The 72089-nt window shown below is 38.3% G+C and overlaps 1 pseudogene across 1 annotated transcript; it reads right to left on the bottom strand.

Moving 5' to 3' along the window:
* Window positions 1–17621: 17621 nt before the first annotated feature.
* Window positions 17622–67975, bottom strand: LOC102524672 (large ribosomal subunit protein uL16-like; annotated as a pseudogene). Its single transcript, XR_012065257.1, has 2 exons — window positions 67584–67975; window positions 17622–17807 (listed from the first exon to the last, which is right to left on the bottom strand). The product of XR_012065257.1 is annotated as a large ribosomal subunit protein uL16-like (transcript).
* Window positions 67976–72089: the final 4114 nt, after the last annotated feature.

Raw genomic sequence — 72089 nt, 5'->3', positions numbered from 1 at the left:
TTGAGACATCACAAAGGCCAGATCTGTTGATGGAGTACCAACTGGCTTTGTTTCAAGATTCCTATATGAGAGCAGGTCCTAAGATTACCTATAAATTCCTCTCCTGATTGCAGAAGATCTGGAACCTTTCTAACCGGCTCAGCTTCTAGTTTGTCAGTCAAGGATAGGTAATACTTTGGTGTGAAATATGAGGACAGAATGGTCATCAACATGTAATTTTTGTGTCAAGTGTGTCCTTTTCACTGAATGTCTGAATTATTTTATATTCTAAGTGGAATCAATATTTTGGTAATGGATTACATCACACCTCACCTATTATACACCTTCGTTCATCATTCAGAAAGATCACACAATGGACAGAAGCCTTGCCCAACCTGCAGGTGTTCTTAGAAATGGATGGCGAAAGAAGGAAACGTTTGAAGGCAGATAAAATGTGACAAATCTTCATGCAGATAGTTAAGTAAACCTTTTAAATTCTGCAAAATACCAATATTTCCAATCTACCCCAACTTCATATCTGTCTCTTTCTGAACATCCTGATTGGTTCCACCGGATTACTGTAGGAGAAGATAGATTCTGTGCTCATGACTCATCTCTGTGAGTGCTCCAACAAATTAGGTATTCTGCATGTTAGACACCACTTTATATGTCTTTGAAAACAAGAAGTTAATTCTCCTTTCGTATGTAGTCATGACGCACATGTGAACTTGGCAGTTCTGGATGAAAATGAGCAGATGGTTCCTTCCCCAGTGCTGAAGAACATTTAATAGAAAATAAACAACTTGATACTGTTTTGATCAGAATGTTTGGAGGAGGATGAGCATGAGATTGGAGGTAGACAGGAAATACTGATATTTTATGGGATTTAAAATTTTTACGTAACTATACTTTAAAAATACTGGGAGTATTTTGTTGTGGACTATAATTATCACTTCAAAAACACACTTTAATTCGGCTTCTTTAAAAACTGATAGGTTTTATATATAGTTGTCAGTATCATGTAAAAAAAATCAATAGCTGATAGCAGAAGACTTAACGATCAAAAAGAAAAGGGGAGAGGGGGTCATTGGAGAAGCCTCTGAATGGAGAAGCTAAAGGTTAAGTAGCTTAAAAATATTTCTTACCATCTTCCACAATCACTGTTAATATTTAAAGTACTTTGCAGTGCACTTTATAGATAGTAAGGATGTTATTAGAACAGAACGCAGCCAAATCAAAGCTTGCTTCACTGAGCTCAGTTTCTAATCAAGAGGCTAGCAGTACTGGGCCTGGTCTAGCTTGTAATTCCTCATTGAAAAGTTGGGAGAAACCACTCGATACCATGTGAGCAAATGGAGACACACTGGCAGTCCACGGGGAAAAATTTTTTAAAAGCTATGACTCTACTCGTGCTAACATTTTGTCTAATTTAGTTGCTGACAAACAGGATCAGCTAAATACTTGTCAGGAGCCAGTGCAAAATGAAAACACGGGCTCTTTGTTCAAAATACAGGGGAAAAAAAAAGTTTCATTAAAAGTCTTAAACTACAATGCATTTTCGTTTGTTCCACAATCTCTTTTGACTTGTCCTTTTTTAAAAAATTTGCTATTGGATGTCATTCCAAGAAAAGTAAAAAGGTTTTAATTTGTTGGTGAATTTAACTGTTCTTTACGTTGCACAATGTTGGATTTAAATGCACATAGAAGAGCATTTAACGCACATGAGGATTCACCAAAACGGTACGATTTGTATTTCGTAAGTTACACTTGTGTGTGGGCTTCTTTCTTTCCAGGACGCTGGAATCTTTGCACAACACTAACTCAGGTGTTTTCACTTCACTTCTTAACGCACACACGTTCTGCTAACCCTCTGCACATTCAGCCTATTGGGAAGTAAGGCGCAACTGCAAGGAAAAAGGAATACGGACTGCCCTAACTTTCCCTGTTCCTTTATGTCATCATTTCCTCTTCCAATGTTTTCCTAATACAGAGAAGTAACATGAATTCAAGAGAAGTTGTGATAGGATTTCTTGATAATTTATGCATCTTAGAATGTCTTCCTTCTTTTTGTGTTTGAATGCAGTTCCAGTTTGAATGGAAAGCATGGCCCTTTGGGGCTGTCAGCTCCCCTTACTAAGGTCTAGACGTAACATGATGATCTTGTGTTTGCTCCGAGTCTTACTGAAATTCCATGCATCCTGGGTCCAGCAGAATTCTGTGCTCACAGAGCATCACAAACACCATTGCACTTTGCTTTTTTTTCCCTCTCAGTGTTCTGCTTTTGAGATTTATTCTTGTAGATATTTATAAGATTGGACTATTAATTTTGAATGCTAGAATTATGAAATTATATTATATTCATGTGCGATATATACATTATGATATTGATACTCAGTTGATTCTGTTTCTTTACTTTGCTGGTCCTATTAGTGCTTTAATAAATGGCTTAAGCATGCTTCCCTTTAGACTTTTGTCATGGTTTTTGTAGGTTAAATATATCTAGAAATAGAATTGCAGGATCAGAGTGTAAATATGTATTCAATCTAATGCACATTGATAAACTGGTCTTCAAATTGTAACAGTTTATTCTCATGTCAGTAGGACTTGAAAGTTTCCATTTCCACATTCTTAATAGCAAGTCTGTTTATCAGACTTAATTTTTTGGCCAGTCTAATGATGATCAATGGTAACATGGTTTAATATGCACTTTTCTACTGAGCGAGGATGGACATTTCTTATATATTTATTGGCCATCTTTTTCTTTGAAGGCCCCTCATGTCAGTTATCCAGTCCCTTCTCAGTTCTTTGCTTTTTATTGGTGATACAGGAATTCTGTGCATGTTCTGATCGCTAATCCTTTGTCAGCTACAATACCGCATAGATCTCATTCAAGCTTTTGACCTGCCTTTTATCTTTGTTTACACCATTATCCTACGAAAAGTGTGACTATTGTTAATATACTCAAATTTCCACTCTTTTTTTTTTAAAAATGTTTTATAAAAGTGAGGTTTTCAAAATAAACCCATCTCTACCCTGACATCATCTTGGTTCTAGATTTTCTTCTAAAGATTGAATTCAGGATCATTAAACTTTCTGTAAAGAACCAGATTGTTAAAATTTTTAGCATTGCTTGTGATGGATAGGTTTGTCTATTAATATTCATTATATTTAATGTGTTGCTTTATTTATGCCTATTAAATAGTTACATTTATTTTTCTTATCCAATGTAAAAGCTCATCAGCTTTTCTCAAGTAAAAAGAGTCAACTTAATTGATTTTGATTCCTGAGCTATTTGAACACATTTCTACACTTTTGGTTTGTGTATTCTATTTAAATACTTTTATGTACATCTTTATGTCACCTTCCCTGACTTTTCTGACTTTTCTCTAGTTTGTTAACTCATTTTTCTATTCTTCACCCTTCATCTTTTATATTTCTGCGGAGACTGTTAATATTTTAACAGGCATAGCTTACTAAAACTCTGAATCATCCAGGGATTTTATCCTCCTAGGAAAGAATACATAGGACTTAGAATTTTTTTTAACATCAACTCTCTTAATGTCTTCCACAATGCTGTTCTCTAGTAATTTTATTTTATGATATTTGAATCATCCCCATATAGTCATTAACTTTGTTACAGTTAAGTCATTCTGAGATTTACTGAAATGTTAATTAATTTCTTATTTCAGCATCGCTTCCTGGATCCCACTTTTCTTCTATATTCAATAAACTCCCTACTGAAATCGAGACACTAATAATTTTTTTTCAACTTGAAACTTGATACTAGAACCCTTAACATTAATTTCTAATTAAAATGTGTCTAGTGAATCCCCGGTTGAAGTTGTTCTTTATTGGCATCTATTTTGTTGATAACACGTCTGTTACTCATATAATTCCAAGCCTGTGTACATCATCTTCTTTCTCTGCCTTGATAATTAGACTTCCCTTTGTCTGATGCAACATCATTTTCCTATGATCCCCCTGAATATGATTTTTTTCCTCATCTTGAAATGAAATTTTGTGATTCTCCAACACGATGACACGTTTTCTTTTACTATTTCTGGTAATCATAACTTTAGCTTTGAGTGTTAACTCTTTCTCCTTTTCCCTTTGATTTATTTTCTCTTCTGGGACTCCCATTAGAATCCCATGTTATGTGTCTTCTCATAACCTAAACTCCACGTATTTTAACTTCTCTCTCATATTTTGCATCTTTATACAGATCTGAGCAGGATTTTGTACAATTACCTGAAATCTATAACCTCTCTTCTGCTACGTTTATTCTGTTCTTTCCTCTTATGTTCGATTATTAATGTTCATATTATTTTTCTTCATCGCACAAATTCAGTTTAGCTCTTTGGATAATCTGCCAGTGTTTTTTTTTTTTCATGATAACTTATAATTAGAATAAAGCCTCAGGCAAGGGAAACCTACAACAGTAACAAATTTGAAGTAAATAAAAAGTGCTTGGGTGCCCCTGCCCATCCCCGGCTGCAACTCTGGATTCTCTCTCCCTAGGCTGTGTGGTGTCTTTCCACTTGTAGAGTTACCATGGGCAACTATATGGAACTCCACCCAGACCCCTCCCGTACATGAAGGAGCCCTGGGTTCTGAGAGAGGCAGAGGGGTATGGGGAACTGGAGAGTCACTGGAATCACTATAGCAATCAGGATTTCTAGAATATAATGCTTGTTTGGCCACTATGTTGATATCCACATTGGACTAGGCAATTTGATGGGCCTCTTCTGTCTTTATAATTCTGTACCTGGAAAGCATTATTTCATAGCTCAAGTTCTGTCAAAATTCACTTTTCCCATGCTCTCATTCTCTCAAGATGATTAGCAGGTCCAGCTTCATGGCTGTGGACAAATAAAAGCTCCAGATTGGTTTAACGTTACATTGCCATCATCTTGAAATCGTCAATAATTGCAGTCTAGAGCTTGTGTTTTTTAAGTGCAGTCCAGTGGCACAATGGAGCATGTGCCTAGGACAGAGACAAGTGCCATGCACATGCCTGTCACTCTTTGCCATCTGATCATGCTGGAGGACAGTTTTATTTGTTCAAAATACATTTTTAAAGATGCCTCAACAAAGCAGTTTTTAAACTATAGTAATTAAATTAATTAGTATCCAAAACAGTGATTAAACTAATCCAAACATTAACTGGCAACAGAGAAACTGGAAATGGAAGATGTCTTACGCACTTTGAGAAGTGATAGCCCGAGAAAGAGAAAGATGATTCCAATACGGTAAAGCACTGTCTGCATTTATTCTCATGTTCCATCAGCAACATTTCCACATTAGTACTATCAGATGCACAAAAGAAAAGTGTTCGAATGAGAAAAGCACTAAAAATTTTCACTTGTTAAAAAAAATTTACGTGCTGAAGTCTATCAAGAGATACCTTATGAAATGAAGCCTCTCCGTGCTGTATAATGATTAAAACTGTTCAGTGGTGTTACCTGCACAGGCATATTGATGTGTGGGGCTATAAGCCAAACTTCATGGCTTGAGGACATATCCTGTTTTTGTGGAATGCCTTCAGTGCCAGAAATTTAATTAAATATCAGAAAAAGAGTGGAACTGAGTTCCTCAATTTAAATGTTGGCATATTATGAGGATATTCAGTGTTGGAAGATCACATATATATTGTCTACAAAATTCTGGGGATGTGAAAATATGAAGAAAACACATGAATTCTCCTTAAGGATCATTCAAATGTAAGAGCAACAATTATACATTATCCTCTCTTGAAAAAAAAAATAAAGTAAAATAAAACTTCTCTGTGATAAAATCCAGGAAACCAATAGATTACTTAGAATAGGTTTAAAAAGAAAAAAAAGTCAAGGAATGGAGAAATTATGATAAAATCATCATTAATGAGCATAGATGGCACAAAATTATAGCAGCAAGATTCAACAATTTAAGGAATTACGGTTGGAGAAGAAAGTATAAATGTTCTAAACCTTGACCCAGAAAAAATCATAGCATAAAAATTTGGACAGAAGTGTAAAAATTCTAAAACCTTCATTCATTTAAAAAAAACAGTCTGTTTAATAATTTGGACATTTTTTAAATGATGACTTCCAAAGCTTAATCATCTCTTCTTAATTTTACATGTTAATTTTAGGCAGCATTCCTCTCATGCTTAATAAATAGTCATCTGAATTTTACTAATTCCTCCATATCTGTTGTTTCAAAAAATTAAGCAATAAACAATAGTAAATTAAACAATAGTAAATTAAACCATAGTAAATTTGGTGCCCTTTCTTATGAAATTATTTTTTTATTCTGTTTTTTATCAGCATAGCTGTCCACTCATTCTTTTCATTTTCATGAAAACGTTGTGTGGTTTCTGAAATGGTGTTCAGCAAAGTCTACGCATGCAGGGTGCTGCTCTGGAGCTGGATTGTACCAGCTCAGATGAAACTAATTGCTGAACTTTCAGGAATTCTGTGAGCTGGTTGTTAACCTATTGAGAACTAGAAATTGGCCATGCTGGGAGCACTTCCATCACAGAAACTGACAAACACTACAAAATAAAGTTAGGTTTTTTTTTTTCCTCCAGACTACCAGTTTGCGGAGACACCATTGAACAGGGTGATAGGAAATAAACGTATTTCACTGAACTTGTTTCTCCTGATTGCCTAGTGATTTAATGAGCATACATCATGATGATAAAAACAGAAAAGGTACTTTTTTACAGAGCAAACAAAAACTACGCTTCTTATATTTGTGAGCTGCTTCCCCTCATAGGTGCCACGCATTGCAACTGACGATCTTTAGGATTATGCAAAACAGGTTTCTCCTCTCACATGTATGATAGCATTTTCATAGTTTGGAAGGAGAATTTCATCTACTTACTGAAACCATTTTATATAATACGATTCCCGAACTTAATGGGAAAAAAAGGGAAATTTCAATATTCAGAAAAAGACTTTGAATAAATTCCTCCTTTCTAGGCTACACTTGAAAAAAAAGAGAAAAAGAAAAAAATTTTTTAAAGACTAGAAGAATATCATATGATATTGCTTATATGTAGAATCTAAAAAAAAAGAATACGAATTTTATTTACAAACCAGAAATAGACTCACAGATGTAGAAAACAGACTGGTTATCAGCGGGGAAAAGAGGGGGGAGGGATGGATTGTTTGAGATTAATAGATGCACATTACTATAAATAAAATAGATGAGCAGCAAGGAACTACCGTATAACACAAGGAACTATATTCAGTTTCTTGCAGTGAGTTGCAATGGAAAAGAATCTGAAAACATATATGTGTATATATATGTATGTATATTTTAACTGAATCGCTTTGCTGTACACAGGAAACTAACATTCTAAATGGACTACACTTCAATAAAAATAAGAAATAAAAAAACTAAGTAGGTTTGGAGGAAGATAGGATTTATTTCTCCTTCTAGAAGCAACGAGAGGCAAACAAAGACGAAAGGAAATGTGTGTGTTGGTTATGGGCTGGAGTTTAAGTCTTGGGATGCCAAAGTTTATTTAAGAAGTAGTAAACTAATGTGTATATTATACATTCTTCTGTCTTACTTAAACCTATCTGCCATATTTTAACTTGTCTTAGTTAACCACAGCAAAATTCTCTAGCATTTTTACTTTCTCTGTTTCCTTATTTTTCAATTCTGATTCCTCCCTGACATTCTTAAGTAAATCTATTGGTTCTAATATTCGCGAAGTCTGAACTTACAATACTTTGAGCTGTCCAAAGCCATTTGTCCTTCTTTTAATATCAGTTCTTTATAAATTGTTTCATTCACCACGTAGAACTACTTATTTTGTTCTAATCAATACATACTTTCTCTGAACGCCTTTCAAGTTAAATTTAATACCACGCTAATTTAATCATGTATTCAATATTTGTGGCAAAAGAAACAAAATTAAGGATTGATTGACTGATTGATACCCTGAATAAGCTCATAAAGTATCTTGGGTGGCTGACAAAAGCAACTTTACACGTTCCTACCTTCTGGATTTTATTTGATGAACTTAAACTTGCAAGTAGCATTGATAAGAGCTTGTAGGGAGAACCTTAAGAAGATATCACACTTGTCCTGCACAAAGAACATGTCAAAGCATCAAACCAAATTCATTTTGTGATCATGGTCTGTGAACCACCGTAGCCGTTCCCAGGACACCCACTCTCTCTCCTGAGTCAATAGGAAGCTATTCTGGGAAGGACAGAGTCTCTTTTGAATAATGACTTGTTAAACCTCCAGGTAATGGTAACCTTGAGAAATACAGTCGAGTTTATAAATTTCGCCTCCTAAATCTGTGGTGGTCTTTGCGTTCTTCTCTAAGAACATGTTCTCTTTCCTTACGTCTATCTTGTTTAATACTTGTCTTAATTATAACCTTCCTAACTGATGGCATTGATGCCCCGGGCTTCACCCTACCATGTCCCGCCTCCATGTATTTTATCATTTGCCCTGACAGCCCATGTCCCATCCTAGGTGATATGTGAAATCCGATTTTTCCCTTTCCCCACCTGAAGTCTACTTTTCTATAAGATTGACTTGATTGACTCTGAAAGCCTGGAGACATTTTACACATTTAGCATAATAAAGACATACAAAATGAGAACAAAAAGTGAGAACTGGCGATCAGTCTTACTAACGAATGTTGCACAGTTCCTGTGTTTACATGTGGAATATGTAATTCCAGGCCCTCACAGATCTTGTCACATCTGCTCATGCTGCCATCTTAGAAGAACATAAGAGCTGAGGTTCAAACCAGTTGTTGTAAGATATGGAAAATCTCTAAGAGAAAATAGGTGGGCATCTGTCAGCATGTAATGAATACCTCAGGATCAGAGACAATTTAATTTCTATTATTTATTCAAAGAGTAATTTTCATTGACTTGCCATTTGTCTAAGATTGCCAGAAATGGTCTCAAATTGGAAGAAGGTTTTTGCAGTGGATATCACCCTCAAAAAAATAACCTGACACAACACTTCATAACAAGACTGATTTAATTTCTCAAACTCTTTCCTATCGCAAAACGGTAAGAGAACCCCCACCTTGACTGCAAAAGTATGTTCAGGAATCTGCAGGGGGCATCTCATAAGTACCCTTGACTTGGTCACTGGAATCGTGGCCATCATGGCATACACTCTGTGCCCAGCCTTAATCTTTTGGTTTTCTTGTTCTTGGCTTGTGTAATTTCTTGGATGTATTTCACTACCACCGTTGCTGGGAAGACCCGTGTAAAATGGCAGGGCTGTTCTCTCAAAGATTTGAACAATAAAGTGTTCAGAGACATCCTTGAAAACGTGGACAGATTACCTTTCTGTATCCCACTATGTCATACGCTGTCACTCGGGAAGCCAAGCAGGGCCACCTGTGTACTTGGTTCTCACCGAGTAACTTGCAAGTAGAGACCCCCACCAATTCTGCCTACAGTCCCTCTCCTGGTGGAACTCAAATGCCACCCGTAAAGGCTGGCATAGTAACAGGCTAGGCAGATACGATTCTGCAAGTCTCCTTTCCCATCCCTGCGTATTCTTCTCTGCCTTCAATAACTTCTCAAATCACCTGCTCTTCATGCAAACAAACCTACAGGATGTGGATACCTGATGTCGCCTGCATGGCCGCTCAGTAGAAACATCCCAGACAGATACGCATCAGCTTTAGTCTCAGTTAGGACCACGTCCTACATCTAAACCACAGTCCAGTAGGTCATAACGAGTAGGGTATTTGCTCATCGTGCTATTATGATCCTTTCTTTTTCTACTCTGGATGGCATCAGACTTGCCACCTCTTCTGTTACCACTTTTTTTGCAGGGGAGAGTCAACTAGATATTCTCCTAACCATCCGTTTGTCCTCTGCTTCACCAGCAGCTCATTTCTTCCCACAGCTCCACTTACCGCCCACCCACCTACCCCGCTTACCCTTAATTGACACCAAGCCAGTTGCGTTGCTGGACACTTCCGATGACTTTCTTTTCTACCCATCTGTAAGCCAGAGCTATGACATTCTCAGAGTGGGCCATAAAACCGCAGGCGAAACTGCTCAGAAAACAGGAGTCAGGCCACTGTATTTGGAATTGAAATTTTCAAGGGGATTTATCAAGCGGTTGGAGGCTGGTCTTAGTACAAGAACAGCTTGAGATCGTCCTCCGGTCCCACAGATTGCTCTCCGGGTCTCAGCAGGAAACGACTGTAGCCTATTCTGCCGCTTTCAGAAAATAAACATTTTAACACCTTGGGAGCACCAAATCCGGTTCTATTACTGATGGAAACCAAGAATGCAAATCAAAGATATGGGGAGGACTGTTTCTCTGCACTTCCAAGAAAAACATCTATGAATAGGAAATCTTTTCCCACTATTTTCTGTTTACTTGGAAAGTAGAATACTAATCTCAGGTGAAGAATAACCACATTTGGATTCAGAAAGGTTTCTAAATGGGAATCAACCACATACGAGAAATTGATTTTTTTTTTCCATGCAGTCGCTGGGTGAGAGGTCTGCGTTATGAAAGTAAACGAAGTTCTGTCTTGAGATAATGAGAATACAGTTGCCAAGAGAAGCTGTGAAATATTCTCTATAGGTGTTTTGCTGTTGTTGTTGTCCCCACTTGATCCTATATTGTGTAATTATTTTTGGAAAACTTTCAAAGTGGTGATGATTTCAATGCCACGCAGTGAATAAAGGGAGGGGTGACAGTTTCCCATTAAGACTGCGAAAGTAATAAGAGTGCAGATAATATGAAGACCCTTGCCAGCTCAGAACTGAATTTTGTGAAGCAAATATTGGAATTGTTTTCTTTCAAATGCCAACAGTTGTCTACAGCACCCATATGTAGTTGCCTTTTTAAAATCTTAAAGTGGAAATGTCTTTAGTACATCTGCAATAGACAAAGAGAAGAACAGCCTACTCTTCCCATTGCTGCCCACATCCTTTATCCCAAAAGTATCTTCCAAGACAATCTCATGGTCTGAGTGTCTTCCCTCTGCGTGGATGTGCCTAATAAGGGTTATTATGAGTCATTTGCTTTTTTTTTTGAAGTATAATCAGTTTACAATGTTGTGTCAATTTCTGGTGCACAGCATAATGTTTCAGTCGTACATGTACATACATTTATTCCTTTTTATATTCTTTTTCATTATAGGTTACTATGAGATATTGAATATAGTTCCCTGTGTTGTACAGTAGAAACTTACCGTGTATGTATTTTATATATAGTAGTGAGTATCTGCAAATTTCAATCTCTCAATTTATCCCTCCCCCCACCACACTGGTAACCACAAGTTTTGTTTTCTATGTCTGTGAGTCTGTTTCTATTTTGTGAATTAGTTCATTTGTGTCATTTTTTTTTTAGATTCCACATATAAGTGATCTCATACAGCATTTTTCTTTCTCTTTCTGGCTTACTTCACTTAGTGTGATGATCTCCAGGTCCATCCATATTGCTGCAAATGGCATTATTTTATTCTTTTTCATGGCTGAGTAGTATTCTTCTTTATCCAGTGATCTGTCAGTGGACTTTGAGATCATTTCCATGTCTTTGCTGTTGTAAACAGTGCTGTTAGAGAGTCATTTGCTTTTGAAGGCTGAAGCATGGATGCCTGTGGTACCACTGACATTGGCTCTGGGTTTCTTCGGTTTGTTTGTGTGTGTGTGTGTGTTTAGACTTAATTTTTTAAAGCAGTTTAAGGTTCACAACAAAATTGAGGAGAAGGTACAGAGAATTCTCTTACACCTCTGTTCCCACTGGAGGTGCTTTTTAATTTTTAGGATAAAAAAAAATTTTTTTATTGGTCTCCTTGGTCTGGAGCTTTCTAGTCATAATCCAAGGCCCTCCCTTTCTGTGCTTCTCCACCCTTCTATCATCCTTAATACTGTAGTACCTACTTTCCCATTTACCTCTCCGACCACATCTGTGTGTCCTTCACTAACTCTGGTTCTTCCTCTCATTTCTTAGATGTGGCATCTAGTCTTTAGTTCTCTGCTGTCTTTTATTCGTGGTCACCATCTTCTCTCAACACATCATACATTTCTGTGTGTTTGGGTCCCAAAACATTTTTGATAACTCAACTTATTTGAATTTTCCTTGGATTTCATCACTTCTTTAGGCTTTATTGCTAGCTGAAATGTTTCTTTCTAAAGGAGCTTTCCTGACTCCTCCTGTTGCAAAAGAAAAGTTTGTATGCAGTGTTTTATAGCGTAGTCACAATGTGTGGCAACCACTTGCTTACAAGACCTTGAATGTGAAGACAAGGTACCTAAGTGGGCAGTGGTGTGTCATCCCAGATCTGCCAGCTGACCACTCAGACGTGTACACAGTGGGGAAAACTCACATTTAGGTGCTCATCATATTCCAGGTCCTGACACTTAGTGTATGTTTAGGTAAATCTAATTTTGGTCCAATGGGAGCTGGTTGCCCTCTGTAATGTGATTACAAAATTGATACAAGATAGAAATGCAAAGACCCCAAAATTTGTTTGTAAGAGCTGAATGTAACTTCAAGAAATGAAATGTTTATCTTCACTGACTGATCAGGGCATTCCTTTTGATGCAGACAAATGCTATTGGAGGTCAATTTATAATCAAAATTTTGATTAATATAGAATTTCTCCATGAAAACCGATATGATTTTTCCCTGTGCATTAAGATTTCTGCCTCCACTTGGGTCTTTGATTGAACCTGTTGTAATGTTCCCACCTGAATAGCATGTTTTTGACGTTTTATTGAAGCCTTAAATAAGATTAATGCCAAATATTATCCTGGGACATATCCTGCCTTTAAAAGAGCTTTGAATATGGATGATGTGCTCTTTCGAATGTCTGTTTTATAGGTTAAGACTTGGAGGAACATCCTATTGTCTTATTTTGAAACGCAGCCAGAAGAGGTGGCAGGAAGTGGGGACGTGGATTCCACATATTTCCCAACAGCAGTTTTGTCTTATACACCAAGTGAAGAACACAGAAGATCATCTGGTGTAACACCTTAGAAAAAATAGTAGAAAATCAACAAATAAGATTGGGAAAGAATAATACAGAAAATGAAGAACTAAATGAATTGCTTCTTTCTCTTTTAAACATGAAACCTCAGGGAATTGCAGTTATGAAAATTATTGGAAAAATACTCTGATGACCTTGGTTATGGTTCTGTTTCTGCCACGTTATAGAGATAATCATGCTCGTATTCTGTATTTGGGAATCGGGAATTGTCTTATTATTTTGTATGCTCACAGAAGGAGTGATGAAACAGAGGATCTATAACCCGGAGATAAGTTTTCTTGAAAAAGTGTTTTCTTGCGTGGGGGGGGGGCAATAGAGTATAGAGAGAAATGGGTCAATGTTGAATCCAGAATTTAAATAAATAGACCTTACTCCAGCAGAGGGCAAGCCCTATAATTTTGTCTGCTTTGTGTATTCTATTCTCAAGCTTAATTTGAGAGGGAACAAAAAATTGTGGAGTAAGACACATGATTTTATATCATTCTATCCCGAGTCTGTAAGTGCTGATAGGATGTCAGAGAGTGAAAGAATTCTAATGGAGCTTAGAAACCTTGCCAGGATCTTCTCAACTTGTTACCTGTGAGACTAGTTTGCTTAAGTCGTGTTCCAACAGCACCAATCATTCAGGCTTTAGCATGACTGAATGTCTTACTTTGAGCATCCCCTTGGCCCAGCAACTGTTTAGCACTATTTTCTAAATTGAAGCATCTCTGAGAAATCACTGAACATACATTGAAGCCATCAAACACATAGATTGCCACACCTGGCACTCATCCAGAGGTCTCTCACAGAAGTTAAGTACACACCATTTTAGTTGATCATATTCTGACTTCTTCTCATTGGTCTTTACAAACTCCCAGCACACAGTACAACTTGCACATGTCCACAAGAGATTTGGCCTGATTATTTTGTGCAGTTGATTCTTGAATTTCCCCTGACCTCCCACCCAAATTAAAAACAAAAACAAAAACAGTTCTCTTGAAACTAATGCTTTAATGTTTATAGAAGTTGTTCTTAACATCTGGTTCGTGGACCAGCAACATCCGTATTACCTCCTAATTTATTAAAATACAAATTCTCAGGTCCCATTCCAGATCTACAGAATAGAAACAGCCAGGTAGAGCCCAGCTGTCTGTGTTTAAATAAGAGCTTGAAATGATTACGATGCATGCAAAATGTTGAGACTCACTGCCTCTACTGTTACATGAGGTTGGACAGCCCATTAGCCATGCATAGATAGCAGTAGACCATATACTCCTAGACATATGTTATCACTGGCAATTTCCAAATATTAGTGAGTCCAAAGACCTATATCTGCAGAGATGAGACAGCCCAACATTTGGGTAAATTCAAGTAATTGCCAAACAATAAAAGCTGAAATGAATTCATACTTCACATTTCATAGTCTAGCCAAGAACACGTTTAATGCCATAAAAAAAATCCAGTAGAAGTTGGATCTAGTTTTCTTAAATGTTGGGAATCTACTTAACATAAGTTTCAGAGCAAAATAAAATCAGACACAGCGTGCATTTAGAAGGCAGGGGTGTAGGGTCTGAAATTAAGACTTCCTCCATTTCCACTCAAGCTACTGAAGATTTAGACAAGCTGAAGGCTTGACAAGATTGTTGTAGGAGTGGCAAGTGACAATCTCTGAAAGTTTCTAACAGAGATCCTGGAATAGAAGTATTCAGTATGTACTTCCAAAAGCTACGCACTTCAGGTAAGTACTCAATGCGTGCTCCAAAACCTAGATTGTGAGTGTTTTCTTTCCTTTGCTCGCATGAGCCTAAATTCATTTTTGAGACCTCATTGCCCCAGCTCTCTTCTTCGATCTGTGTGGAATCCACAGCCGTTTTATCCAAGCAGCAAAACAACCCTCTCTTGAATATTTACACTTATATTCTGAAGAGATATGTGCAAAGGCACAGGATGCCCTTGAGGATTTTGCATTTGGTTCTGTGATTAAGACAAAATAAAGCAAGCGCATTTTGCTTGGCAGCACCCTTGTGGCAAGACATCAGAAGGAACCTATGAACTGTCACTGTTATTATTTTCCCGGACACTGGCGCTGCGTTTCTTTTACTAAAGAGCCTTAAAAATTGTCTGCTGCAGATGAAAGTATGTAAATAAATTCTTTTCCTTGTGCAGCCATATTATTGAGCTTTCTAGAAGTAGGAGGTGATAGAAAGACTGAAGCTCAAAAAGGATACTGTCTTAGCTTTCTACTATGTGTGTATGAAATGCACTCAAGTATTTTGAGATGAACAGACATTGTTATCTCTTCATAAAGATCAGTGTGATTTTAAGCAATTATTTTTCTGCTTATTTGATGAGTAATAGTCTGAATGATATTTCTTCTTAGCTGTGTGTGTATGTTGGAAGTGACATTGAGACCCTTTTATGGGAAATCTATCTAGCTAAGGAAAAGGGACAGAAGGATTCTCACAGAGATGTGAAACGCCATTTGGCACAGCAGTGACATACATCAGAGAGAGGGGATCTCTGGAATGTTCTGTCCTGTCAGAGTTTTAAGGAGCACCAATAAAATGCAATGAAGGGCCATCAGTTACACTGTATTTCATGTAAAAGCTTTGGCACACGTACCATGCTTTTTATGAGACTCCTCCTTAAACGCTCATCAGAGACAGTATATTTTCTTTTCAGGTTCAACATGGGAGAAGGAGATTGTCATAAGCAAAGGTCCGTTGGCAGCCAGAGTGCCTGTCTCTTTAAAAAGCTGCCTTGTTCTGGCACATTCCTGATCATGCGCTGTCTGTGGGCGCCCCACCTCACTCCTCCGTCAGCTTCCGCAGAGCTCACCATGCTCATAGCACTGGGCAGGCACTGACCCATTCATTACAGAGCGCAGGAAAAGGCAAAAAAGCAAAGACCAATCAGCCACGAAGCTTGCCTTCCAAGATCTCATAGTTTGAGAGGAGAAATAAGAGGGTTTGCCAATCTTTGCGATATAAAAATTAAAGAAGAGATCATATCTATGTGAGAGGAGAGCGGAAAAATCCAGTTTCATCTGGGCAGTATTTTTAAAAATAAATGTAGTTTGGATCGCAAGACAGTGTCCTGGGTAGGTCAGTAGCTTTAATAAATCCCTGCCCACCTTCAACCTCATGGGAAGCTTAAAAATCACAGCTTTAGCTGAGCTCTGAAACTTCAAGCGTTTGTCCAGGCATTTCTTCCTATACACTCCTTTCACATTGCTTCCTTTCTTCTCATTTTCCTTTCTTTTTTAAAAATCTATCTGCCTGTTAATTGGTCTATACTGGGCTCCTTTGGCTGCATAATTACAAGTTCAATGATCTGCTTTGTCTTAATTTATTATTTTGTAATTAATTAATTTTTCTTTCTTTTTTTTAATTGAAGTATAGTCAGTTTACAACGTTGTGTCAATTTCTGGTTCACAGGATAATGTTTCAGTCATATATATACATACATAGATGCATTTTCATATTCTTTTTCATTATAGGTTACTACAAGATATTGAATATAGTTCCCCGTGCTGCACAGTAGAAACTTGTTGTTTACCTTTTTTATATACAGTGGTTAGTATCTGAAGATCTCGAGCTCCCAATTTATCAGTTCCCACCCCTTCCTCCACTTAACTTATTCTTTAATTCAATTAATATGAAATAAGCGTAATGACAATAGTTCACTGTAATAAGGACTAAGAGAAGAGATAAAAGAGACAGAGACCCTTTCTTCGTGGAGTTTGTATCCTCTGACATCTCACAGAGTTGAAGAATCTCTTTCATTCTCATGTCTACTCTCGGAATAAATCATATCGAATTAGGTCCCTATCCGTTCAGCACACTGATTGTGAGCAGTGGAAAGAAATTCAGGACGCAGGTCATTGGCTAGTGCAGTACCATGCCAGGTTAAGTGATTAAGGAGCAGCCTTGAAATTTTCGGGCTGTGAGAGAAGAATGAGCAAGAGAGATTTCAAGTAAAATAGGAAATATACCAGTGGAGTATTTGCAAGATTTGCACTGTCAAGGGCAAAGGATACGTTTTTCCAAATGGATCATGCTAAGGGGACTTTATGAAATGAATGGATTCTCAGCTTTAGTGATGAGTTTAGGCCAAGACACTCTTGAGAGCCAAGCTGCACTGCAGTCAAGACCTCTAATAGTCCTGGAATCACAAATAAGCCACCGACCTGTACGTCCTACCCAATTAGCTGAAATGTCGTCAAACAACTGAGCTGTGGAGCCACCTTTGTATCTGAAGGCAGATGTCATGTGTGACAATTTGAATGAGTAGGAGAATTTGCTACAGAGGATTAGGGAGTAAAGGTCTGCAGGTGTCAGGCAAGAAGCAGTGTGCTCTTATACAAAGATGTGGGCACTGAAGAGACAGACCTTCAGAAGCCTGGAGTCTTCAGGACCCTTTCTTTCTTCACGCTTGACCAAATTCCTGAATTTCCAGCTCAAGTATTGCTTTTTCTTCTAAAACTTTAATCCATCTTAAACTGGATTAAACTGAAGTCTTTTGTCCATAATGCATCCTTTTGCCCTTGATTTTTCTACCTATGTCTACGTCTGTCTCCTGAACAAGCCATTGAGCGTATATTTGGGGACAACTTACAACCTACTCCGTATTTAAGATGAAGCAGAGCTCCCAACAGATGACACGTTAAGATTTAATGATTCGTAAGCTTGTGATCAGCTCTGTAATTAACTCTTAGAAAGTACTTCTCGTGCTGGGACCCGCTAAAGGAGTGGAAGGCGCGGCAGGAGGAGAACTGGAGCCAGCGGCCCGCCGAGCTCAAAGCCCAGCGGTCACGGGCTAGGACAGCTGTCACAGGACTGACAGGCTGCGACGCTGGCTTGGAATCAGCAGGAAAAAGATGTTAGTCAAGGAGAAATATGTTTTCCCAGTCCCTTCCTGAACACCTGGACGGACCTAATTTGATATGATTTATTCAACAGAGTGGGCCGCCTCACAGGCCACAGCTATGGCCGGCGTCCAATATCCGTGACCCCATTAAACCCTCATCAAGTAGAAAGAAATGGGACGGAAGGGGGACCGTGTCGTCTTTTTTTTTTTTTTTTTCTTTATTCCTTTCTGGGCTCCCAGGGTCCAAAGAAAGTGCATATTTGGAAACAACACAAGTAGAGGTCAAATTATGTGCACAAATTAAACACACAGCCCTGGGACACCCTATATAATTTTATGTCCAATTTCTGGCAACCCCGAAGCTCTGGAGGAGGGCCAACGACATGAAAGGGGAAGAGAGATAAACCTGACATTTGTGTGGTTTGCTGTAGCTTTTGTGGAAAACCATCACAGGCTTCATCTTCTTTGACCAGCACAATGATCTTATGAAGCTTTTAGATGGTCAACACGTGCTTTTTTCCAAAAGAAAGAAAGCTAAAGCAAATGCATAGAGATATTAATAACACCTACCATTCAGCAGGTTCTACAGCCTCTCCATCAAACGTCACAAATGACGAGGCTATAATTCAAACTATCACCTTTGACTCCGGGCTTGGGGTATCTACTAAGGATTTAACCTCTTATAATGCCCAAGATTCTAAACTGTATGTTCCAAATGCATGCTTCTGGGAACACGAATGCCATGGGTACATGGAAGATGACAGCATGGAAATTGTTCAGTGGTTTATTCAGTGTAGGGTTTATAGATATTTCATATCTTCTTCTCAAACCCTAACACATTAAAATAATCAAAAGACAAGATAAAGGGGGTTTGTATAAACAAGACACTAGTAGCAAAAAAAATAGTTAAAATTGAGGAAGGTAAAATTAAGAAATTGCACACTTGTGTACACATAAACACATACATGTAAATACTACGGAGACAAAATCCTGTGACTTTTTAGGTGGTGAACAACCCATTTTATACAGTGTAACAATATATAACCATTGTCTAACTACACATTGAAATAACTTGTTCAAAATGATGATCCCCCCCAAAGACCCTGATAAAAGTTGAAATCGAGTTTGGAGGATTCCAGCAAAACTATCAGGTAATTGTACTGCACAGTTGAGACTTTCATCTAAAAGAATTAGCAGCAAGAACAAAATAATTGTACTTTTGACGGACTGGGCTCCGGTTCTTTGGTAAAAGCACCAACATGGCGTGCAATTCATTTCCAACTAATGTTTGAAGAGCCAGCAGAATGAATTACAAACCAACATATGTCGAAACAATAGCTTACTCATTTTCTGTTAAAAAAAAATGAATCGTAAGAACGTAACAAAGAAGTCAACCCTGATGATGGACTAGAACGAGCAATTTATGAAGTTTCCATTGAAAACCGCGCACGTTCACAGCTCCGTAGGCTGTCCAGCTGGAAGAGGAAACCACGCCCGTGCCGGGTTGTGGCAAACCAGCGACCCTCTCCGTTACGCCGTCTTCCAGGAGAAAAGGCACCCACTGTGTGTGTGACTGCTGTTGCATATCCGTCCTGAGCTGGTAGGCTCAAACTACGTGCCATTTGTTTATTCAAAGATGTGTTTCAAGTGACCAGTGTATGTTGGGGGATGTGATAGGTGCAATGCAATAAAAAATAAATAAGACTTGAACCCAGCTTTCTAGGTATGTCTTCCGCACATCATGCAAACGCATTCATTTAAATCGACTGCAACCACCCCCTGTAATTAGCAAGCTTGAAATATGCGCAAAGGGGGTGGCATTCTTTTCTATTATGAACCTTCTTAAATAACGTCAACATAATAACAATGAAAGTAAAATGCCTGTATCGAATAGTTAAAATTAAAATCATTTCATTGGATGAAAGGACAGGGACAGCCGGGCTTTCAGGGTAGCCAGAGAGGAAGGATGAGGCAGCTAGCAATGGCACTGTTGGCATCCAAGGACACAGTCGGCAAGAAGAGAGGAGCAGAGGGACCCGGAGATGCATTCTGTTGGCGTCATTCTTTTAGGCAACTTGAGCTCCGGGATAATGTACAACTGAGACTTAATTGCTTCGCACTTGATTAGAAAGGCCGAGAAAGTTTGAAAATGAGGGCACTGTCCTTCCACGTGCGTATCAACTTTAAAAGCTTCATGGAATATTGCAAGTAATATAGCTCAAGAGACAAAGCTGAAATCCAACCCTGGCTGCTCTCCTTTCTAAACTGGTAAATTGGGGCAAAATACTTATCTTTTTCTAATTTCAAAAATTAGCTACACCATGCTAATAACAGGGAGACCCACAACATGCCAGACACGGTGCAGAGTGCTTTATCCATATCAATTAATTCTTTCTTGCAGAAACCTATAAAGTAGGGCTATTATTAACCCCACTTTACAGATACGGAAACTGAGTCATAATATTTTTAAGGAATTCATCTATGATCGCACGATTAGGAAGTATCAGAGACAAAATGCAGTAACAAGACCTCCGGCCCCTTTGAAGCCCTTATTTTAACCCCTTCAGTAGTTTCAAAAGGAACAATAATGAGATACCACTGCACACATATTGGAGTGGCTAAAATCCAAAACATTAACAATGCCAAAGGCTGACAAGGATGCAGAGCAACGGGAACTCTCATTCGTTGCTAGGGCAAATGCAAAGTGGTACGGCCACTTGGGAAGACAGTTTGCTAGTTTCTTACAAAGCAAAACACAGGCTTGCCGTAGGATCCAGCAATCACATGTGTCACGTGAATTAAAAACTTAGGTTCATGCAAAACTCTACCCACGGATGTTTCTATTAGCTTTACTCATAATTGCTAATGATTGGAAGCAATTAAAATGTCCTTCAGTAAGTGGATGAATAAACAAATTGCAATACATTCATTTAATGAAATATTATTCGGTGCTAAAAGGAAAAGAGCTATTATGCCATAAAAAAAATGCGGAGGAAGTTAAACTGCTTATTGTGAAGTAGAAGGAGGCAATCTGAAAAGGCTACATACTGTGTGATTCCAACTAGGTGATAGATTGAAAAAGGCAAAAGTGTTGAGAAAATAGATTAGAGGGTGCCTGGAGCTTGAGGGGATGGGGAGAGAGATGCACTGGTGGAGCACGCAGCATTTTTACAGTCGGGGAATTATTTTGTATGATACTGTTACGCATTTGTCAAAACCCATGGAATGGATAACATAAAATGTTAGCCCTAATGTAAACTATGGACTAGTTAATAAAAATGTATTCATCAAGTTGTAACAAATCTACCACACTAATGTGAGATGTTAACAATAGGAGGAAATTTGGGGGAAGAATCGAGAGAAGGTCTAAGGGGCTTCCTGCACGTACGTGCCATTGTTCTATAAACGTAAAACTGCTGAGAGAGAAAATTCATTTTATTTTAATTAATTTATTCATTTTAATTGTGAAAATGTCTACATTGTAGTGTTTTGAGTAGTAAGTGAAATAAAATTGTGTAAAATACTAAATCTGATGCCTTGTGACAACTTCGGTGAAGGAAGCTTACAGAGATTGCTGGAAGTTTTTATAATTACCATAAAAGATACTCCCAGACTTTGAAAATCTTTCCAAAATGCACAGATACCCAGTGTCTGCAACTCACTGGAGCTGTGTTTCTTCTACCCCTAAAACAAAATTAAAGGCAATCCCCTCAAGGCATTCTGATCATTAGATGCAAAGTACACTTCAAATATTGGGAGCTGAAAGCTGAGGCTTTTTCTCTTCTGGTCAAATTTATCCTTGTGACATGTTCTCGCTAATTGTTTCCTTGACAGCCCAGCTGTGTTTACTCTGGCTCTCTGGATGGTGATCTTTTCTTGAGCTAACAGTGCTTCATGCGAAAATTTAAAAAAAAAAGTTTACTTTGCACTTAACAAGATCTTCTTCCCAACAATAGAGTAATCCTTGAGAGAAGAGCATTCAGGGGAGTCAGCAGATGAATTTCCCTCTTTTCAAATATGATTGAACATAAATGAATACAAACATTATGTGTCAATCATATCATTACAGTGTTGCGATGGTCACTGAAATGATTGCCCTTCAAAGCTTTGTAACATTGGCAAGGTGTGAACAAAGGACAAGGAAATTAGGCTCTTCTGTAAATAAACATGTAACTCAGCATTACATATAGTATGTGCTCAGCAAAGCCACTCACCAGCATGGAACTATAATTTCTCCCTGAAAATTTTCAGATATTCATTTCATGTTTAGAGGCCATTAGACTTCAAAAAATAAAAATGTATCATTCTCCAAATATTGAAATCTAAAGAGTCCAGTGGGAAGACAACAATTGGAAGCTTTAAAATTGTACTTCTTTTTGTCTCCTGTGAAGAGCTTGCCGTTTAATGAATTTCTTTTGATCATCACCAGATTTTGCGTGCAACGTACCAGAACAGTTTAATGTTCTAGGGGAAATGAGCTAGGCTCTGGGCCCTAGATCTGATGCAGGAAAAACGGGTGTTGGGGTGCGAGGAGGGCCGTGTCCCGGGCTTCGGTGGAGCCCCTGGGACATGCCCCGCCAAGTGTGGGTCCTTGGCTTCGCGCAGGAAAGAATTCAAGAGCGAGCCCCAGTTGAGTGAAGGTAGATTTATTCAAAGAGATACATTGAAAGGCAAGAGAAAGGCCATTAAGTTTGGGGGTTGGGTGCTCAGAGTAAAAGCAGGTACACCCTCCATAGAGAGAGTGCGGGCTGCCTCCGAAGAGGGAGAGAGAGGGCAGTGGTGGCCGCAAGGCACTGTGTTGCCAGTTTTGGCTTGGTGGCTTCATATGCTAATAAGTGGAAGGACCAGTCTAACCAGCCTGGGGAAGGGGCTGGGATTCCCAGGAAGTTGGCCATTTCCCACTCTTTGGCCTTTGGTGGCCTTGGGGCTGCCCTGGTGCCTGTGGGCGTGTTATTCACCATGCTAATACATTACAATAAGCATATAATGAAGCTCAAGACCTACTAGAAGTTAAATCTCCCATCATCTTGAGCCTCAAGGCCTCCTGGGGACTGAATCTTCCACCGTTTTGATGCTAACTGCTGCAGCATCCTTGAGTGGCGGTACCCTGCCCCCTTCCTGTCTCAGAGCCAGTTCTGTCACTCAGCAGGGAGCTTGGTATCTGAAGATGAGCGCAGTTCTTTGCAGGGGTCCTGTCTGGATGCTGAAACTAAAACAAAAATGCTCACTTGTTAAATTCACAATATCCTCAAAGCAGACACAGTTCAGATCCTCAGGGGGAATAAGAAATAGGACAATTCCTAATTCTCAGCGCAAAGAGAAAATTTCCACAAAGATTCTAGTAAGAATATAGATGATTTAATTGAGTGAAAACCATCATCAGTAAAACTGGGAAACAACAAATTCAGAGCGCTGCTTTTCCACGGCGCCCTGCCAGGGGACACTCAGTTTAGACAGTTATACGTGGAGCCAGGACTGTGTGGTCCTGGTGCACTTTTCTTGTGACCTAGCTCAACCCATACTTTATAATGAAGAGTGTCCCAAATAGCAGTGCCCTGATTTTCTTTCTTTATTGTTTTTGGGTTTGGGGGGAATGTGGGGTGGGGAGTAGAGAGGAGACAGAAGTCGTGGGGGTCCTAGGACGTTTTAGAGTTTAATGAAAACTTTGGATCCTCTCCTCCCTCTGTCTCTCTAAATATAGATAAAAATATAATAGAGAGAGAGAGAGAACCAAAGTACTGCAATGTGAATGAAAATACTGCAACGTGAATGAAAATACTGCAACGATATCAGTAAACAGAGAATGCTGAAACCAAGCCATCCGCGGCTGCCCCACCCCCCAGGGAAGACCAGCCCGCAGCCCGGCCTCTGCAGCCACTCAGCACGGTGCCCCCGGAGGGGACAAGAAAGGACAGGACAATGGCCCTAGACAGCTCGGTGCTTGTCAAAGGAACGGATTCAGTGAGCCCAAATGCTTGCTCCCTCCCGTACATAGAAAAGCGCTAAATTCTTTAACTTGAGACGCCTGGTTTTCTTTAGATAACAAGTCATCTTTTATTGTTCCAACTACCTGGTCTTTGCTGTAAAGCTCCTGTATATCCCAGCTCCTCCCCTGCCTCTTCAGAGCAGCCCCTCAGGGCCACCTGAGAGGCCGTCATCCCGGCTCGAGTCCTCCCGCCAAAGAAAAGATAACTCTTCACCTTTAGGCTGCGCATGCTAAGTCCTGGAATTTATCCATGGAGCCTCAAGGAAGCCATGAACCCAAATGGATGAATGTCTAGCAAATTCTTCAGGTCTCTGTGTATGCAGACTACCACCTTTTAGTTTGGGCTGTGGTAGTCATGGTTTTCAGTGAGTGCTAGATTGCCATCTGTCACAAATGTGGAGTCTGTCACGAATACTTCGCTCTTCTTCTGCTTTGGGGGGAGGGTGGGAACCCCAGATGCTGCAGGTTACGCTAGTCATACAACGGATCCAACAGATAATCGTGCTGAAGCATTTGATGTGTATGCTTTGCATGTGTTCTTACAAAATATGTATGGTTTTGGTTGTATGTTTATATTTATGCATGTGATAATTTATGATCATAAGCTTTCACATAGTAATATGTTTTTAATCATCTCTGTTTTGTTGTTTATCTCTAGAAGACCATTGCTCTTAATTTCTTCACATGTCTCTCATGTTAAGCTTTTTTACATATTCCATTTTTTATCTGCGTCCTCCCACACTGATGGGCGCTCATCTGGACTGCTTCTACATCCCAGACCCAAACAGCACTGCAAGGAGCACCCGTGGATGTGCTCTTTATGGGCTAAAGTAAATATCTGTTTGGCTTACATCTTCAAAACAGAAATTCTATTATCATAGAACATACTCATATCAGCTTTGTTCGGGAACCAACAAATTCGTCTCAGTATAAACATACTGGTGGCACTCCCATCAGCAGAGTAGGAAAATTCCAAGACGCCAAGTATTTATTTTCTAGGGTAAACATGAAGCACCAGTTATATGGTTTTGTGCAGAAGTACAGCCGTTGATACATGGCTAACGTCTCAATTTCTAATTTTCACAAGTTCCAAGTTTTAGTTTAATATTTCTACATCACTAGTGTATGGTCCATCGTCTATTTATTATGTGAATAGATGATCAAAACCAGATCTTCTCAGTGTGTAAGTTGACATTGTACTGTGTCACTCACCTGAGGGTTGTAAATTGAATAAGCAATGTGGTGGGCAGGATGATGCCCGCAGTCCTAGGAGCCTATACATATGTGGCGTTAGGTAACAAAGCAGAATGAAGGTGGCCGGTGGAATTAGAGCTGCTAGTTAGCTGATTACAAATTGTGGATTGTACTGTAGATTATCTGGGTGGGTCCAGTGTCATCACAATGGTCCTCAGACATGGAAGAGGAAGGCAGAGGAATCGGCGTCAAAGACGATGTAATGACAGGGCTAGTGTCAGAGGAATACAGTGGAGGAACAATTTAACTGGCCGTGGCAGGCTTTGAAAAGTAAGACAGAGAGCCATGAGCCAGCAGAGAAAGTCAGCCTCCTGAAGCCTTAAAAGGCAAGAAAACTATTCTCCTCGTTGTAGGATGCATACTGGCTTTCTCAGATATTCCCGGCTTAATCTATGGAGCCTGTGAGTATGTTACCTTCCACAGTAAAAGGGATGATTGCAATGAGAGAATCCTAGATTACCTGGGTGAGCCCCATGCAACCACACTAGTCCTTATAAGAGAGAGGTTGAAGGATGAGGGTGTACTCGGTGATGTGACAATGTAATCACTCTACTGAGTAATACGAGGAAGGAGTCCTGAAGGAAAAAATACAGGTCGACTCTAGAAGGTGAAAAAGGCAAGGAAATAGATTCTCCCTCAGAGCCTCCCACATTATCCGACCTGCTGCCGCTTTGACCTTAGCCAAGAGTCTAATTTTGGATTTCCTGACCTCCAGAAGTGTAAGATACTAAATTCGTATCATTTTACGTAAATCAGTTTGTGATTATTTGCAACAGTAACTAATAGGGATTGTGGGACTTGGAAATAGAATGGTGCTGTGCCAAATACCTAAAACTGTGGAAGTGGCTATGGAACTGGGTAATGGGTGGTGTCTGGTAGAAAAGGGAGGAACATAGTAGAGAAAAAATTACTATCTTTGAGAATATCTCCATCATCGTAAACAGACTGTGGGTAGAAATATAAATGATGAATGTGCTGCTGGTAAGGGTTCAGAAGGAAAGGACTCACATGCTATTGGAGACTTGAGGAGAAGTGATTCTTGTTATATAAATAGTGACAGGTTTTGTGATTGTTTCTTTGGTGTGGCAAGGACTCTTGGATTTCTCAGAAACTTTGAATGATCAGTTTAAAATGGGTGACGATTTTGGCATATCTTTATTTTTCAGTTGCGCTACAGAGTAGAATCAAATCCAAGTTCAGCTATTATAAAGCTTGTCTGAGTTGATACATGTTTCCAAATTTGCTGTAAAAGTAAGCGAAAGCTGGCAGAGATACCTTAGCATCTGGGAAATGCTACAGGTTTTGATAATCTGATCAAAGCAATAGATGGTAAATTTCTGAAGAAATGCAAACATGATCTTGTAATCATAAGAGTCCAGCGTCTGAAATAGTTCCTGGCGTCTGGTGGTCAAAAAATATTTATCGAATAAATGTGTGATTAAGTTACCTGCTCTTCCCAGAAACAGCATGTTGTTTCTCATCTTCAAGTGCTTTCTCATCCTGCGTCCTCTGTCAGAGACGGTCTCCGTTTCCTGTGCAGCTCCTGAGCCTCCAACCTCCACTGGATTATTTCTTTGTGTCATGTCAGATGTCCCTTTCCCTGCAGTATTTTTTCCTGTTGCGCTTTATGTAACCATACTATTTGGTGTGCGTTTTATAATATTAACAGTAGCTTTGATTAATATTATCCATTTCTATGTTTGTCTCCTGCAGCACACGGTGATTTTCTCTTGGAGAACAAGCTGCCACATTTAGTTCAATAACCCCAGCGTGTCTGCACAATGGAAAGAACTCAGGGCTCATGAATATGCATGTAAGAAATGAACAAATTTCTATGGAAATGAAAGTGTGGATGGATAAAGACGTAAATACTTGTATATATGAGGGAAGGTAGTTTCTAGCTCCTTCTCCTATTTGTTTTCTGTTTATTGTCATAACTACTTAAATGGTTCCGAGGACTATTCCCATGTTTTAAATTGAGATATGATTGACGTACAACATGGTGTGAGTTTCAGGTACGCGGTGTGTTGCATTAATACAGTTGCGTACTGCGATATGATTCCCACCGTAACATTGGCTAACTCTCCATCACGTCACATAGTTATCACAGAACTATCATTTCCCAAATCTAGTTTCTTAATGACTTTCAGGTTTATAATACAGTATTTTCCTCAGGAGTGAATACAGTTTTTTTTCCCCTTACAGTTGCTATCATTTTTAAACACTCAGAAAATTTTAAAAAGATATGTGCACTTGTCTAAAATCATGGGATTCTTTGGGTGTGTCGTTGGTGATGAGTTGCCCCTGGGACTGATAGGAGTTGATTCTGGAGTCAGATCTTGGACCCAAAATTCATCTTATGCAAGTATGCATTGTTTAGTGCTTCAAAGGTGATACTCCCCAAGCTATCCATAAAACAGCCCTGTCTTAGTCGATTTTGGACTGTTAAAACAGAACAGCATGAACTGAATGGCTTATGAACAACAGAAATGCATTTTTAATCTTCTGGAGACAAGGAAGTCCAAGATCAAGCCACCAGCAGATCCAGAGTCTCGTGGGGACCCACTTCTTCATCTATAGTTGCTGGGCCAACCTCTCACTGTTACGTTCTCACAGCAGAAGGTAAGAAAGCTTCCTGGGGTCTGTCATAGGGGCGTCACTCTCATTCATGTGGGCTCCTGCCTTATAACATAGTCACCTCCCAAAGATCTCACCTCCAGACTTCATCACACGGAAGATTAGGTTCTAACGGAAATTTTGTAGGGAGGGGATACACAAAAATTCAATCTGTGTCAAGCCCCTTGTTTTGTTTTTGTTCTCTGAACTCTACATTTGATAGAATCCTATGACTTAGAAGTAAAAATGCATGCAATAAGTGGGAAAGCTCAGCATAATCAGTGATGATTGGAGAGAAAAGAGTTCCTAAAATTTAAAGGGTAACAGAAAGCAGAACCATGAACCTTGGGACCGCTAATGCAGGCAAACAATCTTGTTTCAATCAGTCCTGAATCATAGTGTGGCAGCTTAGAAATTTATAATAACTGTTATAAAGGAGACAACAATGCACAATTAAACTGTTTACAAAAATATTAAGGAACAATCTTACCAATGAAAGTGAAAAACTTAAGCAGGGTATCATTTTAATGTTATAAAAGATACTGCTCAATATAGTCCCACTAAACATTATTTAACTGAGTAAATATCAACTAATTAGAATTATACATTAACTTGTAGATTTTTGCTTGTTAGAGATGCAAGTTATTTCCACCCTGTAAAAAATAATGACCCTGAATACCATGACTTTGTTCCCTCTACGACATTGACAAGTCTTGAATGTAACTTAGCAGTCATTCTAACATTATTTAGACATTTGCCAACATTTCGAATGCTCTTTGAGCCGCCAGCCTTTCCATCTTATTGGTCCCCTCAAATAATGAGTATGGGAAAATATTTATCATGTATTTTATGTATTTGTATGTGTCATTTTTTTAATTAAAAAAAATCATACTTCAACGAAGTTAGTATAGTGTGTCCTACATCAAAACATGGTTTTATGGAAACAATTGAGTGGTTGAAGTGAATTTATCATGGCTCCAAAACCTTGCCAAGATATTTCACTTCTGTGGTTCTAGTCTTTCCTATCATGTGACAAAGAGGCTGGATTAGATAGTGAGGGTCTTCTATGATTTTAGCATGCCAAGAGCCAGTTGGTTTTTATTTGGAGAACATCCTGCCTTATAAAAGAAAACCCAAGATAAAGAAAAATCTCTCAATTCAGATCAATGAGAGACTGAGGAAACAGCATTCAGTCTCCTGCCTCATCCTTCAACCCTCAGGGTCAATTAACTATAAATATATGTGGTCTGTCTCATTGATGCCTGCTAGGGACACATGCTACGCTTTCTACATTAAACCCTGCCGCTTTCACTCTGCCACCTCTGGTCAACCCTTTCCTCTGATTAAATATCCCACAGAGGTTTTCCCTGTCTTCCATCCTTTAAACGTCATCTCTGCGCCCTTACTGGAAAAAATAAAATAATGCTTTCTGCTCCGTGATACTGTTTCTGCAAATTTAATAGGGAGAGACTTGCTTTGTAAATGGAAAGTTAATATTTGATGTCCATCAGATGGACATCCAAGGTTCTGAAAGATTCCTCTGTTCCTAATCAAGCCGCATCTTCTCTGGAGGCGCCTTTGCCTTCTGTACGGCATTTGGTGCGCACCTCAGATTAGGGTCTTGGCACCAGAGCTAACAGCCTGTACCCTAGACGTTATCCTAGTGTAGGAACAATGTCTGGTGCAGAACCAGAGAACACCAAGCTCTCAAAAACCAGTCACACAAAAGGCTAAGGACTTCCAATCCGGGAATCCTTTCCCCTCTTTTTACTGTGATGTTTTCCCACTCCTCTGCCCTCCCCCGAGTCTCTGCCACATGCAAGTGATGCTGGCTAACTCCTTTGCTGTAGCAAGCTCTAAATAAATAGTTTGTTTGTTTTCATTAGTGTAGGCTTTATTTCAACATAACTCAAGGTGAAAGAGGAGGAAAGGCATCTTCAATGAGAAGTTATCATTCGAAACTAAGTTCAAAGGCTTGAAAAGGAGAGTTTGGTGAAGGGCACACTGTCTGCTGGACTGGCTGCTTGGATTGAAGAGAAGTTGTGTAAATAACCCAAGGGTTTTCTGTGAAAGGACAAGGAGTGGGTGTGAAAGATGTCCAAGAGAAAAGTAAAAAGAAAGCCTGCTTTCAAATCCACAGCGCTGTATTTGAGGAACTCATTATCCAAAATGATGCTTTTATGTGTAAATAGCTCCTGCAACTTCAAGGCTGCCAGAGTTACAGAGGGGAAAAGTGGACTGTCCCTTACCCATAAGGTAGCTGGCAAGAGGATGCTACGTACAACACAGGCAACAAGTCCTATAACTTACACAGTGAGTTTCAGTTCACTCATAATTTCTATGGCTTTAGACAGTCACATCCTTTCCCTGGACACAGATTTCTTATGAGCAAAATGAAGAGGTTTAAGTGGATTGCTAAGAGTATTTTTGCCATATGTAAATCTAACCGTAAGAGTTCATAGTTGTTACCGGAGATTAGGTCCTTGTCTCACAAAGGAGAAAATTCAAGAGCGAGCCACAGTAGAGGGAAAGCAGATTTATTCAGGGAGGTGCAGACTCCATAGACAGGGTGTGGGCTGTCTCAGAAGTCAAGAGAGGTGCCCCACGGTGTGGCGGTGGTTAGTTTTTATGGGCTGGAAGATTCCACATGCTATCAAGTGAGAGGGCTATTCCAGCTGTTTTGGGGAAGGGGTGGGATTTCCAGGAATGGGGTCCTTGCTCACTTTGGGGCCTTTTGGTCATCCGGGGACCTGTCATGGTGCTGAGGGTGTGTCTTTTAGCATGCTAATGTATTACAGTGAGCCTCTGTGGCTCCAGCTCTGTTGGAAGTTGAATATTCCACCATCTTGGGCCAAGTTGGTTCTAACCAGTTTATGTCCTACCCTCAATTGCTCTGTTATTTTTTCAGTGGTCATGTTCCGCCCACTTCCCGCCTGTCTCATAGTGCCTCCATTGCATGATATGTGATGAAGCATCAAGAGTTTCTGTAGTTACTGTTCTCTCAAAAATCTATTTATGACCTTTAGTGAAGTCAGTTTGAGACAACCACATTTTGCTCTAAATGAAAGTGCATATATCAGATAGAAAAAATAGTGAAATTTTTATAGTGTTCCTTTTCTAACTCAGAAAGCAAAGTAATTGGCAGGCAGTCCAATTATTTTCATATTGAAAGTTTGAGTTGGCACACAAAACCCTCACTAGAATTTCTAAATTCTTTGGAGCTCAACTTTACTCTCCAATCCTCGTTCCCTGACTTAACGATGGGTTTTCTTTTCTTTTTTTCTCTCTGAATTCTCTATTCAAATGTTAAGTACAGCAATCAAGTCAGCTAAAGCACTGAGAATACAGTCTTATGGAATCCAGTATTCCCTAAATATGAAGCTACACACTGATAATGCTGCCTGAGTGTAATATACGAAGCATAAATTTGCTAGATACATTTACCATTTTCAAACATAACTCACATTCAGGGCTCTTTAGTGTAGGAGTTTGTGTACTTGAGTCTTTCCTTTACAGGATCATTCTGAATAAAGTGCCGATTTCTTTAGCTCCATATGGAAATATTACAACAATAGAATTAAAATGATTTGGTTTGTTTATTTTTTATTAGCAACAGATTGCAAAACTGATGATCTTCCATTTGGAATGCAGAATTCCTTTCTTTCCAAATTCAGGACACTAGGATGAGAACAGTTTTTCTAACTGCAAAGAAAACATTTAAACATTTAATCTCTGTGAAAGTTAACATGCAGCCCTGGACTTCCTAATTTTATTTTATTTCTTAGCTCTTCTCTTTTAGTTCCCTCAGGCTCAGCCTGAAAATTGTTTACCAACCGCTGCTTACAATTACAATCACTGTATATTTTAATACCGTAATGAAGAAACAAAATTGACATTGCCCAAGGTCTGGATTTATGTCAGAATATGCCAGAAGGGTCACATTTCACTGGGATTCAGTGAAAGAATTCAGTGGAAGGATTCAGTTCCTCAACTGTTTCTCTGTTCTCTTTTCCTCTCTTCTAAACATGCCCTGAATCAGACTAATGACTGCCAAATAGAGAAATGTGCCTAGACACCTGGGTGGAGGGTCAGAGGATCAGGAGATTATGCCATGTTATGCCACAGGAAACTGAGGGAAGTAAGGGACTTAGTCAAAACCAAATCCAGCAAAATTTTCTTTCATTAAATAAATATTCATTGCCAAATACACAGGAGTCAGGCACCAGAGATGTTAAATGTGCAAGTGGTGAGCAACGCTAATTAGATCTCTGTCTTCAGGAAGTTTAGAGCCTAGTGGGAGAAACAGATGCTGTATCTGTCTGTTTGTCTGTCTGTCTGTCTGTCTGTCTATCTATCTATCTATCAATCTATCTATCTATCTATCTATCTATCTATCTTTCCTTGATCCTAGTCAATCACCACCCTATTAAGTCTGCTTCAGTTTACAGCAAAATTGTATGGGGTCACTGATTCCCTCTATTTTCATTTCCTATTCATCCCACCCCAGTCTCATTCTTATCCCTAGGACAGCTAATGTTCTTCCTTTTTTTTTTTAAACCAATGACTTCCATATAATCAAATGCAATGAATTTTTTTCTCATTTTTACCTTAATCTACTAGCAGAATTTCCTCTTACTTTAAATATGGTCTTTCCTGAACACCAGGATTGATCAATCTGTCTATCCTTCTATCTATCTAGGCTCTGACCTTTAAAGATGTTAACACTTTCGCACTTGCATAAAGATAGCAAGTTGCAGAATAGAAGACAACGTTTGTTTTGTTGGAGGTTTTACAGGGCACCATGACCTGACCCTCATGGACAGCTACAAGAACAAAGGATTCTGACACCAAGATGCTTGCAACAACCAACCACACTTCCCTCCCCTTTTTAGTATAAAAAGAGCCTAAATTCTGACTTAAGTAAGATGGTCCTCCAGGGCATTAGTCTGTCATCTTGGTTTGCTGGCTTTCCGAATAACGTCGCTGTTGCTTGCCCCAACACTTCGGTCTCACAATTTATTGCTCTGTCGTGAGGCGAGCAAAATGAATTTGACTCGGTAACACTTTATTCTGTCTTCTGAGGGAATTTCTAAGAAACACAGTGCAGGGTAACTTTAACCAAATATATATATTCGTTATACTTTTTCTGATCTTCTATTCTAAAACTCTGTGTAAGACACAGCCTGTTGGTACGAGCTTGGGAGAAGAGAAGTTTTAAGGATGTCCCTTTAGTTCTTTCCTTTCAAGTCTAGAGGAAATGCTAGTCAGGCTCTCTTTTCTTTTCCCCAGCTCACACTATCCCTTCTCAGCTCTCTAGCACCGAAAAACAAAACAAAACAAAACAAATTAAAAAAAAAAAGACTCACAAATAAAAAAAATCTCCAACTTACATCTTCAGATCTCAAAGAAAGAAGGTAAGAGAATAAAGACAGGAAGAAGAATTTTAACCTTCCTTCATTTTTCTCAAAATTTGGTTCTATGCTGCCTCCTGTGTGTTACTGATAATTAGAAGAAACTAACCCTGAATATGCTGACGTGCGAGGCAAAAGGAGTTGCACACGCTTCGGGGAAATTGTTTGATTCTCTCTCAAGGTTTTAGATGAACAAGTTAAAGATGTTGGAAATAGAACTGCCCATAGGCAGAAGGATGTGTTTAGTTTCCCTAAGCTAAGCCTGTTTGCAGTTAACGGATCTCAGGTGTTGAAAAATAAGGGCAGTGTATTTGAAAGCATTGTATATCCATCCTCAGCACCTTCCAACTACACGTCACAGGCTAGCCCTCTGCTCATTGGTGACTGTAACTGCAGCTACAACTATAACCCATGAGTAGACGGATTAAATCTACTTACTTAAATTGAAAAGAAATGTTTACAAAGCAAGTGGATTGTTCATCTTCACTTACCCTTAATAAAATGTCTTTATAGGTGACTCTGTTCTCTGCCTCTCATTTTAGACTATGGATGTAACAAAGCATTAAGCTTTAAAACTGGAAAACCTTAACGCCATCCAATTCAGCTATTGATATGTGGCTGCTGAAAATTTTATACTGTTTTTCCTAAGTATGTTGTTTTCATGCTGTGATTAATCCATGAATTGGATGCCTGAAAGTGATCTGAAGGAGAAAAGAGAAATGCACACTCAGTTACTACCTAATGATTACTTTTGACATAAGTACTTATATAATTTTTTATCTTCTTATTTTGTATCCAAATGTTTGAAGATAAGGAAAATGTTATTTATACTAAACTTAATTTCAGAGCTCCAAATTTGACAGCTTTTGACAGTTCTTAAATGTTTTTTAAGCTGTGATAGATGAGGATACAAGAGAAAGAACTGAAATTAGTAGGAGTAATTGAATCAACACATCACAATAAATTCACTGACAGAGTCATCACAAAATGCAGGGACTGCCAACCCTGGTAGGAGGCGGTTGACTTGTTGATTAGTTGACTTAATTTATTGCAGAAAAGTTTCTTTTTCTCTCTGTTTAACACAAAGAACAAATTCCCCAGCCTGATCATTTTGGTGTAGCGATTTTGCTTACTTTTCAGCCTCCTATTTTAATATTAAAACTATTCTTCTAGTAAGCAGTAGCATCTAATTAAGGTCTCCGAATGTTTTAAAGCTTTATGATTCAAGAAGTCAACTGGGGCATGAGTAATAGGTTATAGGCAGCCTGGGATTTCAGTCTAATGGAAACATATGTAAGACAGCGACAAGGGAGGTGCAGATCACTCAGACTCGACAGCAGTGAGCGTGGAACATATGTCCAATGCCGAGCTATCTGCTAATTTCATTGTCACATAAACATCCAAATATTTGAACACTTCTTACCAAAAAAAAAATTATCTAGGCCAAATTTGGTTTCAGAGTTCTAAAGGTAATAGCTTTTGACATTGTCCTTAAATGTTTTCAAGCAGCAAAAGATGAGGATATAGAAGTACCTCAATCATTAGGGCCAACTGAATCTCTTGTTTACAACAGTTCTCAGGGTCCTTGTCGAGAGCAGCGTTGTTAGCTGAGTTGCATTCTGATCGAAGATTCAGATAAACCTTCCTCAAATGTTGATTGCTAAAGAACTGCAGATTTTTTTTTTCATTGAAGAATCATAAGATCCTTAAAGAAGAGTATTCTCTTCTTAAATGATGATATTCTGGATCCACCACTCATCTATATGCTTAAGCATTAAGAGTAGTGAACTTGTCAGGTATAACACAGATTTTTGGTGACGATGTAAGAAATACCTTTTCAAAAACCTCAGACGTTTTAGACTCTGTTCTGTGTTCTAAAAGAACAAATCTTAGAAGGATAGAAACTCAAGTTTGGAAAGGCAATATGTTCTCTAATAAAGGACAGTTTTTGGAATCTAACAGCCCTAAATTCATGTGTCTGCCTGAAGTCTTTGAATCTCTATGACCATGGAAACATTATTTACATACCGTGAGACTTCATTTGTCTCACAGATAGAGCAAAACTTATAATAGCAACTTTAAATGGTTATGATGAGGGATAAAGATGTTCAGATAAGTGGAGTTCCTGTTGTTCACAAAGCAAACGCTCCAAACTTGTTGTGTTGTTGGTGCTGCTTTTATTGTTAATGTCCTTTAATTTCCATTCCATTCACCCACCTGTGGAGGCTCGTATGCATAGTGCAATCCTACAGCCGGTCACCTCTGCAATCTCCCCACCCAGGGGCCCTCAGCATCTGATACAACTTCTCCAGTATGAATAAAGCCATCCAGTGCATGGAAATTGTGTTGAAATAGGATATAGTGAAAAAAAATCATTTCTACATAAGCCACAATATGTATTGTCTAGACCAGAGTATGAAGAATAACCTGAAAATGTGCCAGCGTTTCCCGACCTTGAGCAAATGATGCACTTCACGTTTTCAGAATGGGAAGAGGAAGATAAATCCGCCTTGGGAGAAAGTCCTCTGAATCTAAATGAATTTATAAAATAAAGAGAACAGGAATATGTCTTTCACCATGTGTCAGAAATTAGTAAAAATATAATAAAATGTGCTAGGTGCAAATATAACACTATATACTTTTTTTCTAGATTATGGTTGACCGTTGCCTCCCAAATAAAAAATAAATGCCTCTTGGACAAGCCTGAGTTTCCTCCCTTTATACTTGGAGTGTCTACATTTCTCTTCTTTACTGACAATTTCTCAAATGCTCAGGGTAGAGATATTGACTTTCATTGGAGAGAGTGCTAATCATTACCTAGTTTTGGAGTGAATCCAAGGCTATAAATTAGAGCAGGCTAACAGCTATGGTTGACTTGTAATGCTGAGCTGGGAGATTAAAAACCGACATGCAAAAATAACCTTGACTCTATTGGATAGGAAATAAACCTGGAAACCAAATGAAGTGGCCTCAAAAGTAAAGCCTGGTTAATAAAGGGATGAAGAGAGAGCCAGTAAGAGGAAAGCAAAGAGCTTGGTTTAAAAAAAAAAGTGGAAAACAGTTGCATTACATTGTTATTTTTGCATTTATTTCTCAAATATTTATTATCTGCCCTGGGCAAAAAAAAATATATATATATATATATATATATATATATATATATATATATATATACACACATAAAACATTAAAGTATTTCCTTTTTCTCAAAAAATGAAGCTTTGGAGGGAAACACATGCAAGGAAAGACAACGATGAAATACAGTACTTGCTGTAAATTAGATGTGAGCAAGCTGATTCAGGAAGTAACACTGCATGGCTAAATCAGGCGTGGTTTTATAGATGGTGAGGAATTAGAAATGGATATTGGGAAGGTACGTCATATACAAAGCACAAAAGAAATCACTTCAGAATGAGAGAAGAGCACATGAGAAGGTTAGCAGTTATGCTCAGTGAGCAGTTTCTATGACCGGATGCAGGGTGCCTGCAGAACGAGGAAGTCTTGGCCAGTCAAGTGGTTTGGAACATGACTGGGAACAATGCTATGTGTAATGATATGTAAATTGCAAGTAAAGAAAAGATTGAAGAGACGTGAAATATATCAGGATATAGATCTGGGGACACGCCTAAGAACAGAATAGTAGACTGCCTTGATTTTGGAAGTCTTATCTAGTCTTGAAGATGTAGACACGCTGTTTTCAATAGATAAATGGACAGATAAATAATTATAAAGACCTAGCCAAGCATGGAGGCAAGGGAAGAGAGCTCCAAGTGTCAAAAATAGAAAAGGAATCCACAGCTTAGAAGTGAGTGTGTTAATGCCTCGATGGGCAGCAATGAAGGCGACAGATGCTGGCTTGGAACTGGACATTCTGCCTGGAAAGCTGGAACCTGGGAAACACTAGTCGAATCTGGAAAACTTGTACAACAGCACAGAGGATGCACACTGGCCAGTGGGGTCTAGGGTGGAGCACAGCAGGACATGAAGGAAAGAAATCAGAGTCTCAGTCTATAGCACATACAATTATGTGCCCTAAATTGGTACAGGACTTGAAAAACCAGGAATTCATAAAGACGGTTATTAAAGTCAAGTCAAAAGAGGTAACACTACCCAAATTATTCTATGAGACTTCTATAACCATGATAGCGAAACAGAGATAAGATAGTGAAAGTTAAAGAAAGGCTAATCTCTAATAGAAAGACATTTGCACAAATTATTATTAATTTTATCTTAAAGTACATTAAAAAACATGGCAAAGTAGAGTTCAACTCAGAAATACAAAGGTACTGGGAAACAGAAGTTACCCATAGATGTCATAATTATCAAATTTTAAAAGAATAGACTCTCATGGAAAATGCAACTACAAAAATGCAGTATGACACTGAACCCAGAAACAGGCACATGCATATTTGGGAACTACTTTGTAGAGAATTTTTCCAAAATCTGTAAAACTGTGTGCACTTACTCCACCATATTTCAATGATATGTCCAATTAACTATAAATTTATGTAATCCTTGTTCATATATGCAGAGTTCTTTTTTTCACCATTGTTTATAATAAAAGTGAAGACTAACAGACAGTTCTGTTCAAATGGGAAAATAAAAGCACATGTGCTATTTCACATCGCGGAAGATCTTAAAACAGTTAAAAGCAATGAATTTGAAATACATTGATAAATCTCAAAAATGCACGGACAAGTAAGAGCTAAGTTGTAAAATCACACATGTAGTATTTGACGCCTAACACTTTAAAATTTCCAAGACCGTAGTAGTTTTATAAGCCTCCTATATGTACTAAATATAGCAACATATAGATTAGAGCTATATGCAAAATGTTCATGCATGTCCTCTTTGTACGGAAGAATGGAAAAAGCATTGGAGAGCTTTATAAAATGGAATTCAATATTCATCACCTTTATTTATTTACAAAAATGAGACAAGTACCATAAAAAATCTGATTCTGGAATGGTGAGTGTATAACTTTGCCCTCTATTTTTCTCTGTATACTTTTCTTAAAAGTATTCTCTTAAAATTAAAACAAGATAAGAAACAAAAACATCAATGTGAGGTGCAAGTAAAAACTGATGGAAAGGACTCCATGTTGGAAGTTGTAGCAACGACCGAGGTAAAGACTTGAACTCCCCAGGCAGTTTGGGATTTGTAAGTAGCGGGGGATGATTTGAAGACACTTTGTCAGTCCAAATAAGAGAGTGTGGTGCCTGATGTGAGGTGGATGTTCAGGGAAAATAGGCAATTGGATAGATGGATGGTGAGAAAATTGAAGAAAAAGGTTAAATCCTCCTATTAATATGTAGGTCGGATGTTGTCTTTGGACCCAAATTACAATATGCCAGAGCCTTAGAGCAGAAAGGAACCTTAGAAAAGAACTATCTCAAGTCCTGCGGAATAATAATAAGCAAATAACATAGATTGCAGAAAGAAGAACAGCAGGTGTACGGAGGAAAGCCACGCATCTCATGTATGAAAATCTAACGTGTGTGTACGTGCATGTGTACAAGTGTGTATGTAAGTATCATTTTATTCAACTGAAATTCACATAACATAGAATTAACCATTTTAAAGTTTAAAATTCTATACCATTTACTACCTTCACACTATTGGACAGCCATCCCCTCTATCAAGATCCACAAATATTTTCATTACCTTTAAAGAAATCCCCATGCCCATTGAGCAGTCACTCTCTCTTCTGTACTCCTCACCCCTCGCAACTAGCAATCTGCTTTCTGTCTTCATGGACACACCTAATCTAGATATTTCACACAAATGGACTTACATGATATGCAATCTTATGTCTGCCTTCTTTCACTAAGCATAATGTTTTCAAGTTTCACCCAAGTCAATGCATCATTGCCTCAGCATTTCATCCTCTTTATGGCTGAATAGAATTTGATTGTGTAGATATACTAAATTTTATTTATTCATTCATCAGCTGATAGGCATTTGGAATGTTTCCACCTTCTGCTGGTGTAAATAGTGTCGCTATGAACATGTGTGTGCGAGGTTTGAACACCTGTTTTTAATTCTTCCGGGTACATATCGAGAAAGGAAGGCAGGTGGCCTGTTCTATTCTTCTAACTTCCTGGGAAATCAATTAATGCTATCTGTTAAGAGAAACACAGTTTATCTACCGGATTTCTTTAGCACCGTGTCTCTGGCTAAAGTATTACTTGTAGTAAATTAACCCAGAATCTATAAATACTTTCTGAGACAAGAGCTACATTTGAAATTCTTTCTTCAAGCTAGCCTTTGAAATAATATGCAAGCTGCATACAGATTTTTCAAGACTGTGCTTAACAAATGCAGGTCACTGTTCAGTTCCCCACCCTTGTCTCCCTGACACACACACACACACACACACACATGCAACCCGCATGACCCTTTAACTCAAAGTAATAGAATTTCTTCCTCTATTAATATAACTAAGACTCCATTCCCAAGACAAAGAATGGTATTAAACTTGAAACCTTCTCTGCCTTACTTGAAATCATAGGTAAGTTATCTCATTACATTATTTAACTTCTGTCTAGAAGACTCCTCGGTATATTTTCAAAAGCTACACGTACCCCTTAGTGTAAGTACCTCTGAAGGTACTTGTTATATTTTCATTGTTTCAGTCATAAGTTGCCAAAAATATTATTTGAATATAATGATTGCTGAATAATGATTTATTAAATGAGTAATACCTCTCTAAACATTAATACAATGTAATACAGTAATAAAAAGCCTCAGACTAAAACTCAAACTTTGTTGTTTATCTATTTTATATATAGTAGCTGGTATCTGCAAATCTCAAACTCCCGACTTACTGTACAGCACAGGGAACTATATTCAATATCCCGTAGTAACCTACAATGGGAAAGGAAACAAAAATGAATATATGTGTGTATACGTATGACTGAACTATTATGCCGCACACCAGAAACTGACACAGCATTGTAAACTGACTAGACTCCAGTTTAAAAAACAAAAAAACAAAAAAACATTTGCCACCAACTCTGACTGACATTTTAGGAAGCATCTTAAAATAGAAAAAAGACAATCGGAAGTAAGACTTTTCTTTTCGTAGAGGTTAGGAAGTAGCCCATGTCGACAGACACTTTATAATATCATTTTCAAGGTTCCTCACTTTTAATCGTACACCTTTCACTGTGGACCTAAAACCCTACACTTCCCCACTTCACACTTGAAGTTAAATGACCCCCATACCTTTCCTGGTCATCTTTCATTTGAGATGTTATTTCTCCAAATAAGTTTTCATACAGGCAGTAAATAGACAGGTAGATAGATGATAGATTAGATAGATAGATAGACAGACAGACAGATAGACAGACAGACAGAGGAAGGAAGGGAGGAAACATGCTTCTCACAATAGGGGCTTTCAAAGACAGCAGGGCAGCTTAGGAATTCGGTGCACAGCACCAAGATGGTTTCTTTCCTTCTTGTAGCATCTGTTGTAGTGGAAATTTTAAACTTTTTGTTTTTTTCAGATTTCCTAATTGTAAAAATCCTTGGGATCGCTTCTTGACCCAGTGGAAGGCTCATGAACTCCAATACCTGCTTCCGGGTTTGATGTATTCCTTTCCGCTCTGAGAAGTCACCACCTCGAGAGGGTTTCTCTCCATTCAGTCCCTGAGAGTCTGCGGAGACACCCTCCCGGGCTGAGAGCACCTCATCTCGATGGGTCCCAGCTGCACTCAGTCCTCTCGGATGAGGTGACGTCCTCCTTTGGTCGGTTCCTTCCCGGGGCTTCCATCAGACCTCATCTTTGTTTTCCACGTATTTCTTTGGTTTCATCTTCTTGCAGACGGCAGCTTTCTCGTTAAAGCATTTTTGTCATTACCTTGTTTTTAATCCTCTAAAGAAACATCAAACTCTACCTTTGAGATGCACAAAGACCTTCTCCTTCCGCAGTCCATCTTTTTTTTTCTGTGCAGAGTTGGTGGATCGCTTCCCTATGCCTTTTAAATTGGCTTAGATTCAGCTGCGTTGCTGCTGTAGAATTTACCTCTCCTTGCTCCCTAAACCTTTTTCTATCATCTTGATAAATGGTGACTGTATTTGTGATTTGGGGTCATGCCAACAGCCAGGAGTCCTCGCTGCTACAGAGAGAGGCTGCAACAGTGCCCATGCAAAGACACATTAATAATCAATGGGGAAACTTAACGACTGTTCCATGACCCTTTTTTTGTTAAAATGTTAAAAACACTGTTAATTATAAATATACAGGAGAATAAAAATAGCAAAACTAATATTTATGTATTACCCCATAATTTAAAACATTAGAAACATTGATAATGAAAATGTTTTACCATCAGCCTTCTGTATCCTTGGGTTTTGCATCTGTAATTCAACCAACCGCGGACCAAAAATATTCCAAAAAAAATTAGAACTTTCCAAAACGCAAAACTTGAATTTACTGCACACCAGCCATGATTTGTATAGCATTTACCCTGCATTATAAGTAATCTAGAGATGATTTAAAGTATCCAAGAGGATGTGCATGGGTTATATGCAAATAGTGTGCCATTTTATATAAGGGACTTTGATCAAGCCCGAATTTTGTATTCTTTTCAAAACCTCTCTCTGTTCGTAGATGACTGATCTTGTGTTAAGTGCACTCCAGTTTTCTCATTTTAATACTGTCATTCAGTGATTCTTGCACTGAAGGATTATGATACAGTTTGGGAATGCTGGTGGTCATTGACCGGACACAGGTGTGGCACATGGTCCATGTGTCCTAAGTAACAAGCCTATTACATTTTAAGTCATCTTTCTCCCCTCCTCTCCCCTTCTTATTCTCCCTAATGTTCTAACGTCAGTGTATTTAGCTTTGTTGTTTTATATCAAATAGATCGCTACTGTTTTAAAGTAACAAAAAGTCAGCTTAAATGTGCTTAACACTAAACAAGCTTTTATTTTCATCCAATAATTGGAAACATAGTATTACATTAGATTTCAGGTTACTGGCTGCGCATTTCTAGTTCTTCTCTGTGCACTGGTGCTACCCGTGTTCCTCTGGTGGATCTAAGACGACTGCCAGGAGACAGAATGTCAATTCTTCCCCAGTTGTGTCTAGGGATGCAGTTCACTGGGGGAAGAGAGAAACAAGTCCCTTCTGTCTTTTCCCGAAGAACCGAACATTTTTATTCCTAGAAGCTTCTGGTCAAACTCTTCTCATGTCTCAGTGGCTCATGTTAGTTTTACTGTTACTGATGATGGAGAAGAGGACACAGTGGGTAGCTCCGTCTAATTAGGACTCACCCCTGGAGGTAGTTTAAGTAAGTGGAGTTGCTGTTTCCACCAGTCCCCCAACAGCAACAAATCTGCCATCATCGGGTGGCTGCTGCTGCCAATGTCAGAACCATCCATAGCCATCCTGCAATCAGATTGTCTCTGTCCCTGCCGTCGCCTTAATCACAATGCAGCACACAGGAGGCAGGGTGGACTGGCTCCTGGAGGGCCACTCATAATGTCCATTCTCCCCTGCTTCTGAAATGTAAAGCCTTATTGCAGTATATTACCACAGGGGCGTAAAGGAAGTTCTTAAATTACTCAGAATGAAGTGTACACCCACATACTCTGTTATGCCTCGAAATCTCCTTTCTCCTTAGTGTAATAATAATAATTTCAATATTAATGATACTGGAGGAATGAAGGTTTCAGTTTTACCTGTCCCCACATCTTCATCTGACATTTATTCTTCCTAGTACTCACACGTACACACACACACACACACACACACACACACTCCTACAAATGTGTCTTAATATTAGTAGCATAATACAATATCATACTATCATTGACTTTAGGAACTTGTATTTTCTGAACCTTTCAGAGCAATGAAATCACTAAAGGATTATGAAAAAATACCTTTTCCATTTTAATACAAGTTAAATCTTATAAAAATATTATAATCCTCCAGTAAAGGAAAGACACACCTGTTACGAGCTGTTTTCAACTACCATTCATTTCCTGCTCATCTTCCTTTTGTTTAACCATAAGTTTTGGCCTTTGTTATTTGCGATAATAAAATCAATTTGGTTCAACAATAAGTCAAAGAAACCGTAAATATTTTTTAAAAGGTTAGTCTAAAATAACACTGAGAGAACAATTCCTTGCCTACTGTAATTTCTTGCTTGGCTGCACAACAATTTTCTGCCAACAACTGAACGGGTTGGGGAGCTAAAATATTTCTGGGGTGGCTCATACACCTAAATTCATCATTTTCTTAAAGTTACTTTTGCATTATCCACGGAATTGTTATTTTCTGTTCTTGGTAGATAGTCTTTCTGGACATTTTATTTTCTGAAGGTAGTAAATTAAAACACACGCAAACACACACGCACAAATCAGAAAGAAGTCTACACAATTTTTGCCCTCTTAAAAAAATGTTTAATCTCCACTGCAAACAATGAATTTAATAATACTCCTGAATTCATAATATGTTATCATAACCTGTACACCTAAGATTTCTTTCTTGGTCTATTTTATGTTATTTTTCTTTTTATTCTCTGCCCTAATCCATCCACTTCCCTCTCATAGGAACCAATTCTAATGTTTTTGATGATTGCTTCTTTACTTCTTAAATATTATGTATTTTATGATCTGAAAATATATCTAGCTCCTGGCTTCTGTCTGTTGTCGGGTAGCTCCTTGTGAGCACATCTTACATAATTGCCTCCTTACGCTGGAAGCATAGGCTGTCTTCATCTCTCACTTCCGCAGCCAATGTGACGCAGATGCCTTGATGATGGAAATATACGTGGGAAATGCATGTCACTTTGCATGTGACATAACGTGCTTCGCTTCACTAAGTATAGCCAAGTTGCTCCCCAGAATTCCTGCACCCCAGTGTGCTCTAAATTGCCAGTCTACTCCACACCAACATTTGCCGTTACAGTTTTCTCTATTTTTGCCCTTTTTGGTGAGTGTAAAGTGCAGACACACACACTGTTTAAGGGCTATGTCAAACATATAATAACTACGTCATCTTATGATTGAATTCCATAGTGACTTTCAATAGCATATGTCCGGGCTTTCTACCGTCTGAAACTGAGGTGATTTTTTAAAAAAAGGAAAGTCGAAACCACAAATTTCTTCTGTATAACCCAGGGAACAACAGTCAATATCTTGTAAAAAAAAGAATATGAAAACGAATACATATGTCGATGTCTGACTGAAACATGCTGCTGTGCACCAGAAACTGACACAACAGCGTAAACTGACCATACTTCAATTAAAAAAAATGCAAGGTCAAGACTTGGGGCAGAGAAGAAGGGTTGAGTGGAAAGAGAAACAGGCTGTCGATACAAATACCCATTCTCTTTGTCTCTCACGTTATCATATACTGAAATGGTCGTTTCTATGGGTTCATATGTCTAGAATCGGGGACCCATGTCCACCACCAAGGATGCTGAGGGCACTGGTGCTGCCCTCAGCATCTTCCCTACTAACGCCTCTGGCAGGAACGTGACTATGTGCTATGACCCGCCCAGCCAGGGTCAGCGCCACATGTGACTGTCACATGCAACAGCAGTGCTCACCACCAAGGCTCCCGCCGTCAACAGCGCTGTCCCCAGCATCAGTAGCTCCTCCAGTGCCAGTTAGCGCGTGAGTCGTGCCTGCCTGCCTGTCCTGCCCCGGAACGAGTGCTTTAACCACTATGACCTGATCACCATACAACCGAATGCTCCCCCAAATTTACAGAAAATAAATTAACGTTTAAATTCATATTTTAATTATATTTCCTAAGCTAAGAGATTGTTTGAGCATTGGTTTGCAGTGTATTCAGAATTCATTTAGTCTTGAAATAAACTTACTTTCCAAGTTTCTTGATCCCATAAGGTCAGATAACTCTCATCAGGTTCCTTACCTGGTCCTGTAACTAACTGTCCTGAAGTTGGTCGACGCCAGCATAAACCTGGTTAACAGAGCAAATGGAACTGTTTCTTGGGCTGGGGCCCTTGCCACAGAAGATGGGAAGAATTAGTAAGTACCATAGGAGAGATATAGACAAAATTATTCTTTATCAGAAGGCAGGATTCTTTTAAGTATTTTCTCATTTTTTGGAAAGCAGCCAAAATTTTAATATAGTGAAATGACAACAGTGACTTAACATGAAATATTAATAATAGTACACCAAATAGGTCATAAAATTTTAAAGCAACATGATTAAGTTTACATTTTTATTTGGAATATTAGCTGGGGGGATAAAATAGAAATAATAAAAAAGAAAGGTGTCCATTACATAATTCAGTGGAACACACTGGACAGAAATTTTCAGCCACACTTTGCCTCACGGTGTCCAGCAGGAGACACATAAGGGCTTTTAGAGCTTGAACTTTGCTTTTTTGATGTTGAAACGTTTGATTTTGGAAATAAAAATGCTGGTTTAGGGTACTGTTTCTCCAATTTTATTTAATGCATAAGTCTTTATTAAAAGAGAAATAGTCTTCCAATGTTGAGTTACATTATTTCATTTATAGCGTTACTTAAATATGTATAAACATAAAGCAAAGTGTAAACTCCTAATGTTAAGAGTTTTTATACAACCATAACACTAAAGCAAATGTATACATCAAATAAAAAACAACAACTGAAAAAAAATCGAATTAACAGCACTTATTTAAAGTGTCAGTTAAGGGTTTTTCTGAACTAAATTGCCATTCACTATAGGAATATGCTCTTGACTGCCAGGATACAGATTCTTTCGAGTCAGCATTTTTCTATTTCCCGGGGCCCTTTAAGGACTCAATTTCCACCACATTTCTCTATTCCAGGGACTGTGGAAAGTTTCTTTGCAAAGCACGCTGTGAATCAATTGGCATTCACTTGGCACAAAGTCCTCTTTTACTTATTAAATGTACTTCTTTCCTTTTCTAATTACACTAAGACAATTAGAGTCATACTTTTGGTGCCAGCATAATCTCAAGCACAAACAAAAATGCTGATTCTAAAGGAGGATGGATTTCCTTGGTTAAAAGATGGCCGTCCAAATAACACGAGCGTGCTTAGGTTTGTTTATATCGTTGAAATAAATACACTCACACACATGCACACTCACTCCTAGTTTAATCTCAAGACTGCTTCATTTTGATTTCCGTGAAAGGCAAGAGGATATACAAAATTATAACATGCAGAAAAAGTTAGAGCCCCGGAAGCAACTGAACATAGAGAGAAGAAACATTTGAACACAGGACACTGGGAAAGTTTTATTAAAGGGGTCCCATTGTTTTCATGACCAAAAAAAAATTCCTAGTTGAACATCAGTTGTTCTTCTAATATAGTCCTAGAGGAACTGGCATATAAAGATAAATAATTTATTTTGTGTACACTCAAGAAAACTAAACCCAGGGCAAGACAGTTGCACCGAATATGAAGGTTCATATAAAGTGGTAATGATTCTAATAGTGGAATATATAAGCTACATTCAGAAATTAGAATAGGGGCCTTGGTAAATGACATTCGACGTGTAGATTTGCTGTAACGTATCCCTGGCTCATTGAAGTGACTCTGGGAAAAGATGTTAAATTTTACCCTAATTTTACATTTGAAACAGCAAAGGAAAAAAATGGAAAAGCATCTCAATCTCCAGTATTTCATTAGTGTATCACCCTCAGAAGTATTTACAACAGCGTGTTAATTAGCGTAACTTGGACACAAACAACAGAGACCAACTCTACATAACGGGAGCAAAAAGAAATTGATGGAGTGTTGCATGAGACTATATGCAATTATGGGTGGGAAGCTTTTGAAAATTGTAAAGCCCTATAGAATTTAAAGAATCTTTTATAAAACTGAAAAAATAAAAATAAGAAAGAAAGGGCATTGCATGGCTCACAAAATCAAAGGTGCAGGAGACCAGTCATCACACAGGACAAAATTCAAAGCATCTCTGTACAGAAGGAACTGAAGAGTCCCTAACTTCAGTCAGTTCCAGCAATTTTCCTTTCTTGCCTCATCTTACTGAACATTCACGTTTCTTGGAAAATTAGTCCACATTTTCTAACTTGAGTCTTAAGTCCTCTTCTCCACCTGGAAATCTATTATAAATAGCTGCTTATCTGTTTTACATCTGAATCTCCAATTAAAATGTAAGTGTAATAAGGGAGGAATCTTTTCTGTTGGGTTTGCTACTGGATCTCCAGTGCACGCATCAGTGTCTGGGTTATAGTTTCAGCCTAGTAAGAACTGGTTGAGTAAACTAGTGAGCAAATGTCCCATCCTTTGAGGCAGTGGGGGGAATGCTTTGACGGACAGTCTTACAAATGCTGAGCGCAACAGCAGTATGATTCACCAAGGTAAAAAGCAGGGATCTGATACCGGAGATAGAGAAAATGAAGGTGGGAAAGGCAATAAAAGATAGGGGTTGGGGTGGGGAATGAATATTTATTAAGAACTGCAGATTTATGCAGAGGTAAGAGGTATTTTTGAAATATTTACTTGCTATCTTCTGTAGAATTATTAAGTATATTTTTCCTTTTCTTCAGCATTCAAGTTAATATTTTAAAAAGATGAAAGATTTCAGATCAATGATGTAAGATTCCATCTCAAGAAACTAGAAAAAGAAGAGCATTTTAAAAATGTGAAATAAAGGAAATAACAACAGCAAAATTAAATAAAAATAAAAATAGAAAAAAATAGAGAAAATCAATGCAAACAAAATTCTTGTTCTTTAAAAAGACTAATGAAATGAATGTGTCTCTGTCTGGTGGTTAGATCAATAGAACTGAATAGAATGCCCCAAGATAGGCTCATGCTATACTTAACTGATCTTTGACAAAGAAGAAAAGGCAATTTGATGAAGAAAGAATAATCTTTCAGCAAATGGTTCTTTTGTTGCAGAAAAATGTGTTACAGCTCAGTGTGACAGCAACCTGGATCCAGGCGAGAGACCAAGCAGCCCTCAGAGAGTTGGAGAACTACGCCAGCGAGGCCAGAGGAGTTAACACTCCAAGCGCTGGACCCCCATCTGCAGATTTATGCAGGCTTTTATAGGCTGCCAGTTTACACTTTGCAACATCATATGCAAATAAGGTATAACAAAAGCTGACTAATTAGAAACAGGCTTTGTAGAAATGGACCAATCGGGGGGGAGAGAAATAACCAATCAGGAGTGAGGGAAATGGACCAATCAGAGGAGTGAGCTCCACTTTCCTAGAAGTTAGCCGTTTTAGAGGCAAAAAGTGAGATAAAGCCGCTGGGCCAGGGAACCGGATGGTGCTGGCCAGCGAGTAGTGGCCCTGCCTGGGGGTCCTGCCGGTCTTATTTTATGGGGCTTCCCACCTCACTATAACAACTGGACATCCACATATCGAAAATAAATTTGGACACAGGCATTATATTTTTAAAAATAAGTTAAAATGGATCTTAGACCTAAATGTAAAATGTCAAACTATAAAACTTCTAGAAGATTTATAGGAAAAAAATGGAGGTGACCGTTGGTTTGGTAATGAGTCTTTCAAAACACCACCAAAAGCATAAACTATGGGGAAAAATTGGTAAGTTAAAATTTATTAAAAATAAAAACTTTGCTCTGGGAAGGACACTATCAAATGAAGGAAGACAAAACCCAGACCGGGAGAAAACATTTGCATAATACATAGAACAGTTAAAACTAAATAACAGGAAAATAAACAACTCAGTTCAAAATGGGCAAAAAGATCTTCATCAAAGAAGGTATTCAAATAGCAAGTCAACCTAAAAAGATGATCAATGTTATATAACATTAGAAAATTGCAAATTAAAATGACAGTAAGAAAGAACAAATACACACCTATTAGAATGGTTGAAATCCAAAAGAACTCTAATCTCACCAAGTCCTGATGAGACTGGAGCAATTGGTACCCTTACTAATTGCTCGAGAAAATAAAATAAAGATGCAGCCACTTTGGAAGACAGTTTGGCAGTCTGTCAGAAAGCGGAACACCATCTCAGCATATGATTCAGCAACTGTGTCCTAAGCATTTAACAAATTAGTTGACAATTATGTCCATACAAAAACCTGCACACAAATGTTTGTAGCAGCTTTTTATATTACTGCTAAAACTTAAAAAAGAAAAAAAAAAGATGTTCTTCAATAGGTGAATGGATTGAAAAAAACCTATGGGACTGTGGTACATCCTGACAATGAAATGTTTTTCAGCAATAAAAAGAAATGAGTTAGCAAGCCATAGAAAGACATGAAGGAAACTTAAGTGCACACTGCCTAAATCCATGAGCAAGTACAGCCCACAAAGGCTACGTGCTATATGAGTCCAATCATATTACACTGAAAAAGGCAAAACTATAGAGACAGCAAAATGTTCTAGTGGTAGCCAGAGGTTTTGGTGATGGGATGGGGACAAACAGGTAGAGCACAGGACATTTTTAGGCTCCTGAAACTACACTGCATGATAACAGTGGGTAAGTGACACTATTTGTCAAAACCCATGAAACTATACCACACAGAATGAATGCTAATGTAAACTATTGGCTTTATGAATAATAATTAAATTAAATATTTAAATGATTAAGGATCAATATTGGTCTGTCAAAGGCAGCACACGAATGCAAGCTGTTAGTAGCAGAGAGAGCTATGTGGCGGGAAAGCAGGTGTATGGGAACTCTGTGCTATCTGCTCAATTTTCCTGTAAACCTAAAACCGTTTTTTAAAAATCAAGCATAATTACAGGCAGCCAAAAGGCATATGAAAAGATGCTCAATATCGTTAATTATTAGAGAAATGCAAATCAAAACTACAATGAGCTGTCCTCTCACACTGGCCAGAATGGCCATTAAAAAGTCCACAAAGGATAAATGCTGGGGAGGGTGTGGAGAAAAAGGAATTTTACACTGTTGGTGGAAATGCAAATTGGCGCAGGCACTATGAAGAACAGTATGGAGTTTCCTTAAAAAACTGAAAATAGACTTACCGTATGATCCTACAAGCCCACTCCTGGGCATTTTTCCGGAGAAAATGCGAATTTGAAAAGACACCTGCACCCCAATGCTCACAGCAGCAGTATTCACAATAGCCAAGACATGGAAGCAACCTGAATGTCCATCACAGATGACCAGATAAAGAAGATGGCGCGCGTGTGTGTGAGTGCATGTGTATAATTACTTCAGTCCCATGTTCTACTCTTTACAGTCCTTTTAATGATATGCTACAACAGAATCAGATATCTATTAAGAGTCTCAGGAGGTAAAAAAGCAATTTCTTGCAGTTTTTCAACAAGCAATCTGATGCCAATCACTCTTCTGCCAAAGGTAATTTCTCACATAAATTTCCTGCTTAGCTTCAGAGCACCTAGAATAAGAAGGTTGGTCATCCTTGAAAAAGCATGACCCCTGCCTCACTGCACTTTTTGCAACACTGACTTTAAGCACCTGACTTCTCAGAAGGCGATGGGTACCACTGGCCATCAGAGCGTGGGTGACATACATCACGTTGGCACTGCCATCCTCTGGTCTCAGATTGACGTTTCTTTAACCTCCACTGTGGGTCAGAGCGATTTTCAAACTGAAGATAATGGTTCCATTTTCTCCTTTTTGCCCTTTGTTCTCTCTCTCTCTCTCAGAGGCATGCTTCCACATCTTTTTCAGCAAATTTCTCAACTTTTACCAGCATACAAATTCCCTTGAAAAGTCTTGACATTAGTTGTTGAAAATCAGTCAGGTGATCATATTTCTTGGATGCCCAAATATGTTTTAGGATGTTGAGGGAGATCCAAGGAAACAAACTTAATTCCCTGTGTAACCAACTTGCATTTTATGAAACAAACTGCAGTCCAAAGGCTCAACACATTGCCGACTCCAGACCCGTTCTGCTCGCCGCATGACAGACCAGTAAATCGGGAGACGAGGTGCTGGAGCAAGGAGTAGTGACTTAATTCGGAAAGCGGGCAGACCGAGAGGATGGCAGACTAATGTCCTGGAGACACATACTGCTCCAGTCAGAATACAGGCTCCTTTTATACAAAAAAAAAAAAAAAAATAGGGGAGGGGCTGTGGTTGGTTGCAAACTTCTTACTACAGGAATTCTTTATTCTTGCCAGGCCACGGTGTCCCTGTAAACCTCCAATAAAACAAAGGTTATTCTCTATTTTGCAACTTGCCATCGCCACATAAGTGCAGAAGTGCTAACATCCTTAAAGGTCAGCGCCCTGAGAACAGGCTGTCCTGTAATATTTCAGGCTAAAGGCAACATGGTTTTCCAAAAGGTGCAGAGCCAGCAAGACTAAGCCTAGAAAATAGGGCACGGTGGTCAGAACTAAAGGAACAGATCCAGTATGCAGTCAGATTTGTTCTCCTCTATTACAAACATAAACTTAAGCCAAATGCTGGGCATTGCAGCTCTTTCATCACTGGCACCATCATCGATAGTAACACGGCCTTTTTATTAGATTAGGAAACTGAGAGCTTAATGAATTTTCTCTGTGTCTTCATTGGTTTGAAGAGAAAAGAGCACGGGTCCAAAGGAAAAAAAAGAAAAGTCATTTCGGGAGTAATATGATAGTGTTTCTACACTGCAATCATCCTCAGAATATTCTCTTTTCCCTCCCGTGTCACAGAAATCAATGAAGCCTCTCTCGGAGTCTGGAATCTATTAGATATTGCTCTTCGTGGCTGCAGAGACGGAGCTGCTGGTCAGGAGGCATTGCCAGCGTGCCAAGACCTTCGAGCAGAGGAACATCTCCCTTATCTTTGTATTTCATGCACGTGATCGATAGCAAGAGAAAGAGAAATTGGGAAAACAGCAAGCAAGAAAGCAGACACGTGGTTGGACTTCATAATTATTAGAAAACTCCTTTACTTCAAGACCATGTGGATTATACGCACACACATCTGCATACACACATATATTTATATATGTACACACACGTACCCCTCCACACGTGTGTGTCTTGTTTGTGAAAGACGTAGTACTGGTTCCCAGAAGACGCAGAGCAAAAGATGACATAAGCCCTGTCTTCAAGGAGGTATTTATTAAGGAACATACACAGTCAAACTAAAATTACAACCAAATGCCTAATAGAAAATCTCATGATTAGGTTCAAAAGTAACATCAATGGCTTTTTTTTCACCAAGTTGGTGTTCCTAATTCTTTCGCGGCATTGGCTTTTCTTCTTTTTTTTTTTTTTTTTTTTAGTGTTTTTTCTTTAACTTTATTTGGCTTCTTCCTTTATTTCAGCAGCTTAGTTATGTGCATAATTTTGGTGATTTGTCTCCATTACATCAATTTACTCTCATATTTAGCTGGTCTTTAACTGATACTCACGAAGGGCTTTAAGCCAATGTTCTTGTATTTCATTCATAAGAAGCGTGATTTTTACAAGATTATATTAGGAAGTTCGACCCCAGGGCGGTTCTAAGGATGTGATCTGACCTCCTTTAAGATGTGAAAGCATCATAGAGCTGAGAATATGTCTTCCTTACAGCTATAATTTCTCAGTTCTGAATACTGTCAATTCTCACTGAACAGGTGTATCAACTGATACCTCTTCTTTACCATAGAGAAGATACTTTACCTTGTATGTGCTGTAAATGAATTACCAAAAAAAAAAAAAAAACAGTCCAAATCTGGACCATATATTCACCATATGTTCAATAACATGAGGTCAAGGGAAGGATCATTAAAAGGACACACAGGCATTGGGTTGAATATGAATGAGCCCCCAGGCAGGATGTACAGTGGGGGCAGAGGTGCTGTTATAGGAGAGCGCTGTGACTCCATCTGGTTAATGACCAGTGCTGAGAAGGGCCATGGAAACCCCAGATTTGTGGCCAGTTGATCAGAAGTACGCGTAGGCTAGGATCCAACATGCCCTTAAACCCGTGAATTAATTCTAACACTAGCTCCAGGATGTTAGCGTCAGAATTGAGTTGTATTTCTGTACCACAGTGGGCGTCAGAGGACGGGCTGTCTAGTCTGTTGGTGAATTGTGAGGATGTGAGAACAAATCTGACTGGACTCCAAGATGTCAGGGACACTGGTATTTATACTTTTGTTGGAGTTAAGATATTTTAATTGTCATTGGATTGGATATTTATTGCCTTTACCTACAATTAGCATCTTCTTTAAAAGAATGGAAATCACTCACTGATATGGTCTTGAAATTCAAGAAAAAGTAGAAACTTGAAACGTAACAAATAATTGAATTTAGATTGTGAAGAGAAACTACAGGGAGATAGGAAATTAATCATTAGAATATAAGCTTGAATGGAGTATAATGCAAATTATTACCACAAAAGCAAAAAAAAAAAGCAAATCAAAACTGCAATGAAATATCACCTCACACTTAGAATGGCTGTTATCAAAAAGACAAGAGACAGCAAGTGTTGGTGTGGATGTGGAGAAACGGTTACCCTCATGCACTGTTGGTAGGAATGTAAATTGATGCAGCCACTATGGAGAACAGTGTGGAGAATATTAAAAAAAAATAAGAATAGAACTTCCATATGATCCAGAAATTCCACTACTGGGTATTTATTTGAAGAAAATGAAAACACCAACTTAAGTTTAAATGGAATATTATTCACCTATAAAAAATGAAATCTTGCCATTTCCAACAACATGGGTGGACTCTGAGAGCCTCATGCTAAGTAAAATAAGTCAGACCAAGAAAGATAAATACCACATCATCATTCTCATATGTAGAATCTAAAAAACAAACAATAAAAATAAAACACCAAGCTCACAGATAGAGAAAATAGATTGGTGTTTGCTAGAGGTGGGAGGTGGAGGGTAGGAGAAATGGATGAAGTTTTTTGCAGAAATTTTCGACCTGTGAGCTTTGTTCACTTTGATCTCGTGATAGAGAATTTCATGGCTGCAATTTGAAATTTCATGGCTGTGGAAGTGTGAATCTTAGTGTGTTTAATTTGTTCATAAATTCTGAATTTAAATGCATTTCAAAATCAAATATTTACCTTATTTTCAATATTACTTAAAATTGAGCTTAAGAAGCTGACCCAGTAATGTAAATTGAACTGAAAATCACCTCTGTTCTTCTCAACTTGATATTTGCCATTTAATCTCATTCTTTTTTTTTTCCCCCCTTTTCAAGTGCTTCACCAATCATGCCTTTTGATTTCAGTTGGCTTTGAATTCCTTGAGCCCATCTTCCGGGAACTACTCTGTTGGAATGGTTATTTTCAGTTTAGCCTATTTCCACATAAAAGCCTCTTGCTACTATAATTGAAAAGTTAAAGGAACAGAGGGGATGGTAATTTAATTCTTTGATTTGGTGCCACCATACTCTATTGACTTTTCTCCTGGAGAAAATCAATTATAACACCGATACAATCCAGCAGGGAGCTCCTGGCTCACAGCATTCGCTCCCATACTATAAAGAATATATTGTATATTATAGAGAATGTTTAGCTATTCCTCCCTTCTTTGGACCTCTGGAGAACTCTGGTCTATGCCATGTATTTTGGTATTCATTGTTTGACGTAAGTGCACTCTCTTTTTAGTTGACTGAGACATTCGAAAATACACCTATTGCCTGGCAGATTCCTGCATAGGTTTTATGTATAAGAGACACCTAGAGATGAGGGCAATTGAAAAACTCCAAGGTGCCTGCCTCAGGCCATACAGAAAGCTTAGGAAATACACAATAGAAGCATCTCAACTTCCAAAGTTTCATAAGGGAAACAAAACCAGAGTCACCACTTAGAGTCTTATCAGTATGGTTCACTGCAACAAAATGTGCTTGAATAGATAACGCTCGGTAATTATCTTTTTTCTTAATCCTGTATTCACTTTTCAAATCATTTATACTTTAGTGAGATTAAGTAGCCACAGTTTTCAAAATGTGGTAAAGGAAATAGTGTTGGGTTTCAGCGTCCATTCTGAAGCGCCTGCATTCTTATTTAAATCATATATTCTAATGATTACTTTCAGCTGATGATCATTCCAACTTCCCTGCGGTTTATTTCACAATCTAGATTCAGCTACGGGTTTTTAGCCTTGTACTAGGACCAGAGAAATTCATCACCATTCTTGAATACCTGAAGATTTCTCTATTCATTTTTGTAAAACGTGTTCTTAGCCAGAGATGCTCCCATTGTGAGGCGTGTACACTGAGGGGAAGGTACCCATGGGCACTAATTTGCTTCTCCTGCTGTCTGCTTTTCCCCCTGACTCTGAGGAAACAATTTTTATTTTTAATGTTTATCATGAACACAAACACTACATTACAAAAAAAAAAAAAAAACCCCACAAAAATAGCTTCACAAAGGAAAAATTCCAAAGGCTCAAATGTCTCAAAATGTTATTTTCCAAAGTGCTCATTTAGAGAGGATGGAAGGAGGTCATCGCTCACAAATAGTATTTCTAAGGTATTGAAGATTTTTCTTTATTGTTCTGGGGAAAGATGTAAGTAGTTCATTTCAGCATTATATGGACAGTGCAGAATTGATTTTTAAAAAGTTACAGTATATTTAGCAATGAAAATAAGGAGTTTCAAGAATGAGTTAAAATTTTTAAAAAATAGTAATTATTTCACAAAAAACAGTCTGATTGCCCTGCACTTCCACCACGCCCCTACACGCGCACACACGCGCACACAACCTATCTTTAATCATTGTTAATAATCGTACAATGGAATGGAATGAAACGTCGCCCAATTGTTACCATGTGGCTAATAGTCATGAACCTTATGGGTTATAAGAGATGGAATCTATTCCCTCAGCCACTAAATACACACAAGTCATTTAATATATTAGTCCCACCATTTCTTCTCTGTAAAATGAAGGGTGAGCGTAAGCTACGTTGAGCTTTTAACAATGTTAAGAGTCCGTAGGAAGGATTAAGTTGATACAGCAACATATGCATTGACGTCTAGCTTCCCACTGCCCCAAAGAAACTTCCAAGGATGTTCTTTAATCAAGATAGAAGCCATCGCCTAAATCCCTTCTTGCTCTCCGCCGTGCTGCCCTGGGTATGAGTGGAGCCGTGAAGTTCTGCTTTCTTTGGTTCTTGTAACCAGAGCCAATAGTAAAATCCACCTCCCTGACTGCTCTCTTCTGGGACCCAAGACACGTTCTTCTCAGTCAACACACTGTTGACACTTTGGATTAGATAAAATTCCTCATTGTGCTGGATACTTACATAACCCAGTAGCCCCAGCCAGGAAATGGTGCAACCGAAAGCACTCTTATGCTTTTCTAGATGACCCTCGGGAAGGAACAGCCCCATTCCCAGTTTAAAACACTTGTATCCAAAAGTCACAGAAATATGACAGCCCTGAGAGTTACAAGATATCTCATGCGCCCCAAATTTTTGAAAGGCCAGATCAGCCTCATGCCTAAAGTCACCTTCACCTTGCCATCATCTGAATTTTTATATTTTTCACTTTGACATCGTGTAGTGTTTAAGATCCAGTAGAGGGGCCACAGGGAGAATGACATCTGCCCTGTCTCTTTCTCTGTGTGTAAGGCCATCCCAGCAATTATCAATCTTTTCTCATCTGCAACTGATAATGTATAGTATCTCCGCTGTGGGTTTTTTCTTTCTTTTAATGCTTCTGTGGAGCATTCTTGGTACCTCACAGGAATCTTTCTTGTCGGCACGGATATAGAAGATGCATTAAACAATATACAAAATTCATTCAGTTTTTCTTAGGTCACTTATAAATTTTGTATATTGTTTAATGCATCTTCTATATCCAGAACTTTTTCGGATATCCAGTGTGGCTAAGGTCTCTTCATGATAATGAAGCATTTGATTGTAAAATCTGAAAAAGGAAAGGAGAATTATTTTACATAGAAATGACAAAGGATTCATATCCAGAACATGTAAGAAACCTTTATGACCTATTAGAAACTGGAAACATGGCAGAGACATGAATGATATTTCATGCATGCAAGAGAAAGGATGAAAAGCCAATAAAATACAATAATGAAGAAAAAAGTCTACCTCACTTCAGAAAGGCCCATCAAACAGCTTTAAGATTTTTCTGCACTCAAACTGTCTCTAAAAGGTCCCTGGCATTTGATCAAAGATACATAGCTTGTAGGAAACCAGAATTCCTTCTGGTAAGAGAACAATGAAGTCATCATATCTTTGAAAATTTAGGGGGAAAAAAAAAATGGAACTTCCAAAAAGAACTAATTTTTCTTTTTCTAATTAGAAGATTTAAATTGCCTACAATTTTCATTTTAAAAGTAGCAATTTAAAAACGTATAAAACATTAGCTTTTGATTTTTCATCTTCTGCTTAAATCTCAGGTGACATCGACTTACTAAAACAATATTCTGTGTAACCTGAAGTTATCCATTTACATTCTGTGACAACCTTCGCTTTTCGTTCCATTGACGCAGTTTTTCTCATTTGACTAGCATGAAATGGAATCCTCTCTGTTGGTTCTCTACTTGCCGGAGGATAAAATCCTGGTCTTGAATCGACTCCTGGAGTCCAAAGCTCACGACATTCTGGCAAAACTCAAACACTCTAAGCTGCTTTCCGCCTTAAATGCCAAGGCTCATTGTCTTGAGCCACTCAACTTCTCACCATTTCTGAAACCTACCAGACTCCCTGACTCCACTTGGCCCACCTTATTCTTCTGTCACTCTGAAGATGTCCCTTTGTCTGACAAGCTCTTGCTGTATGTACATTTCAAGTTATTTGTCACCGCTCCTATTACAAACACACTGAACCTGCTATCATATATAATAAAATTAGCTAAGAAAAATCTACGAATTTAAGAGTGTTGAAGATTAAAAAAAGTGATTTGACTCATCATGCAGACCTGTCCTCAACAGTGCGAGTGACTAAAGTCATCTTTTTAGGGATTTTTATTTCTCTGAAATCATACAGCAGAAGCTCCTTGATCACGATGTTTGATGTATGAGAGGAGTTCACACATTGATCACTATATCCTCCTGACTTCCAAACTCATAGGCATCTGTGTGCTTGTCTCTCAACCTGCTTCCTAATTATCTAATTAAAATAATTAAATTAGCTGAAGATTTAGATGAGACACGGGAATTTTGCAGTGATTTTTGTATGATTAATATCATGTACTTATGGGGATATTATTTATTTTTCTGTACATTTGATTTTTTTCTTGTCCACTCTCCCACATTTTGTGATTTTGATGCCCCCTTTTATATCCGCAGGTTTACTCTTTCGCTGTTCATCGTAGTTATCGCATTTCCAATTGTGATTTTCTCTTTTCTCTAGCTTCCTGCTTCTTTTCTATTTAGAGAAGACCTTTCAATATTTCTTTTAGGATAGGTTTAGTATTGCTGCATTCTTTCAGTTTTTGCTTGTCATATCAATAAATGGTACAATCTTCCACCTAATTGCTTAGGGGAAAAAAAAAGTGTTATCCTTGGTTCCTGTCTTGTCTCAACCATTATCCAACTGTTTATCAAATTTTGTCATCATAATCTTTACAATAAATATTGAATCTGTTTCTCCCTAGCAACACACCAGCACTTGATTCCAAATTGTGATCATATTCCAAATATGGACATGTTTTCCTGCCTAATTTGGTGTCAGCCCACATCAACAGTACAAACTCCACTCAGCAACTTTGCCCTGGCCACAAATCCATCAATGGTTTCCCATGACATTTAGAATCTAATTGAAAGCCCTTCCTTAAGCTCCAAAGGGCTACCACTACCCCCTTCATCAAGCATCTACTCAGCCCGCTTCTGTCCACTTTTTTCTCACTTTCCTTCACCTCGGCCACATTGGTCTCTCTCTTGTTTTTGAAATATTTTAAGCTGTTTATCATATTTCAGTTGTTTTATCCTAAACCAGAATCTTTCTTCCTCTGGTTCTTTACTTGTATGGCTCATTATTTTTCAAGTTCCATTTCAAATATCATCTCCTTGAAAATGAACTTTTTAATTACCACATCTGTAATATGGTGAATCCCCACTTCTCATTCTTTTAAACACACACACACACACACACACACGAGTGTTACTCTGTAATATATTTTCTTAACTTTTTCCTGGCCCTCGTAATAGTGGAACATATATTTTCATAAACAAGTCTTAAATCAGAAAAGCAGAATCTGGCACCGTACAGTTAAAAATACTTGTAGAAAGACAAAATTATCATTTTTGTTTGTATTCATTTTTTAACTTTTTACTTTTATTTATTAATTTTTAATTTTTTAATTGAAGTATATAGTCAATTTACAATGTAGTGTCAGTTTCTGGTGTACAGCCTAATAGTTCTGTCACTGAAATGCATTTTAAATGTTCATTTGTGACTGGCGAATCTTCTGTATGCAGACAATCAAATTATATCATTTGTTTTTTTCTTTTGCCCTTTGTCTTATTCATAGTGCCTTATTTATTGGTAAAGGCTAATTACATATTAAGAACATGTAGTTTTAATCTCTCATATGTGTAGCATTTTTACTTCATTTTTTAATTTAGTAGTTTACCATTTTTTGTATATTCTGTATCTAAATTATCTTTTGCTTTGACTTTTCTGACATAATTATGCCAATGAAATTACTTTTCACCATTGTGAAAAAAAATTGACTCAACATTTTATAACTGATGTTAAAATTGGCTAAAATTTTATCTATCACATATTGTATACTTTTAAATTTACATTATTGAACCTTGTGTGAAGTATTTTGTTTAATATGGTATAGGGCCATCTTGCATTTATTTATTTGTTTTTTTTTTTTTTTTACTGTAAGCGGCATTGTTAACAAACTTCCTGTTTACTGATCTAATGTGAAGACTTTAAGGTTTTAATAAATATATCTTCAAAGTAAATTCCTACATGTGACGTTTCTTTTTCCAGAACTTTCCAGATTAATGTCATAGATATTCTGCCAGATGAAAGCAAAATAATTTGAAGTCATTTTATAAATGTATAATCACCTTTCTAAGTGTTAGTGAATTAACAGGTACTTGATTTTGTCTGTTGTTTGTTTTGCTGTGGATTTGGGAAAAAATGCACCTGTGTTAGCTCGCGAGGCATTTGAGTTTTATCATCGCCTACCTGAAACTGTGTAAATAGCTCTCCCTGTGTTTTCCTTCGAACGACAAAGTGGGAAAAGTTTGTGATCAAAGCTATTTTTATCTTTCAAATCAGATTCATGCTTTTATTTCCTAGATAAGAGGCTCATCACAAACTCAGAACAGACTTGAAATTAATTGAAAGTAAAAGCCGCCATATAGTGTAGCATTAACATTTTTAAATGATTTCAGAATAACGTAAGGTGTATTCCTCTGGTCCTGAATACCAGATAAAGTCGCCTCTCACATTTTGTGGTTCCTGTTTTCTCTCTTTTACAGCGTTGTAAAACAAAATCGCTGATCCTACACTTAACACCACTATACTAGTCATTAGCAGAGAGCAGGAACCCAGTAGGTCCTCTCTGTGCTGTTTCGTGCTGCATCCAAAGTACAGACCGTGACACACAGTGGGTCCTCAGTAAACATCCATTGAACGTGTGAATTCATGCTTAGGTTAAGTTTTTCTGAATGAAAATTAGAAAGTTCTTCCATGTGAATATAAAGTACACAGGACTCTGCAGTTATCTCTGAAATTTATTCTTAGGTACAAACCGGTGGGAAAAGAGGAACACCAACAGTTAGGTCTTTTGGACTTCTTTCCACAGTCACTGACATTTTGCAAGAAACTGAATACAAACTAATTTAATAAACATTTAAAATACCCTGACTCTTATCAAAGCTGGTCCTACGACCCTCGTAGCTGTGAAATTCTGTGGACACGGGTATTTTTGAAATGCGCAAGAATGGGAATACAGGCTAGCATCAAACCAATCAGTTAATTTGATAATTATCCTGGAGACTGTTCAGGTGTACAGCTGGAGAGCCATTATCCAAAATAGCTTTAATTCTGTTTCTAAGCTCCTCTTCCTCCTACAAAGACACACTTAATTTTGTGGAAAATTTCAATATTCAATTATCCAAGATGATTTTCCAGTCACTTATCAACCATTTATCTAGAATATTTTGTTAATGTGGTCATTATGATAGTAGCACTAATAGGATGAAGTAATAGTCTGTGTCAAATTAGCTCTTGAAATCATCAAATGCAACAAAATCAATAAGTAAGGATTTTTTGAGAGCCACTTCGTCTGGTCTTTCCAGCAACGGCATAAACCATTATAATTCAATTTCCCTTAATTATCCTTGACCTTGACTTCCTCTTCTGTTTAACACATATTCAGCTGAATCATCCTTGTGGGCCCAGATTTATCTTTCGGATCAGCTTATCAGTACAAGGTTTAATGAAGGTGAAAACGTATAAATGTCCTATTTTTTTTTTGAGTTTTTGTTTTATTCCGTTATGGTTTTATTTTAATTTCAAATTATTTTTATTTTAAGTGGGAGACACTTATGAGTTCATCGGTGACTAGGCAAGTGGGATTTTTTTCCCTAAGCCTTTCTAGCTGAAAAGAGTATGCATGAGGCTGGGACCAGTAACCCCTGTCCCAGATTGAATTTGGGCTTCCCATTCCCACTGATTTCCTTCCCCCCTGAACTAGCTAATCAAATATCCTTATCTTGACCCTGCAAATCCTCTGGCTGGTGCTCATCATATTTCATTCTCTCCTATTGCTTTGTCTCTTTGAAAGTCTTCTTACTGTTTCTTCGTTTTTGTTCCAGTGCCACTTCAAAGTTTTGATCATTCCTCTTTCTACAGAAAAGCATCACCCCAGCACAATGATTCGGCGTGAAAGATGAACAGACACGGAGTCCCAGTATTAGAGAGCTAGGGCTGAAGATGCCCTTTAAACAACCACGTTGTCTCTGTCAAGAAAATGTTCTCAGACTGTTTTCTTTCTGCCTAGTGAGTTCTCTCAGCTGCCCCGGGTTCTCGGGAGGAGAGGTAGCATTGGGTACCTGAAAACCTATGTGCTTTTGAACAAGAAAATCCCACGTTTCAAACCCCTGCTCTGTGGCACAAAATTCAGGTTATTTGTTTAAAAAGAGGATTTTCTCAAAAGGTAAAATTGTGATTGTCATGCAGATATACAAATGAACACATTGCAAAGATTTTATTCTTCTCATTCATGAGGAAACCGGGAGAATGTTACACATATGCCATGTGTGTGTCGGTGATACTGAAATGATTATGCAAATGGAAGCAAAACTGGTTTTTCCACATGGTAGAAAGGAAGGAGAATGCTGCTCTACAGGACTAGGAGATTTTGCACGTCAGTTAACTACCACTTACAAAGTATTGTGTGGTAGCTCAAGGACAATGAAAGGCTAACGTCAGATAACCTGGAGGGACGTCCTCTAGACAATGCATACTTCTCCACTGAAGTGCAATTATCTTCCAGAGGTGACTCAGAGCAAGTTACTTTACCTCAGCTTCCTCATCTGCAAGTTGAGTGTCTTCTGAAAACTATATATGAGGTAAAGCTTGCTTAGTGCCTGCTTCCTAGTGGAAGCTCGCTGAGCAAGGATTTCTTCCTTCTCTACCCTAATACGTATGATTACATAACTTCAACTGCATATTATTTAAATCACATATTTGATTACCCTTTGAGCTAGTCCCAGGAAACAACACTGCAGAATTATTGTGTGGTGTGCAAAGTTAAAAACGAAGACATTTTGAGATTTGCGAGAATTAAAAATCACACGACTAGATCTTTCGTCTACCTAGTAGGTGAAGTTCAGGCTGCGGTCTCTGTATCTAAAATGCATTACATTTCACATGATGAAGCTTCAACTGTTATTTATAACCAGGGGTCATTGGTATCACTCGTAACTTTTTATGATTTATTTTGCACTTTCAATTTTCAAAAAACATTAAAAAATAATTTTCTCGATGACATGAGTGATGTTAGAAGGTGTGTTTCTGCACATCCAATGGTGGTTTGCCATAGTTGAACTTAATTTTGTTATTTTTGAGAATACGTTTGGATGCTAAAGTGAATGGATCTCATTTTTCATAACTGAATTTGAAGATCCATTTTCACGTTTCCTGCAATGTTCCATCAACCTTATAAAGTTGGTTTTGCTGCTCTTACAACAAGTCACCATTTTCTCTGATCTATATTCTCAGAGGATGCTTTGAAAATTCCCAATTTCACCTGCCCATATCTATCCGTGAAAAAAATATACCTAGTTGCATATTTTAGCATATATTTTAGAATCTAGGAATTCACCAAGGTAATGCTTAATAGGACAAACACTTGCATTAATTTAGGTATTCTGGTTAAATAGCACATCACTGCAGTACTGAATGCCATGTGTATTTGTTGTGCAAGTTCCATAGTGAACAAATTACCTGTAGGCAGTATTAACAGCAAACGTTGTATTATACCAATTTGACAGCGTTCTTCCTGAAGACTTCCTTTACTTGCTCCAAAGATACTATTCTCTGACATGTAGATACAAAATTGGATGAAAATAATATAAAAATAAATACAACAAGCTAGTGAATATATATTTTTTTAAGAAGCAAATTCACAAATAAAGAGAATAAACTAGTGGTTACCAGTGGGGAGAGGAGGTGGGGAGGGGCGATATAAGGGTAGGGGATTAAGAGTACAAACTATTGGATATAAAATAAGTTACAAGGATATACTGTACAACACAGGGAATGCAGCAAATATTTTGTAATAACTACAAATGGAATGTAACCTTTAAAAATTGTGAATCACTATGTTGTACACCTGTAACATATAATACTGTATAGCAACTATGCTTCAATTTAAAAATTTTTAAATCAAATCAAGTAAAATGATAGGTGTATGTATATATATTTTATACATATGTATAGGTGTATGTATATATATACATATATATAATATATGTATGTATGAGAGAATGCAAAATTCTGCCAGAGACATAGGATCCTAGAAAAGAGTCAAGATTAGGACATCTTTCACCCCTTTTGCCAAATTGAAGGATAAGAATATTGCAAAGTCTGGGTTGAGACTGTTTGGTGCAAAGTCAAACCAAAACCAAAACCTAAATGAATGTCAGAGAGAAAACATATCATAAAGAATTATTCAGACATCAGTGAGGTTTTTAAACAATAAAAATTTAACAAATGTATAATTAGTAACTGCAGTTTTTGTCACTTATCAATCTTTGAAAGATAGTTTTACTGATGATGAAACCTGAGCATGGAAACTTACAGAAGCTTGTCCAAAGCCAGGTGCATCTTATGTTCTTTCCGTGGGACCATCTCTGCCCTCTTCAAGCCTCTTCCATCTGCAGCATTTCTTTCACTTTGACTGATTACCAACTCAAAATCTGGCCAAATCTTTTCTAGAGAATGATATAATTTTGAAGTTCAGCGACATCTTAGAAGTTTTCTAGAACGAAATCCCACCCAATGTAGCAATAACACCATAATTTTATCTGAAGAACGCTCTTTCATCCTTGATCTAAACGTGTCACGTTACAGGAAGTAGGGTATTTCAAAAGGTCATTATTGGACAAGCAGAAGTTGCATTATTTCATTTACTATCTCCGTCTGTTCTTGCTTCTGCTTTACAGCACTATTTAGAAAAAAAAATCAATCCTTCTTATACATGCCTGTAAAACATTACGGAATGGCTAAATCATTTCTTTTCTGGGCTAAACATCTTTAGTTTCTCAATCCACTCTTGTGCCAGGAGACACTGAGAAAGGCTTCTATTCAGGCCAGGGAGCATATTAGTCATTTGCCAGGTAACAATCTTTTCTTTGCCTGGAAAATAGGAGTTTTATAAAATGTCGTGTGAGTAATTTATCTAAATCAAGACTAATGAATATGCAGTTAGAGTTACATAATGAATGCAATCATGTATACATACGTGTACATTCATACATATACTTCTATAGAGAGGCTATATCTACTCCATCTAGGTTATCCAGATCATGTAAAGCTATTAACTGAACCCTCAGTCCCCACTCTCAATATCAATTTACAATATTTTTGAATTTTTTTTTCCTTTTAGGATTACCTGTATGACTACATTTTCTAAGTCCTATTGAAAGAATTACCCAGTGTGGAAGACCATGGCCCTTATGTCTTTATATATAATTAATTCCAGTTTTACAAAGAGTGAAAACAGAATTACACAGTGACAACAAAATCAATAAAAACAGCTTTAACCACAGCACTGCCTTATCTGATTGTATCAGTTTCCTGAGGCTTTCCTAACAAAGTATCACAAACTGGGGGGCTTAAAACAACAGAAATGTATTTTCTCACAGTTCCGGGGACCAAAAGTTGTTGGGGAGAATCCTTTGCTGCATCTTTCTAGTTCATGGTAAAAAAATTTTTTTGATCAATTCTGTGTGTTTCTTGGCTTGCATTTGCAATAATTCAATCTCTGCTTCTGTCATCACACAGCGTTCTCCCTGTGTCTGTGTGCAAATTCTCCTATTTGTATAAGAACACCAGTCTTACTGGAGTAGAGGCCCATCCTGCTCCAGTGGGACTTCACCTTAACAAATTAATCTGCAGTGATTCTGTTACCACGTCCAAACTCATTCCACTCACCACACAACAGGCCAATAAATCAGAAGACGAAGTCGTGGGGAAAGAAATAACAATTTTATTTGGAAAGCCAGCAGACGGAGAAGATGGCAGACTCATGTCCTGGAGAACCATCTTCCCCAAGGCAGCATTCAGGCTCCTTTTATACTAAAAAGGGGAGGGGGTGTGGTTGGTTGTTGCAAACTTCTTGATGTCAGAATCCTTCGTTCTTGCAGCTGTGCATGTAGGTCAGGCTATGATGTCCCTGTAATCCTCCAACAAGATGCATGTTATTCTCTGCTCTGCAACTTTTTATCTTTATATGAATGGGAAAGTTTCCCACCCTGAAGATGAGAGCCTTGAGAGTGGGCTCTCCTGCCTATGTCAGGCAATAGACAACATTCTTTTACAAAAGGTGCAGAAGCAGCGTGACTCAGCACAGGAAACAGCACAGGGTTAGAGCTAAAGGAACAGATCTAACATGAGGTCAGATGTGTTCTTCCTTGCTACAATCCTATTTCCAAGCAAGGTCAAATTCTGACGTATGGGAGTTAAAATTCCAACATATCTTTTCAGAGGCCACATATCATCCTCTAACAGGATATTTCCTCAGGGCAGGCTGTTTTGTACTGAGTAAGAAAGCCCTAGATACATGTGGTTGACAGTTATGAAGACTTCTCTCTTTTCCATGCTAACTGCTAATATTCTGCTCATCAGTCACTCAGGAAACTAGGCTGATGGAGTAGTAATCATCCCAAAAGTTTCCAGTCACGGTGCCACTGTTCCAATCACCAGTAGCCACGGAACATTAATCAGCCCGGGGGAGCCAGGAGTGTAATGCCACAATTTGACCAGAGAGAAGTGGGGTCAGAACTAATAGCAGATGCTTTCAGCCACAAGGAACAGAAAACATAGCTAATATTAGCATAAATCTTAAGGTCATTTTCTCTTGCGTAGCAAGCTTCACAATGATTAGAAGTCAAAGGGTTGATTTGTCACCTCGTTGCTATGTTATCAAGATCCCAAGAGTCGTCTATCTGTATTGATTTCTCTTTCTCTCTCTCAGTCTCTCTCCCTCTGTTTCTCTCTCTTTCTCCCCAGTCCCAGAGCTGGGTGTCATCCTTAAGCAATCACCACCACAGAGGAACTAGGGTTGCCATGATTAGCTTGGACCCATTCTGATATGTCCCTTAAGGCCAAGGATGTGGCCACTCAAACTAAATTAGTATTGTTTGGAAGGACAGAGGGAGTGAATTAGTGAATTGCTGAACAGATGTTTGCCACAAACAATGATGAAGTTCAAATTTAAGCTTTATCTTATTTTATTATTATGCAATGGATGAACACCTGGGTAAAAAAATAATTTTTCTCAACTTGAATTTTTAGGTTACTGAGAAATAAATACTATTTGAATGTGTGCTTTAGTTGCCAATATGCCAATTTAAATGTGTTTAGTAACTGTTTACCAAATAATAGTAATAATTATTATTTCTTCCATGGGCATAATATTTATTATGTGTGTTGTACATTTTCTGTTGTTTTGCAGAAAACAGCAAGGTCATAATTAAGTCATGGAGAGGAAATTATCGCATGCCATTATTAAAAAAAAAAAAACAGACATAAGTGACTATTAGTAGGACTGAGGTGGGATTTTCCAACCCAGAACAATGCATTTTCCACTACTCCCTGGTGCCTCCTCCTCTTCTTATCCTTTGTCCATTTCCATAGTAATTTAGTCTCAAGAATAAAACCCATAGGACCAATTAAATAACCTGTGCGGTTAATCTTCAGATTTCCCCTGAGCCACAGCACAACTGAAATGACAGACTACTATTTTGGAAATAATTGAAATTTCAAGGAAATAAACTCTATCAAATACTTTTTTGTGTTTCAAATGAGCAGGTAACATGCCAAATAGTGATATATAGAGACTAAAATATGTCTGAATTCAAAAGACTTTATATTGAAAATCTGCTTTTAAAATGCATTCGATATATATGTATGTATCAATATAGAAAGTGTATGTGTATGTGTGTGTGTGTGTGTATATTCTGCAGCTTGGTGCGGATGGACATGATGACTTGGCCAATGTGGACCCTGGCCACCGTGCCCTGGGGCTTTCCAAAGGCACCCCGCATACCCATCTGGAGCCTGTCAGCTCCAGCACAGGACAACATCTTGTTGATGCGGATTACGTGGAAGGGGTGGAGCCGCACTCGAATATGAAAACCATCTTTGCCACAGCTTTTCACCATGTACTTGTTGGCACGGATACGGGCAGCCTCCAGGGCTTCAGAGGAAAGCTGCTCATATTCATCTGACACCATGTGGCCACAGAGTGGGAACTCATCCACTTTCGCCTTCTTCCGCCCCAGGTCAAAGATGCGGATCTTAGCATCAGGGACACCTCGGCAGAAGCGTGACTTTGGGTACGGCTTGTTCTTACAGTACCGTCAGCCTAGAGAACTTTTTTTTTATATATATATATAAAAACTTTTACATATATATATAACTTTTTTATTCCATATATATATATGGAATTGGTGATGTGTCTAACCCCTTAGCCATCATTATAAAGAGCTTTATCATTTTCTTTAGAAATGCCATGGTTATCACAGCCACTCAAGGCTGACTCCACACATGTGATTGCTCAGAATTGCAACAAAAGAACTCTAACTCTGATAGGGTTTTATCATGCTGAAGGATCTCAAGGCATTTTGAAATCATATTAAAAATAAAGCGTGAGTCAAACTTGAAATGCTCGTAATTCATGAAAGGTTGATGAGCAGGTAATTCATGAAAGGTTGCTCCTATCAACGCGAAGTTCTTGCCTGTGGGGGTTGTGGCATCACTGCTAGAAACACGGGACAATCATGTCGTACAAAACAGAGACAGCATGTGTCCCTGCCTGACAGATGCTGATAAAATGGTGACAAGAATAGCAAGCGACTAAAGGGATTGTTATGCCAAAATCCTCCGTCTGGGACTACAAACGTGGTGTAAGTATCAGCTGCCGTCATATACGATGCTCCCTGCAAATCAACAGACTGCCAAGCCCTGCAGACACAGACGTGCAGTACTGAAAGGCAGGGATTCTAGAACCTACCAAAGGGAAGACATGTAACTGGTAGAGGTGTTAATATCATCAGGCTCAGCATATAGGAAGAGCATGGAAAAGACTGAGTGTTGGGGCTACGGACGGAAGCTGGTTAGAGTTAGAAATGAAAACCCTGGCAGTTGTCAGCAAAGAGTTGACAGGAAATAAGATACAGGTAAAGAAATTCAATGTGTGCCAAGAATAGTACACACCTAACTCAAGATGTGTCTTCCTGGATGGCTGGTTCAGTGGTTTACTCACAGTAAACTCTAAATAATCGTGTGTCGAATGAATAAAAAGTTCATCTTTAAAGAAAACCCAATTATGTCAAATTATGTAGGCAATTATAGAATGTATCCCTGCCTTTCTTTTCTTTTTTTCTTTGGTTGACTGTCTTTCTTGCTCACTGGGCTATAAAGGAGAAAAGAGGCCATGTTTTATTGGCTGTGTTTTCAGTGCAAAGACCAGTGTCTTTTAGGTAGAGCAAAGCCAGAGGGCACACGTGGACCTTTCTTCTGAGTAATCAATGAGCAGTATTCACTACAGGGAAGGGAAGAGCCCTGATAATGACGAGGATGAAGATGGCGAGACCCTGCCACCAGCATCCTCAGACGGAGCTGAGATGGGCAGACTACAGGTGCTGATTTGCATTTGCCATAGCTCTGGGCATGTAGCCACAGTTACCTCCTGGCCACGGTGGGACATGGACAGCTTCTGGCTGTTAACACCAGCTGTTCCACCTGATGAAATCTCCACACGTATGGCCTTCCCAATCTGAGCCCCACAGATCTCACTCCCCATTTTTAACTCTTGCTTTCCCTTCCAGCCCTTCCTGGGAAGATCTTCTACTGTCCTGGGTGAGATGATTATTCTCATCTATCGAGATATTCATCGCCTTGCAGCCCTGGCTTTTGAAACGGAAACTCATCCTCTCTGTGTCTGCTTTATCCTTTCGTTCTCCGTGGCTTCTCGTATCTTAGCATCTACCTACTTTGAGGAAGAAGAAGGTTCGGGACTAAGGGCTATGTTGGTTTTGTTCAACACGCTAGTGTCTGAGCCTAGGACACATGGCTTAATAAATATTTACTAAAGAAGCATACAGAAAATACAGATAGGTTCAACATTCAATCTGTTTTTCTCTCTTACTAGCAGAAGCCCAGTTTTTTTGATATTCTACTATTTATTCTGTCCCAAATTATAGAGCACTTACTTCTGAATTCTCCATGGCATAAGGGTCATAGCAACTTAGTGTAAGTCAACTTATAATTGAAAGGGTTAGATATTGTTTTTTGCATTTCTCTTGTGCCAACTTGTGTCCCTTGGAATGTGGACACAACGTTTCAAAGAGAAGAATCCAGCGTAAGAACACAGAGGGGAAAGCCACATGCTGAGGACAATGGATCAGAAAGCTAGGTGGGCTGTAAGCCCTTAATGGCTTCCTTGAGCACTCACTCAAGGTTTGGACTCTGCCTCTGGACTTACTCACACATGAGAAGTCAACCTTAACTTGCTTAAGCCGTTATAGTGATGCTTCTGTTCCATGCAATCCCAATTCAAAATCTGATTTAGGGAAGTTCACTCCACATCTACAGGTCCTAATTTAATCGTTTTGTCATCAGACTAGACAGTTTCTAAGATCACCAGTTCTAACATGGGTTTTCCTTTAGAATAAAAACAGAATTTAACCAAACATGAGCTTATCTTTGAATTTAAATTATCCTTTTCATTTCTGAAAACCAATGTGCTATGTGAAGTTTTGGGTAACTACTATGTAAAAGACAGTATGCCAGATGGCTTCATTAGCAATATTTCCTTTTTAAATGCACATGTTGTACACATTCTCCATTTTCCATATTTTCCCTGCAATTTTTAAAGTATCAACATGTCATTAATTTAAATGCTTGCGATGAAATATTCATGAAAAGACTAAAAGGGACAGTCTTCAGATTTACTTCTATGCAATCAAATATTATTTTCTTCAGGAAATTGTACTGAAGATCAGATTTGGGGTAGGGCAGGGAAGATGTATAATTTGAGGCAGTGGTTCCAAAATGCCAGTTTACAAACCAATGCTAAATAAACTACACTCACATAACTTGGGCGACTTCATAGACACATCCCAAATCTTCATGGTGAGTAAAAACTTTAACCTTGCCCAAAGAGAGGTCTAGACTTTGCCCTTGGCTTCTGGAGGTAATGTCCAAGCTGGGCCTTGAGCCAGTCTGATATTAGCAATGTCATTAAGAGCAGGGACTATTGGCCACAGGAAAAATGTGGTTTAGGGTGAGGATTTTGGGTCACACGGTATCAGCTGGACATCCCAAGGGTATGGAACTGAGATCAGGCACATGGACCATCAACCATGCCTATTTGATGGAGCTCGAATGATGACTCTGGACACCAAGATTCGAGTGAACTTCCCTGGTTGGCAATATTCTCACATATGATTGCTGGCAGTCATTAACATGGTCTGTAACTCCACGGGGAGAGGACATCTGGAAGCTTCATGGTTGCAACTCTTCTAGGCTGTGTGCAACGCGTCTCTTCCCTCGGCTGATTTCGTGCATATCCTGTCCCTGTAACAAACCAGACTGTGAGTGTCACAGCTTTCAGTGAGATCCCGGAGTCCTTCCAATGAATGATCGATGCTGAGGGTCACTTTGGGAACCCCCTGAACTTGCACTTGGTGTTGTAAGGGAAGGCAGGCAGTCTATGGTGGCTGCCTTCCCCAACATGACAGGTCCCTAATTATTTCATACCAGATACTCAGATTCAGTAGGTCCAGGGTGTTTACAGATACCCTGATTTAGAAACCGTATCAGGAAATAAGGTGTGTGAAGCAATTAAAAAAGAACCATTTCTGTATTAATAATCTGTACCATACATATTAACAAAAAGCATTTGTTTATTTAGTTTTTCATCTACTACATTTGTGTGTTTGTGCATGTAATGGTAGACGTGCGGCTAATTAAAATCATTTCTGTAATTATGCAAGTCCAGGGGGAATTTTTCTTAAGAAAACATTTGATTAGGTGAAGTTATTTTAGGTGCTTGACTAAATAAAACATCATTTTCCTTGGAGTAATTTTACATAGTTTAAAACCCTGAATTCAAGTTTTACTGTGCAGCTTAAAGCTGTCTATGGTATCAGTGACGTAATGTTCTAGAAAGGTAATGCATTAAATATAAATCATATAAACATACTACCTAAGATGATCCTAAAATCTATGTTTCTTCTCTAACAATTCTTTAACACTTCTCAAAGGGGTCCCATGGTATCAAAGTTTTCTTGGGACACACTCCTTTCTGTTTTTGTTTTACTTACGTCATGAATTGAAACTTAACCTACATTTTCATACGTGTAACCCAGCTTTGTCATTCAAACTTGTTTAACTCCTCCTTCAGGAAAGAAAAAAAAAAGCTAGGGGCCATGGATTTAGAGATTAACATTTTTTAAATTATGC

Source organism: Vicugna pacos, chromosome 28, assembly GCF_048564905.1.
Source record: "Vicugna pacos chromosome 28, VicPac4, whole genome shotgun sequence".
Lineage (NCBI taxonomy): Eukaryota > Metazoa > Chordata > Mammalia > Artiodactyla > Camelidae > Vicugna > Vicugna pacos.
This window is presented reverse-complemented; position numbering and strand designations above follow the sequence as displayed.